Source organism: Leucoraja erinacea, chromosome 2 (genome assembly GCF_028641065.1).
Source record: "Leucoraja erinacea ecotype New England chromosome 2, Leri_hhj_1, whole genome shotgun sequence".
Lineage (NCBI taxonomy): Eukaryota > Metazoa > Chordata > Chondrichthyes > Rajiformes > Rajidae > Leucoraja > Leucoraja erinaceus.
The window spans coordinates 25690883-25755604 of record NC_073378.1 but is presented as its reverse complement, the minus strand read 5'-3'; the positions used below and the strand labels follow the sequence as shown (position 1 = coordinate 25755604).

At 48.3% G+C, this 64722-nt stretch overlaps 1 protein-coding gene across 1 annotated transcript; it reads right to left on the bottom strand.

Annotated features, from left to right (window-relative positions):
• Nucleotides 1-31579: 31579 nt before the first annotated feature.
• Nucleotides 31580-64433, bottom strand: LOC129707927 (chorion-specific transcription factor GCMb-like). Its single transcript, XM_055653400.1, is given in 7 exon segments — nt 31580-32839; nt 32841-33157; nt 38436-38561; nt 40506-40618; nt 43018-43270; nt 58079-58216; nt 63438-64433. Coding segments are annotated over 6 exon segments (1485 nt in total). The 5' UTR covers nt 58175-58216; nt 63438-64433; the 3' UTR covers nt 31580-32259.
• Between the last annotated feature and the right edge of the window lie 289 nt (nt 64434-64722).

The following is a 64722-nucleotide window of genomic DNA, read 5'->3' as shown; positions in this document are numbered from 1 at the left end:
GCATGCGTCCCGGTACCGATGCAGAACAAGGTCGCCAAACCCCTGCTGTAAGTTTAAACAAGTGCAGGGCAAGTATTTTCCCCAGAGAGTGGTGGGTAGTTGGAATGCGCTGCTGTTGGTGCTTAGAGATACAGTGCGGAAACAGGCCCTTCGGCCCACCGAGTCCACACCGACCAGTGATCCCTGCACACTAACACCATCCTACACACACCAGGGGCAATTTTTACATTTAGCAAGCCAATTGGCCTACAGACCTGTACGTCTTTGGAGTGTGGGAGGAAACCGAAGATCTCGGGGAAAACCCGCACAGGTCACGGGGAGAACGTACAAACTCCGTACAGACAGCGCCCGTAGTCAGGATCGAACCCGGGTCTCCGGCGCTGTATTTGTTGTAAGGCGGTAACTCTACCGCTGCGCCACCGTGACCGCCCATTGTACCTCGGTGGTGGTGAAGGCAGATACGATAGCAGTATTCAAGAGATTTTTGAACAGAACCATTTTGATAGGTACATGGACAGGGCTACGGGCCAAACGTAGGCAGTGGGACTAGTGTAGATGGGAAATGTTGGTCGGCGTGGGCCCAAGACTTTATCACTCTATGACTCTACGATAGGCATACGGAAATACAAGCAAAGTAGGGGTTTGGACTATCGGCAAGCAGATAAGGATTAGTCTTGGCATCATCTTTGGCGTCGAAGGGTCCGTTCACGTGCTGTACTGTTCTATGTGCGAGCTGAACCATACTATTAGCGATTGGTTTCAGAACAAGAACACGATGGCGGGGTGGTGCAGCGGTAGAGTTGCTGCCATACAGCGCTTACAGCGCCAGATACCCGGGTATGATCCCAACCACCAGTGCTGCCTGCATGGAGTCCGTCATCCCCGTGAACTGAGCGGGTTTTCTCCGAGAACTTCGGTTTCCTCCCACACTCCGAAGACACGTACATGTTTGTAGGTTACACAGAAAAGCTGGAGAAACTCAGCGGGTGCAGCAGCATCTATGGAGCGAAGGAAATAGGCAACGTTTCGGGCCGAAACCCTTCTTCAGACTGATCAGGGGTGGGGGTGGGTGGGGACAAGAAAGGGAAAAGGAGGAGTAGCCGGAAGGCTGGAGGGTGGGAGGAGAAGGCTGGAAGGTGGGAGGAGACAGCAGGGGAGCTGAGGAAGGGGAGGAGACAGCAAGGACTAACAGAATTGGGAGAAGTCGATGTTCATGCCCCCGGGGTGCAGACTCCCCAAACGGAATATGAGGTGCTGTTCCTCCAATTTCCGGTGCTGCTCGCTGTGGCCATGGAGGAGACCCAGGACAGAGAGGTCGGAGGCGGAGTGGGAGGGGGAGTTGAAGTGCTGAGCCACCGGGAGGTCAGCTAGGTTATTGCGGACCGAGCGGAGGTGTTCGGCGAAACGATCGCCCAACCTCCGCTTGGTCTCACCGATATAGATCTGCTGACATCTAGAGCAGCGGACGCAATAGATGAGGTTGGAAGAGATGCAGGTAAACCTCTGTCGCACCTGGAACGATTGCTTGGGTCCCTGAACGGAGTTGAGGGGGGAGGTAAAGGGACAAGTGTTGCATCTCCTGCGGCCGCAAGGGAAAGTGCCCGGGGAGGGGGTGGACCGAGAGGGAAGGGAAGAATTGACAAGGGAGTTATAGATGCTGCTGCACCCGCTGAGTTTCTCCAGCTTTTCTGTGTAACCTTCGATTCTCCAGCATCTGCAGTTCCCTCTTAAACACATGTTTGTAGGTTAATTGGCTTGGTGCAATTGTAAAATTGTCCCCCAGTGTGTGTAGGATAGTGTTAAGCCCTTGTCTCACTTAGGAGACCTAAACAGCAACCTCTGGTGACCTTGCCCGCCAACCAAGGTTTCCATGAGGTCACCGGAGGTTTTGGTCACCCTCCCTAATGGTGGAGAGTGGTTTTCGCATGGTCGAAGCTTCATCTAGGTTGCTGCTATTTTTCCATCATGATTAAAACCGGCCTCGACTAAAAATAGGTTGCCGTTTGCAAAATCGATAATTTTTTAGCCGCAGGTCTAGTCGAAGCCGGTTTTCTTCAGTCGAGGAAGGTTTTCAACATATGCGTGGGAGGTGGTAGGAGGTTGCAGGTCACCTCGACCTTGATTTTTAGGTGGCGGGCAAGGTCACCAGAGGTTGCTGTTTAGGTCTCCTAAGTAGGTGGCGCCAGAGGAGGGAGATGGCAGCCCTGCAGGCAGTCTGTTCGTTTTTTTGATCCTTTTGTTATTTTCAGTGTTTGTTTAAAGTTTGTTTTAATGTTCTTCTGTTTGTTTATGTGGGGGGAGGGTGTCTTACCTTCCCGGAGATGTGATCAAGTTTCGGATCCCATTCTCCGGGCTCTGCGGCCTACCATCGCTGGAGCTAGTGGCCGCCTCAGACTGTCGTGAGCCCCACCGCGGGGCGCGGACTTAACATCGGAGCGGATCCCTTGCCTGGGATCGCTCCCACCGCAGCCTGCGGACTTACCATCAAGGGCTCGCAGTCTCGGGAGAGGCCGAGTCGGGAGCTCCAACGGCGCTGAAGGTTCGTCCAGCCCCGACGCGAGGTTCGATCATCCAGCGCGGGGGAGCTGACATCCCCCCGATGCAGGAGCTGAACGCCTCGACGCGGAGGGCCCAAACGCCACCGGCTACGGGAGTCAAGACCGTCCCGTCAACGGGGGGCTCGAGGCCCCTGACCAAGGAAGAACAACAAGGGAAGGACTTGGAACTTTATTTCGCCTTCCATCATAGTGAGGAATGTGTAGGAGTCACTGTGGTGGATGCTTATGTTAAAATGTGTTTTCTGAGTCTGTTGCTTTTTTAAATTGTATGACTGACCTGGCCAGTGAATTTCGCTACACCAATTGGTGTATGTGACAAAAATAACCTTATGAACTTATGAACTAAGTGGGACAGGAGCTTAGAGTGCGGGGATCACTGGTCGGTGCGGACTCCCTCGGCCAAAGGATCTGTTTCTACGCTGCATCTCTAAACTAAATTAAACTAAACAGGCCCTTCGGTCCACAATGTCTGCCTCAAACATGATGCCGAGACCAACTCTTACCTGCCTGCACATAATCCACACCCCCTCCATTCCCTGCATATCCATGGACCTATTGAAAATTCTCTCAAACTCCATTATCGTATCGGTTGAGGCCTCCATCGCCATCATTGAAATGAATCCAGAAATAAAGTTAAAAAACACCTTGTACGCAAATTTGGGAGATCCTTGGACAATCATTAATTGGACTTTACTATGACTTTATCTTGCACTAAACATGATTCCTTTTATTCATTAGACAATGGACAACAGGTGCAGGAGTAGGCCATTCGGCCCTTCGAGCCAGCACCGCCATTCAATGTGATCATGGCTGATCATCCCCAATCTGAACCCCGTTCCTGCTTTCTCCCCATATCTCCTGACTCCGCTATCTTTAAGAGCCCTATCTAGCTCTCTCTTGAAAGTATCCAGAGAACCGGCCTCCACCGCCCTCTGAGGCAGAGAATTCCACAGACTCACAACTCTGTCTGTCCACTGCGGATGGCTCAATTGTAATTATGTATTGTCATTCCCCTGACCGGGTATCGCAAAACCAAAAAAGCTTTTCATTCTATCTCAGTACAGGTGACAATAATACTATACTTCTTCTTATCAAGTCCACACACAAGATTAGAAATTGTTCAGCCAGAGCTGAACACACTTCTCAGCATCTGTACACAAGGTTGTCTGTCTTGTCGCTTCTTGTGCGTGGTGGTGGAAAGAATAGGACGTGAACGATCTTTCCTTGACCCCATCTCTAAACTAAACTAAACTAAATTAAACTTATTCCCTTCCTATCCTTGCATCTATTGAGAAGTCTCTATAAAGCCGTATTGGCCTCTTCATCATATAACCATATAATAATTACAGCACGGAAACAGGCCATCTCGGCCCTACAAGTCCGTGCCGAACAACTTTTTTCCCTTAGTCCCACCTGCCTGCACTCATACCATAACCCTCCATTCCCTTCTCATCCATATGCCTATCCAATTTATTTTTAAATGATACCAACGAACCTGCCTCCACCACTTCCACTGGAAGCTCATTCCACACCACTACCACTCTCTGAGTAAAGAAGTTCCCCCTCATGTTACCCCTAAAATTCTGTCCCTTAATTCTGAAGTCATGTCCTCTTGTTTGAATCTTCCCTATTCTCAAAGGGAAAAGCTGATCCACATCAACTCTGTCTATCCCTCTCATCATTTTAAAGACCTCTATCAAGTCCCCCCTTAACCTTCTGCGCTCTAGAGAATAAAGACCTAACTTATTCAACCTATCTCTGTAACTTAGTTGTTGAAACCCAGGCAACATTCTAGTAAATCTCCTCTGTACTCTCTCTATTTTGTTGACATCCTTCCTATAATTGGGCGACCAAAATTGTACACCGTACTTCAGAATTGGTCTCACCAATGCCTTGTACAATTTTAACATTACATCCAAGCTTCTATACTCAATGCTCTGATTTATAAAGGCTAGCATACCAAAAGCTTTCTTTACCACCCTATCTATATGAGATTCCACCTTCAAGGAACTATGCACGGTTATTCCCAGATCCCCCTGTTCAGCTGTATTCTTAAATTCCCTACCATTAACCATGTACGTCCTATTTTGATTTGTCCTGCCAAGGTGTAGCACCTCACATTTATCAGCATTAAACTCCATCTGCCATCTTTCAGCCCATTCTTCCAAATGGCCTAAATCACTCTGTAGACTTTGGAAATCCTCTTCATTATCCACAACACCCCCTACCTTGGTATCATCTGCATACTTACTAATCCAATTTACCACACCTTCATCTAGAACATTGATGTACATGACAAACAACAAAGGACCCAACACAGATCCCTGAGGCACCCCACTAGTCACGTGCCTCCAACCCGACAAACAAACAACCACCATTACCCTCTGGCTTCTCCCATTCAGCCACTGTTGAATCCATCTTGCTACTCCTGCATTTATACCCAACAGTTGAAACTTCTTAACCAACCTTCCATGAGGAACCTTGTCAAAGGCCTTACTAAAGTCCATATAGACAACATCCACTGCTTTACCCTTGTCAATTTCCCTAGTAACCTGTTCAAAAAATTCAAGAAGATTAGTCAAACATGACCTTCCAGGCACAAATCCATGCTGACTGTTCCTAATCAGTCCCTGTTTATCCAGATGCTTATATATATTATCTCTAAGTATCTTTTCCATTAATTTGCCCACCACTGAAGTCAAACTAACAGGCCTATAATTGCTAGGTTTATTCTTAGAACCCTTTTTAAACAATGGAACAACATGCGCAGTACGCCAATCCTCGGGGACTATTCCCGTTTCTAATGACATTTGAAATATTTCTGTCATAGCCCCGGCTATTTCTACACTAACTTCCCTCAATGTCCTAGGGAATATCCTGACAGGACCTGGAGACTTATCCACTTTTATATTTTTCAAAAGTGTCAGTACTTCTTTTATTTTGAAACTCATAGTATCCATAGCTACTCTACTTGTTTCCCTTACCTCACATAATTCAATATCCTTCTCCTTGGTGAATACCGACAAAAATAAATTGTTCAATATCTCCCTCATCTCTTTTGGCTCTGCAGATAGCTGTCGACTCTCTCTCCAATGGACCAATTTTATCCCTCGTTATCCTTTTGTTATTAATATAGCTGTAGAAACCCTTTGGATTTACTTTCACCTTACTTGCCAAAGCAACCTCATGTCTTCTATTAGCTTTTCTAATTTCTTTCTTAAGATTCTTTTTACATTCCTTATACTCCTCAAGCACCTCACTTACTGTAAGTGAAATTAGTTCAGAAATAAAGTACAGTGTGAAAACAGGCCCTTCGGCCCAACTTGCCCATGCCGGCCAACATGTCCCATGACATGACACTAGTCCCACCTGCCTACGTATGGCCCATATCTCTCTAAACCAGTCCTATCCATGTACCTGTCCAAATGGTTCTTAAATCTTACTCTGGGCAAGAGATCATGTATCTGCTCAATCTATTCCTCTCAAGATTTTGTACAGTATTTCTTCAAAAAGTCTGAAGAAGGTTCTGACTCAAAATGTCAACTATCCCTATTCTCCAGAGATTCCGCCTGACCTGCTGAGTTATGCCCCTGTCCCACTTAGGAAACCTGAACGTAAACCTCTGGAGACTTTGCGCCCCACCCAAGGTTTCCGTGCGGTTCCTGGAGGTTGCAGGTGGTTGCCGGAGGTTGCAGGTAGTGGAAGCAGGTAGGGAGACTGACAAAAACCTCCGGGAACCACACGGAAACCTTGGGTGGGGGGCAAAGTCTCCAGAGGTTTCCGTTCAGGTTTCCTAAGTGGGACAGGGGTATTACTCCAACACTCTGTGAAATGTCAACTATCCATGTCCTCCAGAGATGCTGCCTGACCCGCTGAGTTACTCCAGCACTCTGTGAAACGTCACCTATCCATGTTCTCCAAAGAAGCTGCCTGACCTGCTGCGTTACTCCAGCACTCTGTGAAACGTCACCTATCCATGTTCTCCACAGATGCTGCCTGACCTGCTGAGTTACTCCAGCACTCTGTGAAACGTCACCTATCCATGTTCTCCACAGATACTGCCTGACCCGCTGAGTTACTCCAGCACTCTGTGAAACGTCACCTATCCATGTTCTCCACAGATGCTGCCTGACCCGCTGCGTTACTCCAGCATTCTGTGTCGTTTTGTTTAACGAAAAACACCTTGGGGTATTGAGCCTTGTCGCAAGATGTATAACATATCACAAATTGAAGGGTCAGTGGGGAGGGTCAGATCAATTAACGCTTTACTTTGCCCTGTAGACATAACAGAGGTAACGTGTCTCACTGGCTCTGTCAACCTGAACGATCACAGAATGGAAGCTAAAACACCTTGATGAAACTATATTGTTTGTTAACCTTAGCTGAGTGCGGCAGCGTTTGTGTCGTTGGGACAAACGCACCTGCTCGTTGTTACGCAGGATGCTTTTCGTTTTCACTGCGAGTCCATCAGTGATCTTCCCCCGTCAGTGTCCTGTTTATAGACCGAGATCCGACTCGGAGACAGGTGCCGAGGCGAGAAACTCTTCTGGGTTTTAATGTTCCCGATGTTGGGGGAGTCCAGAACCAGGGGCCACAGTTTTAGAATAAGGGGTAAGGCATTTAGAACGGAGACGAGGAAAAACTTTTTCACACAGAGAGTTGTGAGTCTGTGGAATTCTCTGCCTCAGAGGGCGATGGAGGTCGGTTCTCTGGATGCTTTCAAGAGAGAGGTGTATAGGGTTCTTAAATATAGCGGTGATATGGGGAGAAGGCAGGAACGGGGTACTGATTGGGGATGATCAGCCATGATCACATTGAATGGCGATGCTTGACATCTTTCCTGTAACATGGTGCCCAGAACTGAAATCACTACTCTAATGCGGCCTCTCCAACATCTTATACAATTGAGACAATAGACAATAGGTACAGTAGTAGGCCATTCAGCCCTTCGAGCCAGCACCGCCATTCAATGTGATCATGGCTGATCATCCACAATCGGTACCCCGTTCCTGCCTTCTCCCCATATCCCCTGACTACCGTATCTTAGGCAGAGAATTCCACAGATTCACAACTCTCTGTGAGAAAAAGTGTTTCCTCATCTCCTTTCTAAATGACTTACCCCTTATTCTTAAACTGTGTGTGGCCCATGGTTCTGGACTCCCCCAACATCGGGAACATGTTCCTGCCTCTAGTGTGTCCAAACCCTTAATAATCTTATATGTTTCAATGAGATCCCCTCTCATCCTTCTAAATTACAGAGTATGCAAGCCCAGCCGCTCCATTCTCTCAGCATATGACAGTCCCGCCATCCCGGGAATTAACCTTGTGAACCTACGCTGCACTCCCTCAACAGCAAGAATGTCCTTCCTCAAATTAGGGGACCAAAACTGCACACAATACTCCAGGTGTGGTCTCACTAGGGCCCTGTACAATTGCAGAAGGACCTCTTTGTCCCTATTCTCAACTTCTCTTGTTATGAAGGCCAACATACCATTCGCTTTCTTCATTGCCTGCTGTACAGTGCTCACCATGGGGAGGTCGATGACCCATGTATGTCAATAATTTGACTGCCAGAATAGACACATAACGCTGGAGTAACTCCAGTGACGATCCCAATATTTAAGAAGCAGTTGGACAGGTACACAGATAGGACAGGTTAGTAGGAATATGGACCAAATGCTGGCAGGTGGGACTAGTGTAGCTGGGACATGTTGGCCGATGTGGGCGAGTTGGGCCGAAGGGCCTGTTTCCACACTGTATCACTCTATGGGTCTATAACCAGGGGACCAGATACATAGGTTCCAGGTGAAGGGGAAAAGATTTAACAGGAATCTGAGGGATAACTTTTTCACACAGTGGGTGGTGGGTGTATGGAACAAGCTGTCAGAGGAGGTACTTGAGGCTGGGACTATCCAATCATTTAAGAAACAGTTGGACAGGTACATCGAGAGGACAGGTTTGGAGGGATATGGACCCAACGCAGGCACGTGGGACTAGTGTAGATGGGACATTGTTGGCTGGTGTGGGCGAGTTGGGCCGAAGGGCCTGTTTCCACTCTGTATCACTCTGTGACTCTAACTCAGCGGGTCAGGCAGCATCTCTGGAGAAAAAGAATAGGTGACAGAATTTAAAGAAGGCACGGCGGCCATCTTGAGGAGCCTGTAAATTTGTCTCAGAATGACTGTGTACCACTTATCTGGAGACTATAACTTGTAGTTCTAGATCTTTTTAATCTTAGGGAACAGCTTCTCTGATGTCCAAGTCAAAGAGTCATACAGTGTGGAAACAGGACCTTCGGTCAACCTACCCAGGCCGACATGTCCCATCTACACTAGTCCCACCTGCCCATCTCCCTCTAAACCTGTCCTATCCATGTACCTGTCCCTGAATCTGGAGGTGTGCGTTTGTTTTCACACTTCTGTACCTCTTGCCCGATTGGGAGAGGGGGAGAAGAGGGAGTGGCCGGGGTGCGACTAGTCCTTGATTCTACTGCTGGCCTTGCCGAGGCAGCGCGAGGTGTACATTCTCCTTGTGACCAAGTGGGTTTTATCCGGGCACTCCGGTTCTCTGGGAGTCACAGCCTCCAGCTAATCGGCTTCTGTAAAATTGCAAATGGTCCCCATTGTGTAGGATAGACAATAGACAATAGACAATAGACAATAGGTGCAGGAGTAGGCCATTCGCCCTTTCGAACCAGCATCGCCATTCAATGTGATCGTGGCTGATCATCCAAATCAGTACCCCGTTCCTGCCTTCGCCCCATATCCCCTGACTCCGCTACGCTTAAAAGACATGCCCTCTGCTCTTGGGTTCTCCCCTATGGAGACCAATAGACAATCCAATAGGTGCAGGAGTAAGCCCCTCGAGATCCTGATCATCTGATCATGGCTGATCATCCCCAATCAGTTACCCGTTCTGCCTTCTTCCGAAGAGCCCTATCTAGCTCTCTCTTGAAAGCATCCAGAGAACCTGCCTCCACCGCCCTCTGAGGCAGAGAATTCCACACTCACAACTCTCTGTGAGAAAAAGTGTTTCCTTGTCTCCGTTCTAAATGGCTTACTCCTTATTCTTAAGTGCTGTTGTATGGGGCGATCATTGTTTTCCATGCTGTACCTTTAAAGTTTACAGTCTGAACCAAGTGCACAACACACTGCAGGAGTGCGTCAGCTAAGCCCCCCGCGTGTTGGCTGCAAGGTTAACTAACGCAGGGTGATGACGATTAAAGGCCAACGTACGTCTCCCCTTCCTAATTGCATGGAGGACCTACATGTTTACTTTCTGCCTCCAGTGAAGCCAGACGCCCGGAGCCCTCTCCGCCCGCATTTACCTGTTGCTCTCGTCGTTGAGAAACATTCTGCTTCACTTCTCGTCGACACTGACAAACCTCACGTTAGACTTTAGAGACGCAGCGCGGGAACAGATCCTTCGGCCCACCGTGTCCGCGCCGACCAGCGATCGCCCCGTACACTGGCACTACCCCACACACCGGGGACGATTCAATGGAGATTTATAAGGCAGAGAAGGACGGATTCTTGATTAGTACGGGTGCCAGAAGGGGGTTGAGAGGGGAAAGATGTGAGTGAATGACGGTCACGGTGGCGCAACGGTGGAATTGCAGCAAATGCAGCGCCGGAGACCCGGGTTCGATCCCCGACTATTGGTGCTGTCTATACGGAGTTTGCAGTACCGTTCTCCCCGTGACCTGCGTGGGTTTTCTCCGAGACCGTCGGTTTCCTCCCACACTCCAAAGACGTGCAGGTTTGTGGGTTGACTGGCTTGGTAAATGTAAAAATTGTCCCTAGTGGGTGTAGGATAGTGTTAGTGTGCGGGGATCGCTGGTCGGCACGGACCCGGTGGGCCGAAGGGCCCGTTTCCGTGCTGTATCTCCAAACTAAACTAAACTATTAAAAAAGTAGACTTGATGGGCCTAATGGCCTAATTCTGCTCCTATCACATATGAACTTGAAATTAAATCTTGCCAAAGCCAATTAACCTACAAACCCGCACGTCTTTGTAGTCTGGGAGGAAACCGGAGCAGCCGGAAAAAACCCATGCGGCCACGGGGAGAACATGCAAACTCCGTACAGACAGCATGGGTAATCAGGATGGAACCCTGGTTTCCGGCGCTGTGAGGCAGCAACTCTACCGCTGCGCCACCGTGCTGGCTCACTACTTTGATTTTGCGGGAAAATCTCAGTAGCTTCCTTGCATGTGGCATCGCAGGTGGTCAAAGAGGCTTCAAATAGACAATAGGTGCCGGAGTAGGCCATTCGGCCCTTTGAGCCAGCACCGCCATTCAATGTAATCATGGTTGATCATCCCCAATCAATATCCCGTTCCTGCCTTCTCTCCATATCCCCTGACTCCACTATTTTTAAGAGTCCGTGCAGATATGGATCAGAGAGAGGTGACTGATGCTTTATCTGCCGATGAGGAAGATTTTCCGCAGGCGATGACTACAGGCAGGGTCACTAAACGCTGGGATTTGTTGCAGCTCTGGCTGGCTTCCAGCGAGTGCAAGACAATACCCTTACAACGACCCAACACTGTCTGACCTGGCAGGAAGTGGCGGCGCTGTGAAACAGCTGCGGCTCGCCTGCAGTCTGTCTGTTTTTTTACTTTTTTGTGTTGTTTTTTTTGTCTAGTTCAGTAAAATTTTTGGTTATTAGGTGGTGTTATGTGTGGTGGTGGGGGGTGGGTGAAACAGGGCTTTCTGTCTCTCCCTTCGGGGGAATGCGACTTTTTTGTCGTATCCCCCTTCTCTTCCCCCGCCTGAGCTGAGGCCTAATGGCGGAGCTGGCGGCCTCCAACCTGCGACCGACCTCGAGGCTCCGGAGGAAGAGCCAGCCAGGCTGGCCGTCTTCGAGCTGCGGCGACGTTCGGGCAGCGGCACGACTCGGCGCTCCGGTGAGGGCGGACGGCGCAGGGCTGAGACACTCCCGTGTGGGCGGCGCGGCTACCGGCTGGAAGGTGCTCCCGTATGGACGGACCGGCTCTTGGCTGGAAGGTGCTCCCGTGAGGGCGGCCTGGGTCCCAGCTGGAAAGTGCTCCCGTGGGGGCAGCCCGGTGCGGGGCTGAGACGCTCCCGTGGAGGCGGCCCAGTGCGGGGGGCGGAGACGGTGCTGAGGCGGCGTTCTGGCGGCGGTGACCTGAATCCGGGGCTCGGCCGCGGGCCAGTGGATGACATCGTCGGGAGCTCGCGGGTCACAGGCTGGTGCCTGTTTTCCGGAGCTCCCGTGGCAACAGCTGCGTCCGCTGGACTGGAGGGCGGCAGCTTCGACCACCCCCGGGCCGCGGAGCTTGAACCGCGGGACTGACTTACCATCGCCTGGGGGGTATCCCCTCAGCGCAGAGGGAGAAGAGGAGGGAAGAGACAGTAACTCTAAGACTTTTGCCTCCATCACAGTGAGGAGGTGCTTGTTGAACTCACTGTGGTGGATGTTAATTTGTGTTTATTGTGTGTTATTATTATTACATGTATGGCTGCAGGCAACAACATTTCGTTCAGACCGAAAGGTCTGAATGACAAATAAAGGATTCATTCATTCAGAAGCGTTTCTCAACTACAAGGTGCCTATTCTTATCTGATTAGTTCACCTGCAGCCACAAGGAGTGTTCAGACATGAATGCCAGGGAGTTCGACCTCAGACAGCGTGGTGGAGAACGTGTCTCAGTTAATCCATGCTGTCCCACTTACGGGACTTTTTCAGCGACTGCCGGCACCTGTCATAGGTCGTTGCAGGTCTGCGAAAATGTTCAACATGTTGAAAATCCAGCGGCGACCAGAACAAGGTACGACTCTTTGGGCGACTACTCACGACCATACAGGCTTCACCCCGCGACATGTCGCCAGGGCATCACCTGTACGGTCGTGAGTCGTCTCCTCAGTCGCCCAAAGAGTCGTAGCGTCTTTCTGGTCCGCGCTGGATTTTCAACATGTTGAACATTTTCGGCGACCGATGACGGGTGTCGGTAGTCGCGTAAGTGGGACAGGCCCATCACGAGGATGTTGCCAGGGTGTGAGCTACAGGGAGAGGTTGAGCAGGCTGGGTCTCTATTCCCTGGAGCGCAGAAGGATGAGGGGTGATCTTACAGAAGTGTACAAAATCATGAGAGGAATAGATCAGTTAGATGCACAGAGTCTCTTGCCCAGAGTAGGGGAATCGAGGACCAGAGGGCATAGGTTCAAGGTGAAGTGGAAGAGATTTAATAGGAATCTGAGGGGTAACCTTTTCACACAGTGGGGGTATGGAACAAGCTGCCAGAGGAGGTAGTTGAGGCTGGGACTATCCCAACATTTAAGAAGCAGTTAGACAGGTACATGGATAGGACAGGTTTGGAGGGATATGGACCAAACGCGGGAAGGTGGGACTAGTGTAGCTGGGACATGTTGGTCGGTGTGGGTGAGTTGGGCCAAAGGGCCTGTTTCATCGCTGTATCACTCCATATCAATGGTGCCAAAGTGAAAATCGATGAGTGCATAGGGCGGCACGGTGGCGCAGCGGTAGAGTTGGTGCCTTGCAGCGGCAGTGACCCGGGTTCCATCCAGATTACGGGTGCTGTCGGTACAGAGTTTTTAATGTTCTTCCCGTGACCAGGTGGGTTCCCTCCTGGTGCTCCGGTTTCCTCCCACACTGCGAAGGGTTGTACAGGGTTTTAGGTCAATTGGATTTGGTTATGTTGTAACATTGCCCCTAGTGTTGTAGGATAGTACCATTGCATGGGGTGGTCACTGGTCAGCATGGACTCGGTGGGCTGAAGGGCCTGTTTCTGCGCTGTATCCCTAAAGTCTAAAGTTCCTTTTTTTTAAAATTTCAAAATAGATTTTATTCGAGAAATAAATATATACAAAACATGATCTTTACAAAACTCCATCCGACATTCTCGGAGGCTGTACATACATTCAATACAGTTTCCCCAAATCACAATTTTCAGTATCGGTATATCTTTATTGTCATTTCCTGAGTACTCACATACCCAGAGGAAACAAAAAAACGTTGCTCAACCAGTGTCCATTCAGTGTGCAGTACAAATAACAACCAGTAAATAGAAATAAAAATACATATATCATGAACAAATTAAATTAAACACTCTACTCTCTACTAAACATCAACAGGCGTTCCGATCGACAGCTGCTGCAGTGTGTCCAGGTTGATGGTTAGTGCGCGATACTTTGGCAGGGGGCAAAGTCCGTTTATCAGTCTTATAGCCTGCGGGAAGAAGCTGAGGAGCATCCTGCTGGTTTTGCACCTAATGCTCCTGTACCTCTTCCCAGATGGCAGGATGGAGAATATGTGATGCGATGGGTGGTAGGGGTCTTTGATGATGGAGATGGCTCTGCTGATACATCTCTTCCTGTATATGTCCAGCAAGAAAGGGAGTGGAGCACCAATAATCCTGCTGGCGGTCTTCACAATCCTGTCTAGTTGGTGCCGTTCGTACGCCTTGCAGCTCCCGAACCAGGAAGAGAGGCCGCAGGTTAATGTGCTCTCGATTGTCCCCGTATAAAAAGTTTGTAGATGTGTAGTGGGGAGACCTGCTTTACGTAGTCTTCAGAGAGGGTGTAGTCGCTGCTGGGCTCTCTTGACCAGTGCTGTGGTGTTGGTCGTGGACATCAGGTCATCTGACAGGTGGAGTCCTAGGAACTTCACGCTGCTGACCCTTTCCACATCAGCTCCATCGATGTGCAGAGGTGTATGGTGTTGTTTCCCCGCCCTCCAGAAGTCAACCACCATCTCCTTAGTTTTTCCCACGTTGAGAATGAGGTTGTGGGATTTGCACCAACCTGTGAGCAGCTCCACCTCCATCCTGTACGCCGACTCATCATTGTCACTGATGAGACCCACCACTGTTGTTTTACCCCCCACCCTTGCCACTCACGTGGCCCACTGACGTGGAATCCCTTCCCTTATTTTGCGGGGTGTCTCCACCACACCCTGGCCCCCATGTCCAGCAGTGGAAGGAGCCTAGACTGTGGTCCTCCCCCACCGAGCCTTGGCGTTGGCTGCACCGAGCTTCAGTGCTTACTCCTGCAGTCTGCAGCGGGCCAGTCGGCAACATTCCCCGACGGACATCTGCGGGTTCAATGGCTTTAAGATCAGCGATGATCTGTTAAGGACCAAAGCGCGTTTATGCCATAACTAAGAAGCCACAACAATGGGAGGACTGACAAAGTGCAACATGTCTCCCAGTGACACCAACTCCATCAGATGTACCACACAAAGCATTGCATCACAGCTTGGCTGGGGTCGGAGAGAAATTGCAAAGAGTTGTAGATGTGGCCCAGTCCATCGCACAGACCAGACTCCCCCACCATCGACTCCATCTACACTTCACACTGCCCCGGAATAGCAGGCGACATCATTAAAGACTCGTCTCACCCCAGTCATTCCTTCTGGCCACTTGGGGCGCAGCACTGAAGGCAGCCGCTGCCTACAGTCTGTTTGTTTTTCTGTCTTTTTTTAATTTTTAGTTAGTTTTAAAAGTTTGTTTCTTTAGTTTCTTTAATTTTTCTATGTGGGGGAGGGGGGAAGGGTAAGGGGGAAACTGTTTCTCAGTCGCTTCCTGGCGAGGGCGCGACTATTCTCCGAGTCGCGTCCTTGCCCCCCTCCTTGCGGCCTACCACCTGGATTGCAGCGGGCCTTTCCTGCCGGGGACCCGGACCAGAGCTTCAGCAGCGGCGGCGCAGCGCTGGATTCACTGCGGAGCGGGCGATGCCTGACCTGGGATCGCCGTTGAAGCTCCGGAGCGTTGGGCCTGCTGCTTCAACTGTCTCTGTTGAAGCAGCAGCTCTGTTTGTCTCTGGAACTGAGTCTGTGGAATTCTCTGCTTCAGAGGCCGGTTCTCTGGATACTTTCAAGAGAGAGCTAGATGGGTCTCTTAAGGATAGTGGAGTCAGGGGATAATGGGGAGAAGGCAGGAACGGGGTTCTGATTGGGGATGATCAGCCATGATCGCATTGAATGGCGGTGCTGGCTCGAAGGGCCGAATGGCCTACTCCTGCACCTATTGTCTATTGTCTATTCATGCGCTACAATGCTGAGTATATTCTGCACTCTGTATCTTCCCCCTTTGCTCTACCTATTGTACCTGAGTTTGACCTGATTGTATTTAGCTACAGAATTATCTGATCTTACATGTATTATCTGATCTAGGTAGACACAAAATGCTGCAGTAACTTAGCGGGTGAGGCAGCATTTATGGAGAGAAAGAATGGGTGATGTTTCGGCTCGAGACCTGTTTGGATCTGTTTGGGCAGCATGCGAAACAAAGCTTTTCACTATACCTTGGTACATGTGATGATAAACCTAATCCTCAACCAATCTGGCTCTTCTTCCGACCCTTTGTAATCAAGAATCTGTCTATCTCTGCCTTACCCAATTTCAGCCTCCAAAGTCTTCTGTGGCAATGAGTTCCACTGGCTAAGAATAGTTTGCCTTAGTTCCGTTTATTGTCACGTCTGGCAAGGTGCAGTGAAAAGCTTTTGTTGTGTGCTTTCCAGTCAGCGGGAAAACAACAGACAATAGACAATAGGTGCAGTAGTAGGCCATTCGGCCCTTCGAGCCAGCACCGCCATTCAATGTGATCATGGCTGATCATCCCCAATTGCTACCCCGTTCCTGCCTTCTCCCCATATCCCCTGACTCCACTATCTTTAAAGCCCTATCTAAATACCTAAGCTATATTTAAGAGGGAGTTAGATGTGGCCCTTGTGGCTAAAGGGATCAGGCGGTATGGAGAGAAGGCAGGTACGGGATACTGAGTTGGATGATCAGCCATGATCACATTGAATGGCGGTGCCTACTCCTGCACCTAATTTCTATGTTTCTATGTTTAAATAATGTTTTATTATTAATGTTAATGTTTTATGTGTCATTCCTAACTGTCACTGTCTGTCATTGTCACTTGCAGGCGAAGCACCAAGGCAAATTCCTTGTATGTGAATACTTGGCCAATAAACTTAAACTTACTTACTTACTTCTTGGATACTTAGTATCCAGAGAACCGGCCTCCACCGCCCTCTGAGGCAGAGAATTCCACAGACTTCACACAAAACAATACATGATTACAATCGAGCCGTTTATAGTGTACATGAAAAAGGAATAATGTGAATAACATTTAGTGCAAGATAAAGCCAGTAAAGGTTCCGATCCGAAACGTCACCTATCCATGTTCCCCAGAGATGCTGCCTGAACCCGCTGAGTTACTCCAGCACTCTGTGAAAAGTCACCTATCCATGTTCCCCAGAGATGCTGCCTGACCCGCTGAGTTACTCCAGCACTCTGTGAAACGTCACCTATCCATGTTCCCCAGAGATGCTGCCTGAACCGCTGAGTTACTCCAGCATTTTGCGTCTATCTATTAGAGATAATCGATGTGCATTTGAGCTATTAGAAACGCTCAGATCTACGTCAATTATCTGCGAATATTATTTTCTTTGCCTCACTTTTTCTTTTAATACTTCCCTTGCAATCTTTCACCGACCGATTCCTGTCGGAAACAGATAACAAAACCTATCAAAACAGACAAGGTTACACTGATATGCGTCATTAACTCCGCCAGGACTGGAAGCAAGGGGCTGAGTACATTCGCTCTGATCTCGTTCTTCATACTTCCCGTGACCCAGTGTATGTTTTCCCTCGAACAAGACACTAGATTAACATCTGCAGGTTTGTGAATGGTTGTTTTTCAAAGCCTTGCCTTCCTCCCATCCAAATCCTTAAGTGGTTTGTGGTCGTGACTGAATTAACCAGTTCACCACCGGGACGTTGTAGTGAATAGCGCTCATTAAGATACAGGAGCACTCTTCTGGGCCTGTCCCACTTAGGCGACTTTTTAAGTGTCATAGGTCGTTGCAGGTTGCCGACAATTTTCGACATGTTAAAAATCCAGCGGCAACCAGAACAAGGTACGACTCTTTGGGCAACTATTCACGACCATACAGACTTGAACCCCGCGACATGTCGCCAGGGCATCACCTGTACGGTCGTGAGTCGTCTCCTCTGTCGCCCAAAGAGTCGTAGCGTCTTTCTGGTCGCCGCTGGATTTTCAACATGAGAATTTTCGCCGACCTGCAACGACCTTTCACGGGTGCCGGCAGTCGCCGAAAAAGTTGCGTAAGTGGGACAGGTCCATTAGATAATTCGGCCCTTCGAGTCTACTCCGCCATTCATCCATGACTGAATCTATTTTTTCCTCTCATTAGTCCATAAGTCATAGGAGCCGAATTAGACCGTTTGGCCCATCGAGTCTCCTCTCCACGTCCACTATATCCAGGCCTTTCATTCTCCGGTAGGTTTCAATGAGATCCTCCCTCGCCCTTCTAAACCAAGAATTCCACAGACTCACCACTGTGAGAAAAAGTGTTTCCTTGTCTCCGTTCTAAATGGCTTACTCCTTATTCTTAAACTGTGGTCCCTGGTTCTGGACTCCCCCAACATCGGGAACATGTTTCCTGCCTCTGGCGTGTCCAAGCCCTTAACAATCTTATATGTTTCAATGAGATATCCTCTCATCCTTCTAAACTCCAGAGTGTACAAGCCCAGCCGCTCCATTCTCTCAGCATATGACAGTCCCGCCATCCCGGGAATTAACCTTGTAGTGTCCCTAGTGTGTCTCGGTGGGCTGAAGGGGCTGTTTCCGTATGGTATCTCTAAACTAAACTAAACTAAAATTCACCGGCAGGACTATCTCACCAGCCTCACGAGCATGATAACATCACAGCTGACGTTCACCTTGACCTGACCGCCTGACAACCGTGATTGAGGGAACTGGGGAGTTCTACGCTGCGAAGATGGGCCGATCGTGGTGGGAATGTTTTACCAAGATCACTCCTGACAACAAAACACCCACGCTGTTGAGATCGAAGATTTATTTACAGTTTCGAGATACAGCGTGGAAACAGGCCGTTCGGCCCATCGAGTCCCGCGTCGACCAGCGATCACCCCGTCCACCAGCACCGGGATATGGAGTCTGCTGAGCAGGGGACTTACGGCAAAATGCAGCGCCGGAGACCCGGGTTCGATCCCGACTATGGGCGCTGTCTGTACGGAATTTGTATGTTCTCCCTGTGACCTGCGTGGGTTTTCGCGGAGATCTTCGGTTTCCTCCCACACTCCAAAGACGTGCAGGTTTGTAGGTTAATTAGCTTGGTAAATGTAAAAAATGTCCAGTATGAATTGTCCAACAGACAGTATGGTGAACACAAGGTGGACTCTTCGGAAATCATGACCACAAGGTACAGGGTAAAGAAGGAAATAAAATGAATAAATAAAATTAAACAACTTAATTTATTCTGGTTGGAGACACAAGACTTTAAACATCAGCGATACGGGGCATGGATACAGGCCCTTCGGCCCACCAAGTCCGCGCCGACCAGCGATCACCCCGCACACTAGCGCTATCCTACACACCGGGGACAATTTACAACTTTTACTGAAGCCAATTAACCTACAAACCTGCACGTCTTTGCAGTGTGGGAGAAAACCGGAGCACCCGGAGAAAACCCACGTGGTCGCAGGGAGAACGTGCAAACTCTGTGCAGACAGCACCCATAGTGAAAAGGATGGTGGGTGCATGGAACGAGCTTCCAGATGAGGTAGTTGCAGCAGACACTATAACAGCGTTTTAAAGACACTTGGTTTGGTCTCTGGGTGGGAAAGGTTCAGAGGAATATGGGCCAAATGTGGGCAATTGGGACTAGTTTAGATGAGGACATCTTGGTTGGTCTGGATGAGTTGGGCCAAATGGCCTGTTTCCGTGATGTGTGACTCCAAGGAACTGCAGATGCTGGAATCTCGAGCAAAACACAAAGTGCTGGAGGAACTCAGCAGGACAGGCAGCATCTGTGGAGGGAATGGACAGACCACATTTTGGGTCTGGATCCTTCTTCGGACTGATTGTAGTGGGGGGAGAGGAAGCTGGAAAAGGGATGTGGGGGTGGGACATAGCCCGGCGAGTGATAGGTGGATACAAGCGAGCGGGTTTGGCGGAAGCTACAAAACACCCGGAGAAAAGCTACACGGTCACAGGGCGGTCACGGTGGCGCAGCGGTAGAGTTGCTGCCTTACACCGAATGCAGCGCCAGAGACCCGGGTTCGATCCCGACTACGGTCGCTGTCTGTATGGAGTTTGTACGTTCTCCCCGTGACCTGCGTGGGTTTTCTCCGGGTTCTTCGGTTTCCTCCCACACTCCAAATACGTAACGGTTTGTCAGTTAATCGACTTGGTGTAAATGTAAAAATTGCCCCAAGTGTGTGCAGGAAAATGTGTTTGTGTGCGGGGATCACTGGTCGGCGCGGACCCGGTGGGCCGAAGGGCCCGTTTCCGTGCTGTATCTCCAAACTAAACTAAACGTGCAAACACCGTACAGACAGACGGGCACCATCAGAGATCAGGAGCACCCGGGGAAAAGCCACGCAGGTCATGCGAAGAACGTACAAACTCCGCTCAGCTACTACCCATGGTCAGCCTCAGCCAACCGCCCAAAAAGCCTGCAATATGATTCCAACATTGTTTATGTCTGAAGAAGGGTCTCAACCCATTCCTTCATCTCCAGAGATGCTGCCTGACCCACTGAGTTACCCCAGCATTGTATGTTCAAGAAGGAACTGCAGATGCTGAAAAATCGAAGGTACACAAAAATGCTGGAGAAACTCAGCGGGTGAGGCAGCATCTATGGAGCGAAGGAAATAGGCGACGTTTCGGGTCGAGACCCTTCTTCAGTCTGCCTATTTCCTTCGCTCCATAGCTGCTGCCTGACCCGCTGAGTTACCCCAGCATTTTATGTGTCTATCTTCAATGTTCCGGAAGTGGGGGCGCTGTTAACAGCTGCGGCTCGCCTGCAGTCCGTCTGTCTTTACTTTTTTCAGTTGTTTTTTTTGTCTTGTTTTGGTTACGTTTTAGTTTGTTGGGTTGTGCTGGGGGGGGGGGGGGGGGGGGGGGGGGGGGGGACATGTTCTTTGTCTTTTCCTTCGGGGGAATGTGACTTTTTCACGTCGTATCCCCCTTCTCTGCCTCCGTCTGCGCTGAGGCTTAATGGCGGAGCTGGCGGCCTCCAGCCTGTGACCGACCCCGAGGCTCCGGAGGCAGAGCCAGCCAGGACTCACCAACGAGAGGCTGGCCGTCTTCGGGGCTGGGGCAGCGGTGGCCCGACTTGCTGGTGCGGCGTTCTGGCTTTCGGCGGCGGCCTGGAGCTGATGCAGCGGGGCTCGGAGCTGAGAGTGTGGGACCCGGAGCTGGGGCAGCGGCCTGGAGCTGGGGCGGCTGCCCGGAGCTGATGCTGTGGCGGGCCGTCTCGGAGCGGCGTTCCGGCTTTCGGCGGCGGCGACATCACCACGGAGGACCGCTGGACTGGAGGGCGGCATCTCCATGCCTGGATCGATCGCCTCAGCGCAGAGGGAGAACAAGGAGGGAAAAGACGGAGACTAAGACTTTGCCTCCATCACAGTGAGGATGTGGTTGGTGAACTCACTGTGGTGGATGTTTAATTTGTGTTTATTGTATGTTTTGTTTTTATTGGTTCTGTGTATGACTGCAGGCAACATAATTTCGTTCAGACCGAAAGGTCTGAATGACAATAAAGGAATCTAATTCTAATTCTAATTCTAATTTAACGCCGCAGTTCCTTTGAAGCTGAATCTTTATCCTTTGATTTTGCGTAAACATTGTCGGCTTTGCTCGAGACGTGCCCTCATGTGGTGGAGCCTCAATGATCCAAACCTCACCTCTTGTCTTCATCTTGTTTTGTTCGCATGCAGCTTGGTAAACTGGTGTAACGCTGACAACTTATCTAGCCTCCATCGGTGCGTTTATGGCTAATCAGAGAGAAGAAAGAAGGGCTGAAACTTAATATGGAGTCGTGGAGGGTGAATGTCAAGGCGGCTTTTGATTGTGCCTGAAGCGATGCTACCTTTGTACCGTGTTCGCATGGGGCGTCACGGAGTTACATAGGGGTAGTGCTCTCCCTTTTCACCCTTCTTTTTTTTTATTTAAACCATTTTAATTTTCTTTTTATTTTATTAGAAGCAATTGTACAAGAAGAAAGCAATCGGCATAACAATTATACAATTTTCGTACAGCTTCAGTTTTACCATTTTATAAACTGATAAATGAATCAGGGGAAAAAAAATAAAAAAGAAAAGAATGAAGAAAAAGAAGAAAGATACAAAAAAGAGAGAAGTAAAGACCTCTGAACTGCCAAAGAAGTGAGAGAAAAAAAAGAGAAAAGAAAAAAGCGGAGAAATGTCCCACTATCCTTCCCTTCCCTTCCCCCCCCTCCTCCCACCCCACCCCGCTCACCCATTCCAAGCATCGGTTTTAAATTTGTGTTCAACCATTCTATTGTTGAAGAAATTTAGTGAAAGGAGACCATGTTTTGGAGAATTGGTCTGATTTATCAGCCAAAACAGGCCTTATTTTTTCAAAATGTAGTGTCTCGGTCATTTCTGTGATCCACAACTTCACTGTGGGAACTGGATATCTTTTTCCAGAATTTGAGTATGAGTTTTTTTGCGGGTATTATGTCTTGTCACTCTTCTAACACCTGCTGCACGACTTTAGTTTAGATTTGGGCTGCGGCGCGGAGACAGTCCCTTCGGCCCACCGAGTCCGCGCTGGCCGGCGATCCCCGCGCGCCCACGCTATCCTACACACACTGGGGGACAATTTAGACTTCTACCAAGCCGATTAACCTGCAAGCTTGCACGTCTTTGGAGTGTGTGAGGAAACTGAAGATCCCGGAGAAAACTCACGCATGCCGGGGGGGGGAGAACGTGCAAACTCCGTGCAGACAGCACTGGGAGTTTGGATTGGAACGGGGCCTACTAATGCTGTAAGGTAGCAGCCTGGTTAGTTCAATTTAGTTTAGAGATAGTTTGGAGGGGTGGCACAGTGGTAAATATTGTAAATTGGCCCTGGTGTGTAGAAAGGTGCCAGTGTACAGGGATCGCTGGTCGGCATGCACTCACTGGGCTGAAGGGCCTGTTTACGCGCTGTATCTCTGAATGCAACGAAACTGAAGTTGCAGCATTGCCCTTTAACACTGTTATACTACCCAGGCTCATCACCAAACTCGTGGGCGGGACTTGGAGACAGCACTTATGTCACGACTTCCTGACCGACAGACCCCGATCAGTGAGGAAAGGGGAGAAATCCTCCTCTACGATAATTGGAAGGGAAATTTTAGGCGACTGTCATAGTCAATAGACAATAGACAATAGGTGCAGGAGTAGGCCATTTGGCCCCTTCGAGCCAGCACCGCCATTCAATGTGATCATGGCTGATCAGTACCCCGTTCCTGCCTTCTCCCCATATCCCCTTGACTCTGCTATTTTTAAGAGCCCTATCTAGCTCTCTCTTGAAAGCATCCAGAGAACCTGCCTCCACCGCCCTCTGACCCAGAGAATTCCACAGACTCACAACTCTCTGTGAGAAAAAGTGTTTCCTCGTCTCCGTTCTAAATGGCTTACTCCTTATTCTTAAACTGTGTGGCCCCTGGTTCCCCCAACATCGTGAACATGTTTTCCTGCCTCTAGCGTGTTCAAACACTTAATAATCTTAAATGTTTCAAAAAAATACCCTCTCATCCTTCTAAATTCCAGAGTGTACAAGCCCAGCCGCTCCATTGTTTCAACATACGACAGTCCCGCCATTCTGGGACTTAATCTCACTTTATCTATTCCCCTCATGATTCTGTGCACCTATATGAGGTCATCCCTCATCAACGGAATAATGTCCTAGCTTTTCGAATCTCTCTGTTGCTAGGGCCTTCAAGTCCTGGCAACGTCTTCCCTGCACTTCCAGCCTAATGGCATTCTTCCCATAACAGGGTGGGTAATAGGAAAAATGTTTCTGTTTCCTACTGCTCACCATCTCAAACCATGATCATGAGGTATCAAATCATGCGAGGAATAGATCGGGTAGACGCACAGAGTCTCTTGCCCAGATTACGGGGAACCGAGGACCAGAGGACGTGGGTTTCAGGTGAAGGGGAAAAGATTTGAGGGGTAACCTTTCCACACAAAGGGTGGTGGGTGTATGTAACGAGCTGCCAGAGGAGGTAGTTGAGGCTGGGACTATCCCAACGTTTAAGAAACAGTTAGACAGGTACACGGATAGGACAGGTTTGGAGGGATATGGACCAAAGGTGGGCAGGTGGGACAAGTGTAGATGGGACATTGTTGGCCGGTTGGACAAGTTGGGATCAAGGGCCTGTTTTCACGCTGTATCACGCTAAGACTGTATGACTATGAACCAAGTTTTCTAAGTGAAATTCAACATTCCAGCATGGGGATAAGTAGATGTGGGAGAGCTGAACATAAATAGATTCAATCAATCTCTGTATTGTAATGGATTAAACATTTCATATCACTCATCAACGCCTCCACTTCCCGAGAAGATTGAGGAGATTCAGGATGTCTCTTGAACGTCTACAAGCTTAATGTGACAACATTCAACATCTCATTGCCGATCCAGACCAAAGTTTAACAAATCTAATCAGTTTATTTAACCATATTTTATATCAAGCAATAGGCAATAGACAATAGGTGCAGGAGTAGGCCATTCGGCCCTTCGAGTCAGCACCGCCATTTAATGTGATCATGGCTGATCATCCCCAATCAGTACCCTGTTCCTGCCTTCTCCCCATATCCCCTGACTCTGCTACCTTCAAGAGCTCTATCTTAGCTCTCTCTTGAAAGTATCCAGAGAACCTGCCTCCACCGCCCTTGGAGGTAGAGAATTCCACAGACTCACCACTCTCTGGGTGAAAAAATGTTTCCTCGTCTGTTCTAAATGGCCAAAAAAGTCTTGTCAAGTGGGACAGGGCCTAGACTCCTATGAGTAAAAGGAAACAAAGTGGTTACGAAATTTTACTGTACCTGTTGGGGATATATGGTGAAGAAGAACTCCGGGGGCCAGTGACATAACCGGACGGCAGGCCTGGCTCGCCCACCGTGGAACCGGGAACACGCCTGGAGCGGGCTCCACCTCCGAAGCTCGAGGACCAGGAGCCAGAGAGGAGGGAGTGGGCGACTACGGCATTTGCCGGACAAGGGACAAGGTTAGGCGAACACGTGGGAGGGGAGGGGAGGGAGGAGGGAAGGAGAACTGGAGGGTGGGGATTCTAAAGTATCTGTCCCTCTTATGCAATTTTTTTCGGCGACTGCCCGTCGTGGTCGCAGCAGGTCGCTGAAAAATTAAAAAATGGTGAAAATCCAGTAGCGACCGGAAAAAGGTACGGCTCATTGGGCGACTACTCACGACCATAAAGGCGTCACCTCCCCCGACATTAGCAGCAGAGGTCACGGCCTCAGAATAAAAGGATGTTCCTTTAGAGCTAGATCGGGCTCTTAAAGGTAGCGGAGTCAGGGGATGTGGAGAGAAGGCAGGAGCGGGGTACTGATTGGGGATGATCAGCCATGATCAAGTTCAGAATCAGAATCAGAATGCATGTGTCACACACATACAACGAGATTACTGTGTCTCTCCATTTAAAAGAACTTAAAACATTCACATACTCATACTTTTTACACTCCCTCCCTCTCCAAACCCACCCATGGATTCACATTTACATAAATTAACACTGTCTCCCACCCCCCCTCCTTCCCCATAACCCGCTCCCGAGACAGAGTTCAGTTCCAAGATTGCTGATGGGTAAAAGCTGTTCTTGAGTCTGGCAGTGCGTGACTTTAGCGACCTGTACCTTTTTCCTGAGGGCAGCAGTGTGAAAAGGTGGTGACAAGGATGTGTAATGTCTTTCACGATATTACAGGTCCTGCTGCGGCATCTGAAGTGGTAAATGTCCTCCAGAGGGGGCAGGGGCTGAATGGCGGTGCTGGCTCGAAGAGACGAATGGCCAACTCCTGCACCTGTTGTCTATTGTCTAAAGGAGGCAAGAAGGAATTTCTTCAGAGGGTGGCGAATCTGTGGAATTATTTGCCACAAGCGGCTGTGGAGGACACGTCAGTGGGTATTTTGAAGGCAGACTTTGCCAGATTCTTGATTATTACGAGTGTCAGGGAGTGCAGAGAAGGTTCACCAGACTGATTCCTGGGATGTCAGGACTGTCTTATGAAGAAAGACTGGATAGACTTGGTTTATACTCTCTAGAATTTAGGAGATTGAGAGGGGATCTTATAGAAACTTACAATATTCTTAAGGGGTTGGACAGGCTAGATGCAGGAAGATTGTTCCCGATGTTGGGGAAGTCCAGGACAAGAGGTCACAGCTTAAGGATAAGGGGGAAATCCTTTAAAACCGAGATGAGGAGAACTTTTTTCACACAGAGAGTGGTGAATCTCTGGAACTCTCTGCCACAGAGGGTAATTGAGGCCAGTTCATTGGCTATATTTAAGAGGGAGTTAGATGTGGCCCTTGTGGCCAAGGGGATCAGAGGGTATGGAGAGAAGGAAGGTACGGGATACTGAGTTGGATGATCAGCCATGATCATATTGAATGGCGGTGCAGGCTCGAAGGGCCGAATGGCCTACTCCTGCACCTAATTTCTATGTTTCTATGTTTCTATGTTACGGGGAGAAGGCGGGAGAATGGGGTTAGGAGGGAGAGATAGATCGGCCATGATTGATTGAATGGCGGAGTAGACTTGATGGGCCGAATGGCCTAATTCTGCTCCCATCACTGATGGATTGATGAGGCACAAAGGCTGACGGTGGGTGGATGGGTGCGGAGAGGGGCCGCGACGGCTCACGGGGCGATCCAGATGGAGGCTGCAGCAGCAGAGGGCCTCCATGGCCAACTGTGTCCATAGCTGGGACTGGGAAATGGTGCGGAAACCTGGCCACTCCCGTACACGGGGTTCAGCGAGCTGCTGCTATAGATTACGCCTGCCCTGCCGTCTGCGGTGCTTCGGGCTGCGGTGCGGTGGGGACTTCCATCCGGAGTGGGATCCCTCGCTGGGGATCCCTGGAGAAGAATTCCGACCGCCGGCCCTGCGGTGCTTCTGATCGCGGCGCGGCGGGGACTTTAAATCTTCGACCGCCGGCCTGCGCCCTACACCATCTTGAAGCCGCGGTCTCCGGTGGAGAGGCACCGATTCAGGACTTACCTTGTCTGAACATCTGGACGCCCGCAGCGGCGACTGCGGAGGGTTGAGGTCCCGTCCACGTGGGAAAATGGAGGAGGACTGACCAAACTTTGTGCCTTCCAACACAGTGATGAATGCTGTGGTGGATGTTTGTGTACATTTTTATTGTGTTTTTTGTGTGTTCCTTTTTTTATTGTAGCGCTGCTGGCAAATTCATTTCACTGCACTTTATGTGCAGGTGTCGAATAAAACTTGACAACCTTTTTTTGTTTTTTTTTCTTCCTTCCCTCTCTATTAGTTTACAGATCATTCTTTTTCAGTTCTATCTTTCAAAAAATTCTAAAAAAAGAACAAAAGCGTTGTATGAATGTAATTGATCAACAAACCCTGTTGTTATTATGTATTTACGCTTCTAATAAAAATAATTAAAAAAAAACTTAACTTGACTTGACTTGACATTAAGTGCAGATTAACCCCTATTAATCCATGGCATGTAAGATCTCCACTACACATATATACATGCCACCCATTACATGGTATTACAGTACTACACTAATGCTGACGGCCAGCTAGCATAACATATGCTGAGCTTCATGAGCACGGCTGTGCAACTTTAATGCTTTGTATTTCTGAATGGAATAAAGACCTCTGTTGTACCATGTATGTCGTTGTGGATCATTCACAAACGTAGTGTCAGAAGTGGGATTCGAACCCACGCCTCCAAAGGAGAGTAAGCTGGGATTGTATTTATGTATATATGGCAATAATCTTATGATCTGTCATTAAAAAATCAATTTCACCGGGCCTTGGTCCAAGTGATTATATAGAACCATCGATGGTTCTATGTTAGATTGTTAAAGGTTTGGAGGCAGGAAACATGTTCCCGATGTTGGGGAAGTCCAGAACCAGAGCCACAGTTTAAGAATAAGGGGTAAGCCATTTAGAACGGTGACGAGGAAACGCTTTTTCTCACAGAGAGTGGTGAGTCTGTGGAATTCTCTGCCTCAGAGAGTGGTGGAGGCAGGTTCTCGGGATGCTTTCAAGAGAGAGCTAGATAGGGCTCTTAAAGATAACGGAGGAGATATGGGGAGAAGGCAGGAACGGGGTACTGATTGTGGAAGATCAGCCATGACAGTCCCGCCATCCCGGGAATTAACATGGTGAACCTAAACTGCACTCCGTCAATAGCAAGAATGTCCTTCCTCAAGTTTGGAGACCAAAACTGCACACAATACTCCAGGTGTGGTCTCACTCGGGCCTTGTACAACTGCAGAAGGACCTCTTTGCTCCTCTACTCAACTCGTCTTGTTATGAAGGCCAACATGCCATTCGCTTTCTTCACTGTCTGCTGTACCTGCATGATTACTTTCATTGACTGATGAACAAGGAGCCCCAGATCCGGTTGTACTTCCCCTTTTCACAACTTGACACCATTTAGATAATAATCTGCCATCCTGTTTAAATAATTACACTCGAGCCATAACAGAGTAAGGTCAGGGCAAATTTCGAGCGGTGCGAGGGGGGAAGTGAATACAGAGGTCAAAGTGCTGTATATGAATACGCGAAGTATAAGGAATAAAGTGGACGAGCTTGAGGCTCAGTTAGAAACTGGCAAGTATGATGTTGTGGGAATTACTGAGACATGGCTGCAAGAGGGCCAGGGCTGGGAACTGAATATTCAAGGGTATACCTCCTATCGAAAAGACAGACAGGTGGGCAGAGGGGGTGGGGTTGCCCTGTTGGTGAGGAATGAAATTCAGTCCCTTGCAAGGGGTGACATTGAAACAGGAGATGTGGAAAGTCAGTATGGATAGAACTAAGGAATTGTAAGGGTAAAAAGACCCTAATGGGACTAATCTACAGGCCCCCAAACAGTAGCCTGGACATAGGGCGCAAGTTGAATCAGGAGTTAAAATTGGCATGTAGCAAAAGTAATGCTGTGGTTGTTATGGGAGATTTCAACATGCAGGTAGACTGGGAAAATCAGGTTGGTACTGGACCCCAAGAAAGGGACTTTGTAGAGTGCCTTTGTGATGGATTCTTAGAACAGCTTGTATTGGAGCCAACCAGGGAGAAGGCAATTCTGGATTTAGTGTTATGTAATGAACAGGATTTGATAAAGGTACTTGTGGTTGGGCCATTAGGAGGCAGTGACCATAATATGGTCAGGTTTAATCTACAATTGGAGAGGGAGAAGGGTAGATCGGAGGTGTCAGTGTTGCAGTTGAATAAAGGGGACTATGGGGCCATGAGGGAGGAGCTGGCCAAAGTTGACTGGAAAGATACACTAGCAGGCATGACAGTGGAACAATAATGGCTGGTGGTTCTAGGAATAATACAGAAGGTGCAGGATCAGTTCATTCCTAGGAGGAAGACAGATTCTAAGGGGAGTAAGGGATGACCATGGCTGACAAGGGACGTCAGGGACAGTATAAAAATTAAAGCAAAGAAGTACAACGTAGCAAAGATGAGCGGGAAGCAAGAGGATTGGGTAATGTTTAAAGAACAACAGAAGATAACTGAAAAGCCAATACGGGATGAAAAGATGAGGTACGAAGGTAAGCTAGCCAAGAATATAAAGCAGGATAGTAACAGCTTCTTTAGGTATGTGAAGAGGAAAAAAATAGTTAAGACCAAAGTTGGGCCCTTGAAGACCGAAAAAGGTGAATTTATTTTGGGGAACAAGGAAATGGCAGATGTGTGAACAGGTACTTTGGATCCGTCTTCACTAAGGAGGACACAAACAATCTTCCTGATATAGTAGTGGCCAGAGGATCTGGGGTGACAGAGGAACTGAAGGAAATCCACATTAGGTAGGAAATGGTGTTGGATAGACTGATGGGACTGAAGGCTGATAAATCCCCAGGGCCTGATGGTCTGCATCCCAGGGTACTTAAGGAAGTGGCTCTAGAAATCGTGGATGCATTGGTGATCATTTTCCAATGTTCTATAGACTCGGGATCAATTCCTGTGGATTGGAGGGTAGCTACTGTTATCCCACTTTTTAAGAAAGGCGGGAGAGAGAAAACAGGGAATTATAGATCAGTTAGCCTGACATCGGTGGTGGGGAAGACGCTGGAGTCAATTATAAAAGATGAAATAGCAGCACATTTGGATAGCAGTAACAGGATCGGTCCGAGTCAGCATGGATTTACGAAGGGGAAATCATGCTTGAATAATCTTCTGGAATTTTTTGAAGATGTAACTAGGAAAATGGACAATGGAGAGCCAGTGGATGTAGTGTACCTGGACTTTCAGAAAGCATTTGATAAGGTCCCAAATAGGAGATTAGTGGGCAAAATTAGGGCACATGGTATTTGGGGTGGTGTGCTGACATAGACAGAGAAGTGGTTGGCAGACAGGAAGCACAGAGTGGGGATTAATGGGTCCCTTTCAGAATGGCAGGCAGTGACTAGTGGGGTACCGCAAGGCTCGGTGCTGGGACCGCAGCTATTTACAATATACATCAATGATTTGGATGAAGGGATTCAAAGTAACATTAGCAAATTTGCAGATAACACAAAGCTGGGTGGCAGTGTGAACTGTGAGGAGGATGCTATGAGAATGCAGGGTGACTTGGACAGGTTGGGGGAATGGGCAGATGCATGGCTGATGAAGTTTAATGCAGATAAATATGAGGTTATCCACTTTGGTAGCAAAAACAGGAAGGCAGATTATTATCTAAATGGCGTCAAATTGGGAAAAGGGGAAGTACAACGGGATCTGGGGATCCTTGTTCATCAGTCTATGAAAGTAAGCATGTAGGTACAGCAGGCAGTGAAGAAAGCGAATGGCATGTTGGCCTTTATAACAAGAGGAATCGAATATAGGAGCAAAGAGGTCCTTCTGCAGTTGTACCGAGCCCTAGTGAGACCACACCTGGAGTGTTGTGTGCAGTTTTGGTTCTCTCTTGAAGGACGTTCTTGCTATTGAGGGAGTGCAGCATAGGTTTACAAGGTTAATTCCTGGGATGGTGGGACTGTTATATGCTGAGAGAATGGGCAAGCTGGGCTTGTATATTCTGGAGTTTAGAAGGATGAGAGGATATCCCACTGAAACATATAAGATTGTTAAAGGTTTGGAAACGCTAGAGGCAGGAAACATTTTCCCGATGTTGGGGGAGTCCAGAACCAGGGGCCACAGTTTAGGAATAAGGGGTAAGCCATTTAGAACGGAAACGAGGAAACACTTTTAATCACAGAGAGTTGTGATTGTGGAATTCTTTGCCTCAGAGGGCGGTGGAGGCTGGCTCTCTGAAGGCTTTCAAGAGAGAGCTAGATAGGGCTCTTAAAGATAGCGTAGTCAGGGGATATGGGGAGAAGGCAGGAACGGGGTACTGATTGGGGATGATCAGCCATGATCACATTGAATGGCAGTGCTGGCTCGAAGGGCCGAATGGCCTACTCCTGCACCTATTGTCTATTGTTTATTGTCTCTTGTCTATTGTCTACAGTGTACAGATACATGATAAAGGGAATAATGTTGAATCTGCAGGAGTAGAGGTTTCAAACAGTGGATCGATTGTAATACAAAGAGTCGCATAGGTTGGGCACCATCTTGGCATCTTAGTGATCCCAAGATCTTAGTGATCCCAAGATCTTAGTGATCCCTAGATCACAGTGATTCCAAGATCATGATCCCAAAATCTTAGTGATTCCAAGATCATGATCCCAAAATCTTAATGATCCTGAGAGAGTGATCCCAGATCTTTGTGATTCCAAGATCATGATCCCAAAATCCTAGTGATCCCAAAATCATGATCCCAAGATCTTAGTGATCCCTAAAATCTTAGTGATTGCAAGATCATGTGCATTTTAGTTAATAGCAGGGCTAAAATTACATTTCTCAGAGGACGCATATCTTTCACCTTAGATTAACACCTTGCAAGTCAGGTCCTTAGTGGATTGAAATAATGATATTTATAGTATATCAATGGAAGAGGTAAGTTCTGTATAAAGGATGAGGATCATGAGTGGTGACAATTAAAATAATTTGTTTCGTTTATTGTCACGTGTACTGAGGTACAGTGAAAATATGTTTTTGTGTGTTACCCAGCCAGCGGAAAGACTATACAAGTTTACAATCAAGCTGTCCACAGTGTACAGATACAGGATAAATGGAATTACGTTTTGTGCAAGATAAAGTCCAGTAAAGTCCGATTGAAGATAGCTCAAGGGTCTCCAATGAGGTAGGTGGTAGACACAAAATGCTGGAGTAACTCAGCGGGTCAGGCAGCATCTCTGGAGGACATGGATAGGTGACGTTTCACAGAGTGCTGGAGTAACTCAGCGGGTCAGGCAGCATCTATGGAGAACATGGATAGGTGACGTTTCACAGAGTGCTGGAGTAACTCAGCGGGTCAGGCAGCATCTGTGGAGAGTTGACGTTTCGGGTCAAGATCCTTCTTCAGATGATGGGTCAGGACCTCTCTCCAGTCCTTGACAGTATGGTTCAGGTTTCACACGAACCTCCAGATTCAGGGATCGTTTCTTCCCAGCTGCCATCAGGCAACTGAGCCGTCCTCTCACCAAACCAGAGAGCAGCCCCTACCTGCCATCCACCTCATTGGGGACCCTCGGACTATCTTCACTGGGCTCCATTTCGCACGAAAAACGTTACGATGGGGGGGGGGAGGAAAAAAAATTGTTGGGCCTTCCATCAGTATTCCCCGCTGTCGTATCTGTAGGGATGAACTGGGCGCTCGGGGTAGGGGTTTGAGGAGCAGCTGCCGTATCTGTAGTTGTCGAGCCCGTCGAGCAGGTCAGGCTTCGAGGGTCCTTCCTGCTGGTAGGCCGCAGACGGCTTGACCACACCACTGTCCTCGTGGTACTTGGGCTCGGGGTAAATGGTGGCCTCTGCCAAGCGGCTGCAGTTCGGTAGGCTCTTCACATCACAGACGCTGTCTCCAAACTTGCCCATGGGCTTGTAGGTCTGGTAGGAGACCTTGGTGGTGGTGGTGATGATGGTCTGCAGAGCCGGAGGGGTCGAGCCGGCCCCGGCCAACCTGCACGGGAATTCGCCGTTGTAGTAATGGCCGTTGCTGCTGGGCGTGAGGCTTCCGCACTCGTTCCTGTCGACCCCATAACCCCCTTTCATCAGCTGCTTCCAGCCCAGGTCAAAGTTCCGGTCGTGGACGCTGGCGGCGGGGCCCATCCCCCGCTGGGGTCCGCCATGCTGCACGCACATCTTCCCCGAGTCCCCCTCGGGCTGAGCGCCACCAGTGGCGGCGGCGGCGGCGGGCGTCCTTGTACAGGGACGGGTAGGAGGCTGGGCCCACGTAGCCGGGAACGGCAAACTCGTAGCCGCAGGACCCCCGGGGCAGGTAGATCCTTGGGTGGCAGGCGACCTTCTGGAGAGGCGAGGCCATTTCCCCCACGCTGCCGGCTGGGTCGTAGGCGGGCTTGTACGCCTCTGCGCTTTGGTACGGCGGGCAGTGATGTGCCGGGGCGGCAAAGTTTGGCTCCCCGGCTATCAAGCTGTATCTGTCTGCGGCTTCCATGCAGGGCAGGTGGTGGAGGCTGTTGAAGACGCCTCCACTGTCGTGGTATCTACTTGCCTGGAATGAATCAAACAACATCGAGATTAACTTTGATTAACTAAGATTGGGCGGCAGCATTAGTAGCAATGTTACAAAATTTTGAGATTTTAAAAATCAAGTCTGCAATTTATCCCATCAGATAAAGCATAACAATAAGTTTAATTTGACACCAAATTCACTTTCATATCTCAAGTATTAAAAAAGTTATGGCCATTTTCATACTCGGAAATTAGCATCTTGTTCCCTATTGATTTTCAATGGACATTACAAAAAAGCTGTGATCTTGGACAGTCAAAAGCCCATTTCTTAAGGAAAGATTAACATTTTTAAATAGCCTAAGTGTCCAAAGATTATTCACAAATAATTCACAATATAACATGATTTTTATATCTAATTTACATTAATTTATAGGCCAAATGGAAGGAATTTAGTGTTCAATTGCTGTAAATAAATGCCCATTTAAATCGGCTTTCTAGTGGGTTCATGTGAACGCGCTGGTTTAGAACGTTGACATCGCGCTGGATTAGTGCCCTCAAATGCCGAGAAAAATACTGCGGGATATAAAAAGCCCAAAATGAACTACTCGCTATAGATAACTTTAATTACAGGGTTATATATATGCCCCATTTAATGAAAAAATAAGGTACATACCTTTAATTGTTTGCTTTATAAAACCCTGGGGCTGCGAGAGGTTGCGGAGTGAGATAGTCATTTTAAAATTATTATAACTATTATTCGAGGCCTATAAAACTAATAATACCTTTTGCGACCGGGTCTTGCAGCGATTTTTCGTTAATGATTTACTAGGCTGAACATCTGCGATTAGAACAGCCTAGTAAAAATCGCGTTTTAAACCCGCCCCCTCCAAACAGCGCCAAAATCGCGCACATGGCTGTGGGCAGATTCCCAATGACGATTCAGGTAGGTTGCCAACTGTAACGGTATTAGCTGGGACATCCCGTATATTGGGCTAAATTGGTTTGTCCTGTACGGGACCGCCCTTGTCCCGTATTTGACCGTTACTACTCGGGTCGAGGGGACTGTCGGGTCGGAGCGCCGTGTCCGGCCCCGCCTCACCCATCCCAAAGTAGTGCTGCCCATGGAGTGCAGCAGCAGCAGCGCCTCGCCCATGGCCCCGTCGGTCGGTCGGCAGCCCGGCCAGCTGTCCGACCTTCGGACCTTCGCTTACCGCCGACACCACCACCACCCCTCCTTCTCACGGCCGATCATCGGTTCGTGAGTTGGACGGGGCGCCGGACTTTGTGTGAGCAACGTCGCGCGGCCCCCGGGCCAGAACTCCTCAGCTGGCCCCGCCGGCTGGGCTTTGTGTACAGTCCAGCACCCGGGGCCAACTCATCATTCACCCAGTCACGGCCGAGTCGGTCAACGAATTGCCGTCGGGAATTTGTCCCGGATTTTGACCTCTTGTCCCTTATTTGGGAGTGAGAACGTTGGCGACCCCAGGCACGATAGAGTTGCTGCCTCACAGCGCCAGAGACCCGGGTTCGATCCTGACTACGGGTGCTGTCTGTATGGAGTTTCTCCCCATTTTCTCCCCAGTTTCTCCTCATTTTCTCTGGGTGCTCCAGTTTCATCCACACTGCAAAGGTGTAGACGTCTGTAGTATCATTGGCTTGGTAAAATTGTAAATTGTCCCTGGTATGTGTGGGGATAGTGTTAGTGTGCGGGGATCGCTGGTCTGTGGAATTCTCTGCCTCAGAGGGCAGTGGAGGCCGGTTCTCTGGATGCTTTCAAGAGAGAGCTAGATAGGGCTCTTAAAAATAGCGGAGTCAGGGGATATGGGAAGAAGGCAGGAACGGGGTACTGATTGGGGATGATCAGCCATGAAGGGCCGAATGGCCTACTCCTGCACCTATTGTCTATTCTCTATTGGTCGGCGCGGACTGAGTGGGCCGAAGGGCCTGTTTCCGCTCTGTGTCTCGAAAACGAAAGCTAAATTAACAACTGCAATTAATTACTCTGTAAGACATCTACAAGGATTGTGTTTCATATACAGCCCGTGGAAACAGGCCCTTCATCGTAACGCCCTCGCCAACCAACTTGCCCCATCTACACTAGTCCCACCTGCCTGCGTTTGGCCCATATCCCTCCAGGCATGTCTCACCCTATACCCGCTCAGTCTGAAGAAGGGTCCCGACGCGAAACATCACCCATCCATGTTCTCCATATCCCTCCAAACCTATCCTGTCCATAGATGCTGCTGCTTCCAGCATCTGCAGTTCCTTCTTGAACACTTTGTCAAGAAGTTCTGAAGAAGGGTTTCGGCCTGAACTCCATAGATGCTGCTGCTTCCAGCATCTGCAGTTCCTTCTTGAACACACTGTCCATATACCTGTCCAAGTGACTTTTAAATGTTGTTCTAGTACCTTGCCTCAACCACCTCCTCCGGCAGCCCACTCCATGTACCCACCACCCTTTGGGTAAATAAAGTTGCCCCTCAGTTTCCTATGTTTAAGAAAGAACTGCAGATGCAGGAAAAATTGAAAAGGTAGACAAAAAAGCTGGAGGAATTCAGCGGGTGAGGCAGCATCTACGGAGAGAAGGAATTGGTGACGTTTCGGGTCGAAACCCTTCTTCGCCTATTCCTTCGCTCCATAGATGCTGCCTCGCCCGCAGAGTTTCTCCAGCATTTTCGTCTACCTCGGGTTCCTATTAAATCTATTCCCTTTCACCTTTAACCAATGCCCTCTGGTCCTCGATTCTCCTACTCTGGGCAAGCCACACACTGTGTGTGTGTCCACCTGATCTATCCAGGTACACCTCGATAAGATCATCCCTCATCCGCCTGCGATCCAAAGATCTTTTCTATGTTAATCATTTTCAATGTCAGTTCTATTCTTTGTGAAATCTGTTGATATGTACACAGTTGAATGTTTGATAAAAAATATGATGAAATAGACTTTGTATATTTGTTAAACGTATAATATCCAAGCAGTGGACTGCTCTCGATGTCTCAGTAAAAGGAAAGGTCCGGCCTTGAATTGATTGGGATAAAAAGCCACCCCTTAAGTCCCTATCCCACTTTCCCGAGTTATTCACGAATTCTCCCGAGTTTTCCCCTTGATTCAAACTCGGAGAATGTCCGTAGCGAGTCCGTAGGAAGCCGTAGGATTCCGTAGATATTTCGTAGCGGCTGGTAATGCCAGCCGTAGGTACTCGGGGCATCAGGTAAGTGGGGACGTTTTTTTCAGCATGTTGAAAAATGTCCACAAGTTAAAAAATAGCCCCGAGTACACACGGCTGGCATCTCCGAGTTTGAATCAAGGGGAACACTCGGGAGAATTCGTGAGTAACTCGGGAAAGTGGGACAGGGGCTAGGCTCCTAGACAATCTTTCCCTTCTCACCTTAAACCAATGTCCTCTAGTTCTTGATTCCACAACTCTGGGTAAAAGACTTTGTAAATTGTCCCCTAGCGTGCAGAGCAGGGGTTCGGCGACCTTGTTCTTCATAGGGGCCGGGACGTACGTCTGTGAGCGGATGGCGGGTCACATCTATCACGTGTACACACGGATCCTGCCCCCATCTCGCCACGGATGGCAGGCATCAAATCACGTGTCAGCAGAAGGTGGACAAAAAATGCTGGAGAAACTCAGCGGGTGAGGCAGCCTCACGCAATCCTCGCATGTCTCACCCGCTGAGTTTCTCCAGCTTTGCGCAGGAGGCGGTACAGACAGACAGAGCTCGGCGCTCGGCAGGCCGGATGATTACGAGTTACGGGCCGCATTCGGCCTGGGGGCCATAGGTTGCCGACCCCTGGTGAATGAGAAGGTGGGAGAATGTAGAACTAGAGTGAGCGGGTGACCGATGGTCAGCATGGACTCGTTGGGCCGAAGGGCCTGTTTCAATGCTGCATGTTTCAATCAATCAATGTCATCTGAGAATTCCACCTTAGTTTAGATGTAAACAGGCCCTACATCCCCATTGACAGACACAAAATGCAGGAGTAACTCAGCGGGACAGACAGCATCTCTGGCGAGAAGGAATGGGTGACGTTTCGGGTCGAGACCCTTCTTCAGACTGAGCCAATTGACCAAGACTGTGGAATTCATTGCCACAGGAGGCCGTCAATGGATATTATTAAGACAGAGATAGATAGATTTTTGATTAGTGCGGGTGGCAGGGGTTATAGGGCGAGAGCAGGAGAATGGGGTTGAGAGGGAAAGATAGGTCAGCCATGGTTGAATGGCGGAGTAGACTCGATGGGCCAAATGGTCCCAGCCAGCCCACCCTCTTCCCATAGCTCAGTCCCTTCACTCCTGGCCACAGCCTCGTAAATCCTTGCACCCTTTCCAGCTTGACAACATCTTTCCAATAGAAGGTAGACACAAAATGCTGGAGTAACTCAGCGGGACAGGCAGCATCTCTAGAGAGAAGGAATGGGTCACGTTCTGGTCAAGGCCTATCTTCAGACATCTTTCCCAGGACATGGCGACCAAAACTGAACACAATACTGTGGGTATAAGGTTGTGGGCATTCACCCTGTCACAGCTGAGGAAACACAATCTGCCACAGGCAATGATGGTCCAATTCTACACGGCCATTGTAGAGTCTGTCCTCACCTTCTCCATCATGGTCTGGTTTGACTCAGCCACCAAGCACGACATCCGGAGGCTGCAGCGAATCGTCCGATCAGCTGAGAAGGTTGTTGATGCAACCTTCCCTTCATTCTATTCCCCTCATGATCTTACACACTTTTAGACTTTAAACACGGAAACAGTCCCTTCTGCCCACCGAGTCCGTGCCGACCAGCGATCACCCCGTACACTAGTAGTATCCTACACACACTAGGGGCGATTCATAATTGTTAGCCCGATCAACCTACAAACAACAAGTTCAATCTAGTTCTGAAGAAGGGTTTCGGCCCGAAACGTTGCCTATTTCCTTCGCTCCATAGATGCTGCTGCACCCGCTGAGTTTCTCCAGCATTTTTGTGTACCTTCGATTTTCCAGCATATGCAGTTCCTTCTGAAACACTAAGTTCAGTTTAGTTTGTTGTCACGAGTACTGAGTTACAGCGAAAAGCTTTTGCGGTGTGCCATCCGGACATGCACGTCTTTGGAGTGTGGGCGGAAACCAGAGCACCAGGAGTAAACCCACACAGGTCACGGGGAGGACGTTGTACAGACAGCACCCGTGGTCAGGATCGAACCCAGGTCTCCGGCGCTGTGAGGCAGCGGACTCTACCGCTGGTGCCACCTATAAGATCACCACGTTCGACAGAATATCAGTGCCATGGCCACTGAGATAGCGAGTCTTTCCTGCTGCGTCTCCTACCTCTGGTTCCATGTGCCTCTTCTTGTGTGTGAAGTGTGGGGAGGACAGGTATCTTTTCACAGCGCTCCTCCTGGTTTCTGTCTCCGCTTTGCTCTCCGGCCTCGGGTGGTCATGGACTCCTTTGGCCTGCGTACATAACACATCGTTTAAACTTTTCACTGCCCGACCCATAGAAACAGGGACAATAGGTGCAGGAGTAGGTAATTCGGCCCTTCAAGCCAGCACCGCCATTCAATGCGATCATGGCTGATCATCTACAATCAGTACCCCCTGCTGGATGGATTTAAGAGAGAGTTAGATAGAGCTCTAGGGGCTAGTGGAGTCAAGGGATATGGGGAGAAGGCAGGCACGGGTTATTGATTGGGGACGATCAGCCGTGATCACAATGAATGGCGGTGCTGGCTTGAAGGACCGAATGGCCTCCTCCTGCACCGATTTTCTATGTTTCCATGTTTCCATGAAACATATAAGATTATTAAGGGTTTGGACACGCTAGAGGTAGGAAACATGTTCCCGATGTTGGGGGAGTCCAGAAACAGAAAATTCACAACTCTCTGGGTGAAAAGCTTTTTGTTGCCTCAGTCTTAAATGGCCTTCCCTTTATTCTACGACTGTGGCCCCTGGATGTGGATAAGATCCCCTCTCAATAAGATCCCCTCTCGTCCTTCTAAATTACAGAGTATACAAGCCCAGCTGCTCCATTCTCTCAGCATATGACAGTCCCGCCATCCAGGAATCAACCTTGTAAACCTACGCTGCACTCCCTCAATAGCAAGAATGTCCTTCCTCAAATGAGGGGACCAAAACTGTGCACAATACTCCAGGTGTGGTCTCACTAGGGCCCTGTACAACTACAGAAGGACCTCTTTGCTCCTATACTCAACTCCTCTTGTTATGAGTTGTGAGAGTGGAATTCTCTGCCTCAGAAGGCAGTGGAGGCCAATTCTCTGGATGCTTTGAAGAGAGAGCTAGATAGGTCTCTTAAAGATAGCGGAGTCAGGGGATATGGGGAGAAGGCAGGAACGGGGTACTGATTGTGGATGATCAACCATGACCACATTGAATGGCGGTGCTGGCTCGAGGGGCCGAATGGCCTACTCCTGCACCTATTGCCTATTGCCTAGAACAATGAAAGTCTTACTTGCAGCAGCACAACAGGATATGTAAACATAGTACATACTCTGAAGAATATATAACCACATAACAAAGACTTTGTGTCACATAATAACTGTCACTGTATGTCATGTTGCCACTAGCGGGCGGAGCACCAAGGCAAATTCCTTGTATGTGAATACTTGGCCAATAAACTTATTCATTCATTCATTAGTGTCACAGAGTAATACCGCACGGAAATAGGCCATTCAGCCCAAAGTGCCCGTTCTATCCAAGATGGCGGCACGGTGGCCTACACTAATAATAATAATAATAATGGATGGGATTTATATAGCGCCTTTCTAGATACTCAAGGCGCTTTACATCGCATTATTCATTCACTCCTCAGTCACACTCGGTGGTGGTGAGCTACTTCTGTAGCCACAGCTGCCCTGGGACAGACTGACGGAAGCGTGGCTGCTAATCTGCGCCCACGGCCCCTCCGACCACCACCAATCACTCACACACATTCACACACATTCACACGCAGGCAAAGGTGGGTGAAGTGTCTTGCCCAAGGACACAACGACAGTATGCACTCCAAGCGGGATTCGAACCGGCTACCTTCCGGTCGCAAGCCGAACACTTAGCCCATTGTGCCATCTGTCGCCCGTTCTATCCCACGCTGGCTTTTTGCTGACTGGTTAGCGTGCAACAAAAGCTTTTCACTTTACCTTGGTACACATGACAATAAACTAAACTGAACACTAGGGACAATTTACAGAAGCCAATTAAGCTGCAAACCTGCACGTCTTTGGAGTGTGGGAGAAAACCGGAGATCCCGGAGAAAACCCACGCAGGTCACGGGGAGAACGTTGGACAAACTCCGTGCTGACGGCACCCGCAGTCAGGATCAAACCCGGGTCTCGGGGGTTGTAAGGTGGCAACACTACCGCTGCGCCACCGCGCCGCCCTTACCTGAAAGAATATGGCCTTGGCATCAAGTCGCCAGAAGTTGGTCACTGGATATCCGCTGTGTCCTCGGCAGGGGACCAACTCCAATCCTGAGTTACAGTTCGGACAAATCTTCTCTGGAAGACAAAGTTACTTATTAAGTTTACACCCTAGCGGTATGAACATTGACTTCTCCAATTTCAGGCAGTCCCTGCTTTCTCCCTCCTCCCCCTGCCCTTCTCAGCTCTCCCATAGCCCAGTGTCTCCGCCTCTTCCTTTCTTCTACCCGTCCCCCCCCCCCCCCTCCAATCAGTCTGACGAAGCGTTTGTTGCGTGCTAACCAGTCAGCGGAAAGTCAGTGATCATGTGTAGGATAGAACTAGTTTAAGCCACTGTGCCACCCTTGTTGGATAGAACGGGCAAGTTGGGCCGAAGGGCCTATTTCTGCATGGTATGACTATGATACGGAGTTTTTGTTATTGGTTCAGTTGCCTGATATAATTTAATTTAGAGATACAGCACGGAAACAGGCCCTTCGGCCCATTGAGTCCGCACCGACCAGCGATCCCCGCACACTAACACACTAACACGCTCCCACACACACTAGGGACAATTTAAATTTATACCAGGCCAATTAACCTACAACCCTGTACGTCTTTGGAGTGCGGGAGGAAACCGAAGATCTCGGTGCAAACCCACGCAGGTCACGGGGAGAACGTACAAACTACGTACAGACAGCGCCCGTAGTCAGGATGGAACCCGGGTCTCTGGCGCTGTGAGGCAGCGACTCTACCCGCTGCGCCACCGTGCCGCCCAGTTATTGATGGTTGTTTAGTAATTTGGTGTTTCTGGTGCCCTTAAACATCCCAGAAGCTATCCGGCAATTTTCAGTTAACATTCTGCTTGACTGTCAATATTATGCCATCAACAATAAGGATTAGAACTGGCTGAAAGAGATTTGTTTGTGGAGTAAGACCTATTGGCTTCATTGAGCTCAACTAACTGAAGCGAAGGAAATAGCCCGAAACGTCGCCTATTTCCTTCGCTCCATAGATGCTGCCTCACCCGCTGAGTTTCTCCAGCATTTTTGTCTACCTTCGAATTTCCAGCATCTGCAGTTCCTTCTTAAGCATCCCTTCAACTACATTCAGTCTGAAGAAGGTTCTCGACCCGAAACGTCGCCTATTTCCTTCTCTCCAGAAGTGCTGCCTCACCTGCTGAGTTACTCCTCCAGCATTTTGTGTCTACTTCCCTTCCATCAACTCCATTTACACTTCACGCTGCCTCGGCAAGGCCATAGGCATCACGATGAGACAAGTATTATTAATGTTTAGTGTTTTCGGAGTTGTTACTTGTGGGCGGAGCACCAAGGCAAATTCCTTGTATGTGAATACTTATAAGTATAAACTTACTTACTAAACTTACTTACATAACAGGAACCTGAGGGGTAATTTATTTACACAAAGGGCGGTTAGCGTATGGAACAAGTTGCAATAGACAATAGACAATAGATAATAGGTGCAGCAGTAGGCTATTCAGCCCTTGGACCATCATTGGCTGTGGCAGATTGTGCTGGCTCGAAGGGCCGAATGGCCTACTCGTGCACCTATTGTCTGTAGTCTATTTTTCTTGCAGAATATTACTTTACATATAGTGTAATCATAGAGTCATCTAAGCATCATAGAGTCCGACAACATAGAAACAGGCCCGTCGGCTCAACTTACCCACGCCGGCCAACATGTCCCAGCTTTACTTTAGTTTAGTTTAGAGATACAGCGCGGAAACAGGCCCTTCGGCCCACCGGGTCCGCGCCGACCAGCGATCCCCGCACATTAACACCATCCTACGCCCACTAGGGACAATCTTTACATTTATACCAAGCCAATTAACCTACAAACCTGCACGTCTTTGGAGTGCGGGGGGAAACCGAAGATCTCGGAGAAAACCCACGCGGGTCACGGGGAGAATGTACAAACTCCGTACAGACGGCGCCCTGTAGTTGGGATCGAACCCGAGTCTCCGGCGCTGCATTCGCTGTAAGGTAGCAACTCTACCCCTGCGCCATCGTGCCGTCACTTGGCCCACCTGCCAGCGATTGGCCCATCTCACTCTACATGTCCCATCCATGTGCTTGTCTAAATGCTTTTTATACATTGGGATAGTCCCAGCCTCAACTACCTCCTCCGACAGCTCGTTCCATACACCCACCACCTTTTGTGTGAAACAGTTACCCCTCGAGTTCCTATTAAATATCCCCCACCCCCCCCCACCTTAAACCCCACCCCCCCACCTTAAACCCCACCCCCCACCTTAAACCCCACCCCCCACCTTAAACCCCACCCCCCACCTTAAACCCCACCCCCCACCTTAAACCCCACCCCCCCACCTTAAACCCCACCCCCCCACCTTAAACCCCACCCCCCTCCTTAAACCCCACCCCCCACCTTAAACCCCACCCCCCGAGGTGGAGAGGAGGGTGGAGGAGGGAGGGGAGGGTGGCAGTGGGCGTGTGGGAGAGGAGGGCCTCCATACTCACTCTGCTGCTTCTGCCGGGCCTTGTCGCAGATGGCGGGCCTGAGCTGCAGCCTGCCTCCCCCGGGCAGGTTACAGTTGCCGCCGCACACCACCACGCCCAGGCAGGACTTCTTGAGGATCTGGCAGTTGTGGTTGTTGGTGTTCCTCATTGCCCAGCCGCTGAGGTGCCGCTGAGCGTTCTTATCCGCGGCCAGGTAAATGTACCTCACGTAGCCGTCTGTCCACTCCTGGAACCCATCAAACAGCTTCACATCCTGGACAAGGCGAGAGAGGGTCCCTATTGTTGTTAGAGGCGGCTAGAACGTTTCGTAAAGGGCCTGTCTCACTTGGCGATTTTTTCGGTGACTGCTGACATCATTGACCGGCCTATCAGGGTCACTGAAATATTTGCGGCCGTGACGCGGCGTGATGATGTATTGACGTGATGATGTATTGACATGATGATGTATTGACATGATGATGTATTGACGTGATGATGTATTGACGTGATGACGTATTGACGTGATGATGTATTGACATGATGATGTATTGACGTGATGATGTATTGACGTGATGATGTATTGACGTGATGATGTATTGACGTGATGATGTTATTTTCAAGTGTCGCAACATTTTTTTGGTCGCCGCCGGATTTTGAAATGTTCAAAATCTTTTGGTGACACTGATACTACGCCGGCAGTCACCGAAAAAATAGCCAAGTGGGACGGGCTCTTAATACGCACTAACACAGATGTACTGTATATGGGAAGGAACTGCAGATGCTAGTTTACACCGAAGATGGACACTAAATGCTGGAGCAACTCAGCGGGACAGGCAGCATCTCTGGAGAGAAGGAATGGGTGATGTTTCAGGTCGTGACCCTTCTTCATATATATATATATATATATATAACTAGACCAAGTGGGGACCGGTTGGGTCCCAGGTTCACATGGGAGGGCTGGTCCCCCAACGCAATATTCCACTTCTCCACAATTCCAATATTGGTAGCCAGTGGGGAAAGGGGATGGGGGGAGGGGAGGGGGGATCTGGAGCGCTAGCATGGGTGTAGTGGGTCGTCACAGCGAGTGCAGGGCCAACAATGCATTTCAAGTCAAGTCTATATACAGTCATGTGAGACAACAAATGAAATGAAATGACAATGCCATGAGTTGCTTGGCCTGCTGCCCTGCCTGTGCTTGAAACTGCAATGCTTTATTAGGTCCAAGTGTGTTTGGAAGGAATAAATGCTTTATTATGTCCGACAGTCTTTCGTCCAGTCTTCCGCTTAGTGGACAGGTCGCGCTGATTGCGTAATTTCCGGTGAGTACAGAGGTGGCGCTGATTGCGGAAGTGCCACTATCTGTGGAAGCCCCACAATGGAGAGGCCGCGCTCAGCTGTGTGAGTAGATTCAAGAAAGTTTACTGTCATATATATGGTGTGTGAGTCAGTGTGTGTGTGTGTGTGTGAGTGAGTGTGTATGTGTGAGTGTGTATGTGAGTGTGTATGTGAGTGTGAGTGTATGTGTGCGAGTGTGAGTGTAAGCATGTATGTGTGTGTGAGTGTAGGTGTGAGTGTATGTGTGAGAGTGTGTGTGAGTCTGTGTGTGAATGAGTGTGTGAATGAATGTGTGTGTGAGTGTGTAAGTGTGTGTGTATGTGTGTGTGTGTGTGTGTGTGTGTGTGTGTGTGTGTGTGTGTGTGTGTGTGTGTGTGTGTGTGTGTGTGGGTGTGTGTGTGTGAGTGTGTGTGTGTGTGTGTGTGTGTGTGTGTGTGTGTGTGTGTGTGTGTGTGGGTGTGTGTATGTGTGTGTATATGTGTGTGTGTGTGTGTGAGTGAGTGTGTGTGTGTGAGTGAGTGTGTGTGTGTGTGTGTGTGTGTGTGTGTGTGTGTGTGTGTGTGTGTGTGTGTGTGTGTGTGTGTGTGTGTGTGTGTGTGTGTGTGTATATTGGGATTGGTGGAGAGGTGGAATATTGCATTGGGGGACCAGCCCACCCGTGTGAAGCTTAGTCTAGTACAATATAAAGGGTGACACAAGGAAATGCAGATGCTGGAATCTTGCACATCTGGAATCTTGCACAAAACACTAAGTACTGGGGGAATTCAGCAGGCCAGGCAGCATCTGGGGAGGGATTGGCCAGGCTCTGTTTCAGGTCAGGACATTGGGCCAACTATCCCAAGCCCATTAGCCAAGAATAGATTGTTATTATAATTCCCAGTTATTAATGCTTGAATTTACTTCGGAGTCACGTGAGTGACTACGTGAAGAACCCTGCCAGGACGCATGCGTGTCATATCGCTTTCACGCTTGCGAAACGACAGGCGGGGTGGAGCGTTCCCCCGCAGCGGTAAGTTTGAAACCGCGACCTGCAGGTAAGTGATTTACTCTGCGGAAGTGTTTGTCCCCGCGCTGTTTTTACACAGGGGGGGGGGGGAAGCTGGACAAAATAGTGTCCACAAGTGCTGCGAGTGAAGCTGGCTGGGGAGGACCGTGAAGTTGCGGGAGCCAGCAGCAGCTGAAGGCACAAGCCCCGTAAGTGGGATCAGCTGTGCCGACTTTTGGTCCCGCGCCGGCCAGAACACCACGGCCAGGCGGGAGACTATTCTGAATGGGGCCGTTGACTTTGACAAATCGAAACGGCAGGAGGCGGGGTGGAACGACGTTCCCCCGTAGCGACAGTTTAACCTGGACCTGCAGGTAAGTGAAACTGCGGTCTTTATTCTCCCCATACTGTTTCACAGGTGGGGAAACATGGAGAGCTGTGCAAACAACGGCAGGCGGCACAGGAATCACCCGTAAGGGAACAGCTGTGCCCGACTTCGCTCCCGCACCGGCCAGATTAAACACCATGGCTGGGCGGGAGACTATACAGAACAGAGCCGTTGGCTTTGACAAGTCAAAACGGCAGGAGGAGGGTTGGAAGGACGTTCCCCCCTTAAACGGCAAGTTTTAAGCCTGGACCTGCAGGTAAGTGATACTGCGGTCTTTATTGTTCCCATACAGTTCTACAGGTGGGGGAAACGTGCACAAGACAAAGAAGTCGACCAGAGCTGCGACAAAGCTGGCGGGGGAAGACCGCGGAGTTGCGGACGCCAGCAGCGGCCGGCGGCACTGGAATCACCTGTAAGGGAACAACTGTGTCCGACTTCGCACCCGCGCCGGCCAGATTAAACACTGCATCTGGGCGGGAAGGCAAGAAGAAAACCAAAAGAGTCGTTGACTGATGAGTCCGACTTTGGGCGGCCAGCGACCGTGAGCGCTGGAGCCGGTTGGAGCGGCTTATGGAGCCGAGCTCCAACATGAGAAGAAAGTTGGAGCGGCTTATGGAGCCGAGCTCCAACATGACAGGCTCCGGGAGATGGAGTCTAGTCACTGTGGGCACTATGTAAAACCCACAGCAGAACCTCTTGTAGGGCTGCACAGTGCATCTCCCTCGTCAGAGGGGAGTACTGGGGGGTCAATTCTGGGCTGACCCTGAAGAGGGGTTTTGACGAACAAAGCTACAAGTGTGCAGGGGGTGCAGGAAGGCAAAATCTACTGGTCATGGTGTCCAAATACATACAGCCAGACCACGATGGACACCACTGCAAAAATACTTGGGACCAGGAAACTGCGCATCCCTGAATGTTCCAGTCGTGGAAATAGCATCTGGAAACATGTCGGAGCAGGACTAAGGAAAGCCCTGGGGCTCATAAAGGCGACAACATTAAGGATCTCCTACAGCCAAAGACAGCACCCTTATGCACCCACCAGCAGAACAAGAGAAGCTGGTGAAAGCTCAAAGGCCGGGCATACAGGACAGCGGTCTTTTAGACCATAGCCCAGACCGGCCTTTCTGGAAGATGCGCAAACCCCCCAACCCAAAAACAAACCCAGACACCGGCGCCTCAACCTCCATGAAGACCACACAGAAGAAGCAAACTTCCAGTCAATACACGTTGTAAACTGCCTACCAACATAATGGATTATTTGGGGTTCACAATTGACTCAGTTCACATGTCGGTGACTTTACCAAAGGACAAGGCTACAGTCTTAACTGGTAACAATGGAGGTAGGTGGGTCTGGTCCCTTACAAATTATAGGAAGAGTGGATAATACACACATTGGTGGGAGATTACACTCTTTTGGATACATGGTGTATATCAACTACAGACACTTATATCCTGAGCAGTATCCAGGGATATACCATTGAATTGTGCAAAAGGGGGAATGGGTAAACCCAACACGATTGGCTGGAATTTGTGTCTTATATCTTTACCAAAACAAAATAGATGGCGACAGTCGCATCATCATCGAATAGACCAAATTGAATGCACTGTACTATATATTCAGTACAAAATGGGAACTGGTAACTGCTAAAGGACTGATTTCCAAAGGTTACTCCATGGCTAGCATCGACCTAAAAGATGCTTACTATTCAGTGCCTACACGGACTGATCACAAACGTTATTTTAAAAAATTCAACTGGATGGGGCAGCTCTGGCAGTATAGAGCTTTACCAAATACATAATCATATGATCATACTAATTGTGGGCATAACTTTGGAGTTGGCCTAACTAGCTGTAACAGCCACCATACAATTGGGTGAAAACTGGGGTTATCATCCATCCAGTTAAATCTAAACTAACGCCTACCAACATAATGGATTATTTGGGGTTCACTATTGACAGCTCACATGTCGGTGACTTTACCAAAGGACAAGGCTACAGTCTTAACTGAGGCCTGCAACAACCCCACTGACATCAGTGAACCGTCTATCAGATTGGTAGCAAGTATAATTGGCATATAGTGTCTGCCTTTCCAGCCCCATAATTTGGACCTTTGTATTACCAAAAATCTACAAAGGGCAAAAATACAAACACTCAAAGTTTATACTGGTCATTTCGACAGACCAATAAGCCACCATCAAAGCTTATGGAATTAAAATGGTGGAGGAATAACATTCGGCATTGTTCCAACCCTATCGTTATCAGCAAACCCTTAGTGGTGCTACAAACTGATGCCAGTGCGCTTGGTTGGGGTACTACCAATTTCCATCTCCATCTGTGGAGGTAGATGAAAGGCACAGGAGGCATCATTATCACAGACACTGGGCATAAACTACCTGGAAATGTGGGGCACGTTCTATGACCTAAAGTCATACTACTCTGGGATAAATCACCAGTGTGTTAGACTACAGAGTGACAATCTGACTAATACAATTTGGTAATGGTGTATCCAGAGAAATATTGGAATATCAGCTACTTACTTACCCGGTAACCCAAAATTCAGTGACAGATATCAGGTCACGCAAATTCAATAAAATAAGACTTAATCACCAGTTACCAAACTGTGTTTCTTGGGAACCAGACCCTGGAACAGCAGGGACAGATGCTTTTCACTGCATTGAGGGGGCAATTATTTATCTATGCATTCTCTCCTTCTCTGCATCATCAGTCGGGTATTACGAAAAATACAACAAGACTCAGTGTCTGTTAATTGGTAGTGCCGATTGGCCTACTTAACCATGGTTCCCTGTGATACTCAACATGGGTTTTAACCATGCATCACCATCCTGAAACAACCAGATTATTGGTTCATCCCGTAACGGGAACCCATCCATGTCAAAAACAACAAACCTATCAATTTGTAAAGCCCAAAGAAACCTCTACTGCAACTGGGACTGGCTGACCGAACATTAAACATTATCTCAGCGGGCCACAGACAGTCCACCAAAAAACTATATCTGGTATACATCAGGAAATGGGAGATATATTGTCACAGAAACTACAGAGTTTGATGAACATAACGTCTGTTCTCGAATTCCTGGCAGGCCTCCATTATGATGAGGGGTTCAGTTACAGTGCCATTAACTGCGCCAGAAGTGCCCTTTCAACATATCTATGGCGAGGATCAGAGCGTCATTCTGTTGAGACTCACCCCTGGTAACCAAACTTATGAGGGGAATTTTTTATATCAATCCCCCAAGAACCAGGTACTCTCTAAATGGGATATGAGTATTGCCCTAACGTTGCTAAGGAATTGGTCTCCAGCAACAGCTCTGTCCCTGCAAAGACTGACGCACAAAACAGTCATGCTGATGGCTTTGGTCATGGCACTAAGGGTACAGTCGTACATAAGTTAAGGCTGGACTATATGACTTCTTCAACAGGAATATAACGTTTCATATTACGAATTAGTCAAACAGAACAGACTGGGATCATCAGGCCTCAAAATAGAATTTAGGGATTACCCTACAGATATCGTCTCTGTATAATAAGACAATTATTGTTCTATATGGAGAACACCAAAAGCATCTGAGGCTATGAGATGGCACTACTAATCAGTCACAAACAAACCCACGGAAAAGTGTCGGTTCAAACTATTTTCAGATGGCTGAAACAGGTGTTAACAACAGCCGGGGTGGATACTAACATATTCAAATCTTATTCCACCAGGGCTGCAACTACATCGGCAGCTATGGAGTTGGATGTACCAATGAACCAAATCCTCGAGACAGCAGGATGGATCAGGGGAAAATGTTCCAACTATTCTACCACAAACCAGTAGTTAAACTGGAACTTGCAGAGCCAATTTTAAGTTCTGTAATATAATTTCACCCCATAAATAGGGGCTATAATTTGTTGTTAACAATTTATCATGGATTCCAATGTTGGATTCATGCCTAAACATGTTAACACAATTCCTCCCATAGTCAATTAAGGCAGATGTGATGCATGGACTCATTTCCACGGCATGAAATCACAGAGCTTTGAAATCTTCACGTAGTCACTCACGTGACTCCGAAGTAAAATAGTAAGATTAAACGAGAACTTACCAGTTCGAAGTTTGATCGTTATTTTATGAGGAGTACGTTGAGGGAATACGTGCCCTCCGCTCCCACCCTTGATCATATACTCAACTGGTATTTTCTTCTCTTATCTTACTATGTTCAGTCATTACAGTTATCTGTGATTTCACACCGCTGCTTTGAAGAATGACACACATGCGTCCTGGCGGGGTTCTTCACGTATTCCCTCAACGTTACTCCTCATAAAATAACGATCAAACTTCGAACTGGTAAGTTCTCTTTTAATCTTACTATTAATGCTTGCACTGAGTAGGTTCACAAGGATTCCCGGGATTGCGGGACTGTCATATGTTGATGGATTGGAGCGGCTGGGGTTGTGTTCTCTGGAAATTAGAAGGATGAGAGGGAGTCTTATTGAAACATTTAAGATTATTACGGGTTTGGACACGCTAGAGGCAGGAAACATGTTCCCGATGTTGGGGGAGCCAGAACCAGGGGCCACAGTTTAAGAATGATATACAGAGAGTTGTGAGTCTGTGGAATTCTCTGCCTCAGAGGGCGGTGGAGGCCGGTTCTCTGGATACTTTCAAGAGAGGGCTAGATAGCGCTCTTAAAGATAGCGGAGTCAGGGGATATGGGGAGAAGGCAGGAACGGGGTAGTGATTGGGGATGATCAGCCATGATCACATTGAATGGCGGTGCTGATTCCTGCACCTATTGTCTATTGTCTATCCACGTCTATGCTGAAAACTCAACTGAAGTCATGGATACCAATCCAGAGGTCACAGCCTCAGAATTAAAGGGCGCTCTTTTAGAAAGGAGGTGAGGAGGAACTACTTTAGTCAGAGGGTAGTTAATCTGTGGAACTCATTGCAACAGACGGCTGTGGAGGCCAAGTCAGTGGATAATTTTAAGGCAGAGATAGACAAATTCTTGATTAGAACGGGGTCAAGGGTTACGGGGAAAAGGCAGGAGAATGGGGTTAGGAGGCAGAGATCAGCCATGATTGAATGGTGGAGTGGACTTGATGGGCCAAATGGCCTAATTCTACACCCATAATGTTAACTTCTGAACTCACCAAACCATAAAGAGATGTAGCACAGAAACAAGCCCTTTGGCCCTGAACCATCCATGCTAATCAAGATGCCCCACCAAGGCTCATCCGTGCTTATGTACAAATGGCCTATATCCCTCTAAACCTTTCTTGTCTATGGACCTGTCCAAATGCCTTCGGACAGTGGTGCAGTGGTAGAGTTGCTGCCTTACAGCGCCACAAGTCTCCGGTTCCATACTGACCACAGGTGCTCAAACTGCAGAGCATCTTGGACCATACTAGTTCACACCCTCCAAGACAACCTGAGGAGCACCTTCAGCAACAGACTGGCCCCACCAAGATGCAGCACAGAACGCCACAGGAGATCCTTCTTCCCTGTGGCTATCAAACTGTACAACTCCTCCCCCTTCTGTCGTGGGGTAGACTGGCTCCCCCTCCCCCCCCCCCCCCCACCCCCCCCCCAACCCCCAATCTATCCACATCCCCCAAACCTTTCCACTCACCACTTGAACTTCACGATTCTTGTGTCAACTGTTGTCAGATCAATTTACTTCCTGGGATAAATAAATGGCTGATCTATCTTTCCCTCTCCCCCCCCGCCCCTTCTCCCCATAACCCCTTACACCCATACTAATCAAGAACCTGTCAATTTCCATCATAAAAATAGCAATCAATGGCCACCACCCTCTGGCTAAATTCCTCCTCATTCCCTTCCTAAAGGAACGTACTTTAATTCTGACGATGTGCCCTCTGGTCCTAGACTCTCCCCTCTCCACATCCACTCTATCCAGGCCTTTCACTATTCATTAAGTTTCAATGAAGTCCCCCCCCATCCTTCCAAACTCCAGCTAGTACAGGCCCAGTGCCGTCAAACGCTCATCATATCTAAACCCACTCATCCCTGGGATTGTTCTCGTAACCATTCATTTTAGATTAGTTTTGTTTACTTTAGTTTGGTTTAAAGATTCGGCATGGAAGCAGGCCCTTCGGCCCATCGAGAATATGCCGACTAGCGATCCCCACACATCTATCGTATCGTATTTGTGCGTGACCTGTGTGGGTTTTCTCCGGGAGGCCCAAGAGCCGTTGTTGAGGGAGGAGCGACCTCCGTGCGGTGAGTGTAAAACCCATCGCGGGGCTTGTTGCAACAGAGGTCCAGGAGCCATTGGTGAGGGAGGAGGAACCAAAATCTGCAACGTTCCATTCACGGATCACGCTGGTGGAAGCCTTTGATTGGTCGAACGGACTAGAGGAAGCAGCTGATCGGCTTGTATCCCTGTGATACTGCCTGTAAGGGAAATTCATTTCGTTGTCTCAAATTGAGACAATGACAATAAATTTGAATACAATACAATACAAAATCCCGGGTAAGGCTTTATTGTATTGGGATAAGGGGGAGAATGAGGACCGGGGCAGTTTACTGTTCTGGATGTCAGATGTGGGAGGTCATGGAGTCTGAGTGCCCTCCAGACGTCCACATCTGCGCAAGGTGCGTCGAGATGGGGCTCCTAAGGGACCGTGTCAGGAACCTGGAACAGCAACTCGATGACCTCTGTCTGCTCAGGGAGAGCGAGGAGGTCATAGAAAGGAGTTACAGGGAGGTGGTTACTCCAAGACCACGGGAGACAGAAAACGGTCACAGTTAGGAAGGGCAACGGGCAGAGGCAGGGACTGGTGAGTACCCTGGTGGCTGTACACCTTGAAAATAAGTACTCATGCTTGAGTAAGGGTGGGGGAGACAGACTACCTGGGGGCAGCGACAGCGGCCGGGCCTCTGGCACAAAGACCGGTCCGGTTGCTCAGAAGGGTAAGGAAAAGAAGGGGAGGGCAATTGTAATAGGGGACTCTATAGTCAGGGGGTCGGATAGGCGATTCGGTGGATGCAGACAGGAGTCCCGGATGGTAGTTTGCCTCCCTGGTGCCAGGGTCAGGGATGTGTCTGAACGTGTCCAAGAAATCCTGAAATGGGAGGGAGAGGAGCCTGAGGTTGTGGTGCATATAGGTACCAACGACATAGGTAAAAAAAGAGAAGAGGTCCTGAAAGAAGAATTTAGGGAGTTAGGTAGAGAGTTAAGGAGAAGGACTGGAAAGGTAACAATCTCAGGATTACTGCCTGTGCCACGCGACAGTGAGAGTAGGAATGGAGCGAGGTGGAGGATAAATGCGTGGATGAGGGACTGGTGCAGTGGGTATGGATTCAAGTTTCTGGATCATTGGGACCTCTTTTGGGGAAGGTGCGACCTGTACAGAAAGGACAGGTTGCACTTGAACTCGAGGGGGACCAATATCCTGGCGGGGAGATTTGCAAAGGCTACTGGGGAGACTTTAAACTAGTATGGTTGGGGGGAGGGACTCAAATTGGGAAAGCTAGCAGTCAGTGTGTGAAGCAGGGGGCAGAGAATGGTAGCACTCTGACCCAAAATGTAGGGGAGAGAGAAGAAAAAGACAATAAACAGAGAATAAGAGAGGGTGGGTTTCATAAATGTGTATATTTTAATGCTAGGAGCATTGTAAGAAAGGTGCCTGGAAGTATGATGTTGTGGCGATCAGTGAAACATGATTGCAGGAGGGCTGTGATTGGAAACTAAATATTCCAGGATTTCGTTGCTTCAGGTGTGATAGAATTGGAGGGGCAAGAGGTGGAGGTGTTGCATTGCTAGTCAGGGAAGATATTACAGCAGTGCTTTGGCAGGATAGCTTAGAGGGCTCGTCTAGGGAGGCTATTTGGGTGGAACTGAGAAATGGGAAAGGGTAGCAACACTTATAGGGGTTTATTATAGACCGCAAAATGGGGAGCGAGAATTGGAAGAGCAAATATGTAAGGAGATGGCAGATATTAGTTGTAAGTAAGTAGTAAGCACAAGGTAGTGATTGTGGGAGATTTCAATTTTCCACAGATAGACTGGGAAACACATTCTGTAAATGGGCTGGATGGGTTGGAGTTTGTAAAATGTGTGCAGGATAGTTTTTTGCAACAATACATAGAAGTACCTACTAGAGAAGGGGTGGTGCTGGACCTCCTGTTAGGAAATGAGACAGGTCAGGTGGCAGAGGTATGCGTTGGGGAACAGTTCGGGTCCAGTGATCACAATACCATTAGTTTCAATATAATTATGGAGAGGGTCAGAACTGGACCTAGGGTTGAGATTTTTGATTGGAGAAAGGCTAACTTTGAGGAGATGCGAAAGGATTTGAAAGGAGTAAATTGGGACCGTTTGTTTTATGGGAAAGATGTGGAAGAGAAATGGAGGACATTTAAAGGTGACATTTTAAGAGTACAGATCCTTTATGTCCCTGTTCTGTTGAAAGGAAGTAGTAAAAATTGTAAAGAGCCCTGGTTTTCAAGGGAAATTGGACACTTGGTACGGAAAAAGAGAGAGATCTACAATAATTATAGGCAGCATGGAGTAAATGAGGCGCTTGAGGAGTATAAAGAATGTAAAAAGAATCTTAAGAAATAAATTAGAAAAGCTAAAAGAAGATATGAGGTTGCTTTGGCAAGTAAGGTGAAAGTAAATCCAAAGGGTTTCTACAGCTATATTAATAGCAAAAGGATAAAATTGGTCCATTAATCCATGAGAGTCAGAGTGGACAGCTATCTGCAGAGCCAAAAGAGATGGGGGAGATATTGAACAATTTCCTTTCTTCGGTATTCACCAAGGAGAAGGATATTGAATTATGTGAGGTAAGAGAAACAAGTAGAGTAGCTATGGAAACTATGAGATTCAAAGAAGAGGAAGTACTGACACTTTTGAGAAATATAAAAGTGGATAAGTCTCCAGGTCCGGACAGGATATTCCCTAGGACATTGAGGGAAGTTAGTGTAGAAATAGCAGGGGCTATGACAGAAATATTTCAAATGTCATTAGAAACGGTAATAGCACCGGAGGATTGGCGTACTGCGCATGTTGTTCCATTGTTTAAAAAGGGATCTAAGAGTAAACCTAGCAATTTTAGACCTGTTAGTTTGACGTCAGTGGTGGGCAAATTATGGAAAGGATACTTAGAGATAATATATATAAGCATCTGGATAAACAAGGTCTGATTAGGAACAGTCAACATGGATTTGTGCCTGGAAGGTCATGTTTGACTAATCTTCTTGAATTTTTTGAAGAGGTTACTCGGGAAATTGATGAGGGTAAAGCAGTGGATGTTGTATATATGGACTTCAGCAAGGCCTTTGACAAGGTTCCTCATGGAAGGTTGGTTAAGAAGGTTCAACTGTTGGGTATTAATGGTGGAGTAGCAAGATGGATTCAACAGTGGCTGAATGGGAGATGCCAGAGAGTAATGGTGGATAGTTGTTTGTCAGGTTGGAGGCCAGTGACTAGTGAGGTGCCACAGGGATCTGTGTTGGGTCTACTGTTGTTTGTCATGTACATCAATGATCTGGATGAAGGTGTGGTAAATTGGATTAGTAAGTATGCAGATGATACTAAGATAGGTGGTGTTGTGGATAATGAAGTAGATTTTCAAAGTCTACAGAGAGATTTATGCCAGTTGGAAGAGTGGACTGAAAGATGGCAGATGGTGTTTAATAATGATAAGTGTGAGGTGCTACATCTTGGCAGGACAAATCAAAATAGGACGTACATGGTAAATGGTAGGGAATTGAAGAATGCAGGTGAACAGAGGGATCTGGGAATAACTGTGCACAGTTCCCTGAACGTGGAATCTCATGTAGATAGGGTGGTAAAGAAAGCTTTTGGTGTGCTGGCCTTTATAAATCAGAGCATTGAGTATAGAAGTTGGGATGTAATGTTAAAATTGTACAAGGCATTGGTGAGGCCAATTTTGGAGTATGGTGTACAATTTTGGTCGCCTAATTATAGGAAGGATATCAACAAAATAGAGAGAGTACAGAGGAGATTTACTAGAATGTTGCCTGGGTTTCAGCAACTAAGTTACAGAGAAAGGTTGAACAAGTTAGGGCTTTATTCTTTGGAGCGCAGAAGGTTAAGGGGGGACTTGATAGAGGTCTTTAAAATGATGAGAGGGATAGACAGAGTTGACGTGGATAAGCTTTTCCCACTGAAAGTAGGGAAGATTCAAACAAGGGGACATGACTTGAGAATTAAGGGACAGAAGTTTAGGGGTAACATGAGGGGGAACTTCTTTACTCAGAGAGTGGTGGCTGTGTGGAATGAGCTTCCAGTGAAGGTGGTGGAGGCAGGTTCGTTTTTATCATTTAAAAGTAAATTGGATAGTTATATGGACGGGAAAGATATGGAGGGTTATGTGTCTGAGCGCAGGTTTATGGGACTAGGGGAGATTATGTGTTCGGCACGGACTAGAAGGGTCGAGATGGCCTGTTTCCGTGCTGTAATTGTTATATGGTTATATGGGTGCTCCAGTTTCCTCCCACACTCCAAGGTCGTACAGGATTGTAGGTTGATTGGCTTTGGTAATAAGTTGTACATTGTCCCTAGTGTGTAGGATAGTGTTATTATGTCGCTGGTCGTCACGGGTTCAGTGGGCCGATGAGCCTGTTTCCACGTAGTATTTCTAAAGTCGAAATGTTGTTAAAATACCTGCCTCAACTACCTTCTCTGGCGTCCTGTTCCAGATACCTACCATCCTGTTGAGTGAAAAAGTTGCCCCTTTGGTTTCAATAGACAATAGGTGCAGGAGTAGGCCTTTTGAGCCAGCACCGCCATTCAATGTGATCATGGCTGATTGTAGGCCAATTGGTTTGGTATAAATGTCAATTATCTCTCATGGGTGTAGGATAGTGTTAATGAGCGGGGATCGCTGGTCGGTGCCGATTTGCGGGCCGAAGGGCCTGTTTCTGCGCTGTATCTCAAAACTAAACTAAAACTACAAAGAAAGGTGAAAGAATACCATCACAAAATAGCAAACAAGTGATTAGTTGATGCAACAGAAATATTATTCGATGTAGTACATCAATAGACAATAGACAGCAGGTGCAGGAGCCAGCACCGCCATTCCATGTGATCATGGCTGATCATCCCCAATCAGTACCCCGTTCCTGCCTTCTCCCCATATCCCCTGACTCCACTATCTTTAAGAGCCCTGTCTAACTCTCTCTTGAAAGCATCCAGAGAACCTGCCTCCACCGCCCTCTGAGGCAGAGAATTCCGCAGACTCACAACTCTCTGTGTGAAAAACTGTTTCCTCGTCTCCGTTCTAAATGGCTTACCCCTTATTGTTAACCTGTGTGGCCCCTGGTTCTGGACTCCCCCAACATCAGGAACATGTTCTTCTGACTGAACTCCTTCAGTCTGAAGAAGGGTTTCGGCCCGAAACGTCGCCTATTTCCTTCGCTCCATAGATGCTGCTGCACCCGCTGAGTTTCTCCAGCATTTTTGTGTACCATGTTTCCTGCCTCTAGCCTGTCCAATTTTAGAGAGGCGTAGATAGGGCAGACACCCAGAACCTATTTCCCATGGTGGAAAGGTCAAGGTCAGGAGGGCATAGTTTGAAGGTGGCGGCAAGGTTTAAAGGAGGCAAGGGTTTTCCTTACATAGATGAGGGAGAGTTCCTATAACTTACTGCCTGCGGTTTATAAGTTCATAAGTTCTAGGAGTGGAATAATATACTCGCCATTCAATCATGGCCGATCTATCTCTCCCTCCTAACCCCATCTCCCCATAACCCCTGACACCCGTACTAATCATAAAAGTCTTAAAAATGTCCACTGACTTGGCCTCCACAGCCTTCTGTGGCAATGAATTCCACAGATTCACCACCCTCTGACTAAAGAAATTCCTCCCTATCTCCTTCCGAAAGTAACGTCCTTTAATTCTGTGGCTGTGCCCTCTGGTCCTAGACTCTCCCACTAGTGGAAACATCCTCTCCACATCCACTCTATCCAGGCCTTTCACTATTCGGTACGTTTCAATGAGGTCCCGCCCATCATCCTTCTAAACTCCAGCGAATACAGGCCCAGTGCCGACAAACGCTCATCATATGTTAACCCACTCATTCCTGGGATCATTCATGTAAACCTCCTCCGGGATCCTCTCCATCGCCAGCACATCCTTCCTCAGATATGGGGCCCCAAACACTGCTCACAATACTAGCAATGTAGTCTGGCCAGCGCCTCACGGAGCCTCGGCAAGTATCAAAGACTAGAGGGCGCAGCTTTAAGTTGCGATGGGGTAACATTTACATTAGATGAAGAGAGCAGAAGTTTGGTGGGTGCCTGGAACGCGCTGCCAGGGGTCGGTGGCGGAGGTAGATATGATAGTGGGGTGTTGAAGAGGTTTTGAGAGAGTTACCTGGGGCAGCTTGGGGTCATTAATATCCCAGGTAATCTTCATTCCACTGGAACACACACAGTCAGCGTCTTGATAGAGGTCTCCTGTAGACATCATGCGTCCGGAGTCTGTTAGCTTCCCTCAGAATAGTCGGCTGGGCTGTGAGAGGGCAGAGTTTAGTTCAGTTCAGTTCAGTTTAGTTTATTGTCACGTGCACAGTAAAAACCTTTTGTTGCGTGCGATCCTATATTGACGATAGACAATAGACAACAGGTGCAGGAGTAGGCCATTCGGCCCTTAGAGCCAGCACCATTCAATGTGATCATGGCTGATCATCCCCAATCAGTACCCCGTTCCTGCCTTCTCCACATATCCCCTGACTCCGCTATCTTTAAGAGCCCTATCCGACCCCAGACTCTGTATCTAGAGCCCGTTGTAAAGGATGTATCTCTTCTGCCAGGGATAGAACATGTTCTATAAAGAAATCGGCACAAGAACAGGCCCTTCGGCCCACAATGTTGATGCTGAATAAGATGCCAAGACCATCATTCATCCAACTGTGGATGAAGGAGCCGCAGATGCTGGTTTACACCAAAGATGGGCATGAAACAAAGTGGTGGGTTTACAGAACGAGCTGCCGGAGGAGGTAGTCGAGGCAGGGACTAACGCAATGTTTAAGAAACAATTAGACAGGTGCGTGGATAGGACAGGTTTGGAGGGATAGGGACCAAACGCTGGCAGGTGGGACTGGTGCAGATCGGACATGTTGGTTGGTGTGGGCCTGTTTCCACGCTGTATGATGTGTACAACAAAGAATTTCATTGTACCAGCAGAAAAACAATAGGGGCACGGTGGCGCAGCGTTAGAGTTACCGCCTCAAGGCGAATGCAGCGCCGGAGACCGTGGTTCGATCCCGACCACGGGTGCTGTCTGTACGGAGTTTGTGCGTTCTCCCCGTGACCTGCATGGGTTTCCTCCAAGATCTTCGGTTTCTTCCCACACTCCAAAGACGTGCAGGTTTGTAGGTGAATCGGCTTGGAAAATATAAAAATTGTCCTAATGGGTGTTGGATGGGTGTTAATGTGCGGGGATCGCTGGTCGATGCGGACATGGTGGGCCGAAGGGCCTGTTTCCACACTGTATCTCTCAACCAAACTAAAAAGATACATGATTACAATCGATCCATTCACAGTGTACAGATACATGATAAGGGAATAACGTTTAATGCAAGGTAAAGCCAGCAAAGTCCGATCAAGGGTTGTCCGAGGGTCACCAATGAGGTAGATAGTAGTTCAGGACTGCTCTCTGGTTGTGGTAGGATGGTTCCGTTGCCTGATAACAGCTGGGAAGAAAGTCCCTCAATCTGGAGGTGTGCGTTTTCACACTTCTGTACCTCTTGCCCGATGGGGGAGGGGAGAAGGTGGAGTGGCCAGGGTGCGACTGGTCTTTGATGATGCTGCTGGCCTTGCTGAGGCAGGGTGAGGTGTAGATGGAGTCAACGGAAGGGAGGATGGTTTGTGCGATGGTCTGGGCTGCATCCACATCTCTGCAATTTCCTGCGGTCTTGTATAGTCTTTCCGCTGACTGGTTAGCATGCAGCAAAATGTTTTTCTTTATTTTCTCTCAGTACACGTGGAAATAAACTGAGCTAAACTAAAGGAGTAAAGGCTATGCTCTGGAGACAGGGGGGGGTGGGGCGTGGGGCATGGGGGGTGGGGCGTGGGGGTGGAGCGTGGGGGGGTGGGGGTGGGGGTGGAGCGTGGGGGGGTGGAGCGTGGGGGTGGGGGGGGGGGGGTAGGGGAGGGGGACAGAAAGAGCTTTAAATCAGGATACATTCAAATGCAGAGTGCTGGAGTAACTCAGCGGGTCAGGCAGCATCTGTGGAGAACATGGATAGGTGACGTTTCACAGAGTGCTGGAGTAACTCAGCGGGTCAGGCAGCATCTGTGGAGAACATGAATAGGTGACGTTTTGGGTCAGATCTGCCTGATCCGCTGAGTTTCTCCAGCACAGCGTGTTTTTTTTAAAAACAGCATCTGTGGTTCTTTTAAGTTCTTATTTACAAGATACACACATGATAACAGGCCCTTCGGCCCACAAAGTTCACGCCTTCCATTGGTCACCCGTTCTATGTTATCCCACTTTCTCACCCACTCCCTACACACGGGGGGGGGGGCATTAACTTACAGACACCGCGCCTTTGGGAAATGGGAGGAAACAGGACCCGGAGAAAACCCACGCGATCCCAGGGAGAACGTGCAAACTCCACACACAGACAAACAACACCCGAGGTCAGGATGGAACCCGGGGGGGTCTCCGTCGCAGTGTGGCAGCGGCACTACCAGCTGCGCCATTCTACGTGATAACACCCCACTCCCAAAAGCCGAAGGGCCTGTTTCGGTGTTGTTCCTCTGAACTAAACTAAAATTGGTATTTTAACTCTAATTGAATGAATGAATGGATAAGTTTATTGGACAAGTATTCACATACAAGGAATTTGCCTTGGTGCTCCGCCCGCAAGTGACAACATGGCATACAGTGACAGTCAAGAATGATAGAAACATAGAAACATAGAAAATAGGTGCAGGAGTAGGCCATTCGGCCCTTTGAGCCTGCACCGCCATTCAATATGATCATGGCTGATCATCCAACTCAGTATCCTGTACCTGCCTTCTCTCCATACCCCCTGATCCCTTTAGCCACAAGGGCCACATCTAACTCCCTCTTAAATACAACCAACGAACTGGCTTCAACTACCTTCTGTGGCAGAGAATTCCATTACATTAATGTTTAATATCACAAAATATAATTCATTCATGGCACGTCTGCGCAAATGTATTTAGAAATTTCTTCTATTTCCAATGGAACAAATGAATAAATGTATAAAAAATGACATAAACCCCCCCCCAAAAGGTGCGGGTTCGTATGTTAATTGGCATTTGTGAATTGCCCCAGGTGTGTAGGGAGTGGAAAAGACTGTGAAATAATGTAGACCCAGTGTGAATGTGTGATCGATGGTCGGCATGGACTCGATGGGCCGAAGGGTCTCTTTCTGTGCTGTATCTCTGAACTAAACTAAAAATTAAATTATTACACAAAGAGCAATGACAACAGACTCGATGGACTGAATGGCCTAATTCTGTTCCTCCCGCTTAGAAATTTATGAATTTATGAATCTCCCAAGTACTTTGTGATTTGCTCAAAATTCCAGGCTCTGAAGTTCTTTGTGTCTCCAATCGAAAATGTTCAACTTGAGCAACTTAAATCTGTCGGACAGTATATCAATGACAGTAATAAATGTCAAAAAGAACGGGTCAGGCAGCATCTGTGGAGAACATGGATAGGTGACGTTTCACAGAGTGCAGGACTAACTCAACGGGTCAGGCAGCATCTCTGGAGAACATATTTAAGAAGGAACTGCAGATGCTGGAAAATCGAAGGTAGACAAAAATGTTGGAGAAACTCAGCGGGTGAGGCAGCATCTATGGAGCGGAAATAGGCGACGTTTCGGGTCGAAACCCTTCTTCAGACTGATGTGAGGGTGGGGGAGGGGGGGGTTGGAAGAAGAAAGGAAGAGGTGGAGGCAGTGGCTGTGGGAGAGCTGGGAAGGGAAGGAGAAAGCAAGGACTACCTGAAATTGGAGAAGTCAATATTCATACTGGGGTGTAAACTGCCCAAGCGAAATATGAGGTGCTGCTCCTCCAATTTACGGTGGTCCTCACTCTGGCCACGGAGGAGACCCAGGACAGAAAGGTCGGATTGGGAATGGGAGGGGGAGTTGAAGTGCTGAGCCACCGGGAGATCAGGTTGGTTATTGCGGACCGAGCGGAGGTGTTCGGCGAAACGATCGCCAAGCCTACGCTTGGTCTCACCGATGTAGAGCAGCTGACATCTAGAGCAGCGGATGCAATAGATGAGGTTGGAGGAGGTGCAGGTGAACCTCTGCCGCACCTGGAACGACTGCTTGGGTCCTTGGATGGAGTCGAGGGGGGAGGTAAAGCGACAAGTGTAGCATCTCTGAAGACTGCGGGGGACTCTGCCCTTGTGGGGGAGTGGGGAGGTGGGGAGTGAGAGCAGAGTTACGGGGTATAGAAGAGACCCTGGTGAGAGCCTCATCTTTGGGAGAAGAGGGGAACCCCCGTTCCCTGAAGAATGAGGACATCTCTGATGCCCTGATGTGGAACGCCTCATTCTGGGAGCAGATGCGGCGTAGACGGAGGAATTAGTAGGGGATGGAGTCCTTAGAGGAAGCAGGGTGGGAAGAAGTGTAGTCCAGATAGCCATGGGAGTTAGTAGGTTTATAGTAGCAATGTTACAAAATTTTGAGATTTAAAAAATCAAGTCTGTAATTTATCCCATCAGGTAAAGCATAAAAAGAAGTTTAATTTGACACCTAATTCACTTTCATATCTCAAGTATTTAAAAAGTTATGGCCATTTTCATACTTGGAAATTAGCATCTTGTTCCCTATTGATTTTCTATGGACATAACAAAAAAGCTGCGATCGTGTGCTGTCAAAAGCCCATAACCTTCTTAAAAATTAAGAGAACTGAATGAAATTTTCAGTTATCGTAGATTGAACCATTCTGAAACAAACATAAAATAATCTAACTTGGATGACCTGAAATTAAAGCATATAATTAGCTAGTTACCCAAGTGTAGCTAATTTCAAACTTCAATTACTAGATCTAAACATCTATCCATTTCTTAATAAATGATTAACGTTTTTAAATAGCCCAAGTGTCCAAATAATATTCATAAATAATTCACAATAAAACATGATTTTAAAATCTCATTTACATCAATTTATAGGCCAAATGGAAGGAACTTAGTGTTCAATTGCTGTGAATTAAAGTCCATTTAAATCAGCTTTCTATTGGGTTCCTGTGAACGCACTGGTTTAGAACGTTCACATTGCGCTGGATTTGTGCCTCAAATGCCCAGAAAAATACTGCGGGATATAAAGAGCCCATAATGAGCTACTCACTATAGAAAACTTTATAGACAGGGTTCTTAAGAAGCCCCTTTTAATGTAAAAATAAGGTTTATAAGGTAACCTTTAATTGTTTGCTTTATAAAACCCTGGGGCTGCGAGAGGTCGCGGGTTTAGAGAGTGATTTTTAAACTACTATAACTATTATACAAGGCCAAAAAAACTAATAATACCTTTTGCGACGGGTTCTTTCAGCGATTTTTCGTTAATGATTTACTAGGCTGAACATTTTCGATTGCAACAGCCTAGTGAAAATCGCATTTTAAACCCGCCCCCTCTGAACAGCGCCAAAATCACACACACGGGCTGGGACAGATTCTCAACGACGATTCAGGTAGGTTTTGCAACATACCTATTTATAGTGGATGTCGGTCAGAAGTCTATCACCTGCGATGGAGATAGTGAGGTCAAGAAATGGTAGGGAAAAGTCGGAAATGGTCCAGGTGTATTTGAGTGCCGGATGGAAGTTAGTGGTGAAATGGATGAAGCCAGTGAGTTGTGTGTGGGTGCAGGAGGTAGCACCAAAGCAGTCGCCAATGTAGTTCTTCTCTGGAGGACATGGATAGGTGACGTTTCACAGAGTGCTGGAGTAACTCAGCGGGTCAGGCAGCATCTGTGGAGAACATGGATAGGTGACGTTTCACAGAGTGCTGGAGTAACTCAGCGGGTCTGGCAGCATCTGCGGAGAACATGGATAGGTGACGTTTAGACTCAGTCCTTTCTTCAGACAATCCAAATTTGAGTTCAGTGCCGTGAAGCCACAGTTTATCAGAAACAGGAAAATTGAAACATTTCACTGTGTTGCATTTTTATGGGTGTAAGCGGATATCACGCGGTCAAAAATCAAAGTCATTTTGCTGGCTTACAAATGGCTAATGGCAGGATTGGCATTTAAAAAAAATTAAATGAAGAGGAATATAGCGGGTAGATACCCAGAGTCTCGCGCCCAGTGTAGGGGAATCGAGGACCAGATGACATAGGTGTAAGGTGAGGGGGGAAATATTTGGTAGGAACTTGACCGACTGCAACGGGTAGTGCGTGTATGGAACGCCCTGCTGGCAGTTGATGCAACGTTTAGGAAACATTTAGAAAGGTACATGGATAGGACAGATTTTGAGGGATATGGGCCAAACACATCCAGGTGGGTCTAGTGTAGATGGGGCATGTTGGTCGGCGTGGGCAAGTTAGGTCGAAGGTCCTGTTTACACTCGAAGACTCTATGACTAAATGAACATAAATGGCTTCAGTTATTAGTTTAGTTTATTGTCTGAGGTACAGTGAAAAGCTTTTGTTGCGTGCCATCCTGTCAGTGGAAAGACAATACATGTTTACAATCGAGCCATTTACAGTGTACAGATACATGGCATGGCTGGGGTGGGAGATTGCAACCTTCACGTGGTCCACCCTGTTTCGACGTATGCAATCAACCCGGCGTGCACAAACAGAAGATCAAACAGAACAAGTTGTCAAAGTTGCATGCAGGTACAGCAGGCAGTGAAGAAAGCAGATGGCATGTTGGCCTTTATAACAAGAGGAATCAAATATAGGAGCAAAGAGGTCCTTCTGCAGTTGTACAGAGCCCTAGTGAGACCGCACCTGGAGTATTGTGTGCAGTTTTGGTCCCTTAATTTGAGGAAGGACATTCTTGCTATTGAGGGAGTGCAGCGTGGGT